Here is a 72,089-nt window from a genome sequence, read left to right as displayed (position 1 = left end):
AAAGTCTTAGAAACACCAAGGTGACCTGCAGTGGGGTGGTCATGGTAATAGTCCAGCAAGGTACTTCTAATAGAAGTAGGGGCAAACAGTTTTAGCTCTTTCAAAGGGTGCAAAGCACATTTGGACTTAGAGTCTTTGTAATACAGAAGAGAATCATACACAACATACAGTAACACATTGTCATTGTCTGAGCAGTTCTGTGAGTCTGCTTCAATGTCCCTGAGTAGCGGACCTGCGACTGGATCATCCAACTGTAGCTGTCTCAATTGCGGACGATCAGCTAGCAAGACAGGGGGCAGGGCACGAATGTCCAAACTGCCAATGACCGCGTGTTCTGGTAAGAGGTTTGTTGGACTGCCACAAGACAGCGGTAAGGGGTTTCGAGACAGCGCATCAGGCACTTTGTTGTGTATGCCAGCCTTGTGCACTATTGTGAAGTCAAAGTCCTGTAGACGAAGTGACCAGCGGGCAAGCCGGCCAGTGGGGTTTTGACGGGACATAAGCCATTTGAGACTGCTGTGGTCAGTAAAGATAGTGACATGTACACCTTCAACATATGGGCGAAAGTGCTCCAGGGCCCATATCACAGCAAGGCACTCCTTCTCCGAAGTGCAGTATGGAAGTTCAGCCTTATGAAGGGAGCGACTAGCAAAAGCCACAACATACTCACGACCCATGTCATCCTTTTGCATTAAAGCTGCACCTAGACCAACGTCACATGCGTCAGTGTGGATGGAAAAAGGGCGCTTGAAGTCGGGAAATGACAGGACAGGGGCCGACGTGATATGGTTTTTCAAAATGTCCATGGCTCTTTGGCAATTGTCGTCCCAGTGAAATGCGATGTCTTTCTTCATGAGAGCGTGAAGAGGTTCAGCATGGCGGGCGTAATCCTGAATGAAGCGGCGATAATATCCAGTCAGGCCAAGGAACTGTCGAACGTGTTTCACCGTGGAGGGGGTGTTAAACTCCTGGACCGCCTTAACCTTGTTCAGATCCGGTTTAACACCTGACGGCGTGATGCGGTAGCCGAGGAAGGTGAACTCTTTGAGGCAGAACTGACACTTTTTGAGTTTTAAAGACAGGGCAGCAGCTTTAAGTCTCCGTAGTACCTCCCCAAGATCCACCAAGTGCTGTTCAAAGGTAGGTGAGGCAATAACAATGTCATCAAGGTAGACTGCACACGACTTGTAAATGAGGCCAGCAAGTACAGAATTCATGAGTCTTTGAAAAGTTGCGGGCGCGTTGCAAAGCCCAAAGGGGAGCACCCTAAACTGGAAGAGTCCGCAGTGTGAGATGAAAGCAGTTTTTGGTCTTGAGTCCTCTGACACAGCAACCTGCCAATAACCTCGCGCCAAGTCCAACGTTGAGACAAATTTACCCCTTGCCAAAAAGTCTAAAGACTCATCGACTCGAGGTAAGGGATAAGAGTCTTTTCGAGTCACTTGGTTGAGACCCCGAAAGTCTATACAGAACCTTGGGTCAGAGGCTGCTCTGTTGACAATGACTACAGGCGCGGCCCAAGGACTTGTGGAAGGTTCAATGATATTGTCCATCAGCATTTGCTGTACTTGTTCCTCAATCACACGTTTCTTAGCAGGTGACGTGCGATAGGGTGGAAGATTCACAGGTTTCGCATCACCGGTCTCAATGACATGTTCGGTGAGAGCTGTTCGACCAAGATGACCATCAAACATGGGGCCAAACTTGGAGAGCAACCCAACCAAAGCGTCTTTGTCATTCCCAGAGAGGCTTGCTTCCGACACTTTTGCTGTGAGATCCGAGTTAAGCGATTCAATTGACATTATTGTTCCAGTCGAATGTAGGTATTCATTATCACAGTCTTCCTCCTCCCCATCCACAAGAGGGCATGGGACATCATCCATGTAAACTGTTCTTGTGGGAATGTGAATTGATACAGAAGCTCTCGCCATAAAATCCATTCCCAGAATGAAAGGAGAAGACAGCTTTGGGATTACTGCAAAACGCTGGTAGAAGGTCTTGTTCATGAATCCAATATTGAGCCAAGTGACACCTTCGGGGAAACAAGGAGCATTATTGGCAAGGTTAACTGCAGGTCCAATCCACTCACTTGTTTTGCTGGGGTAGGCGCCATTAAACTGAATAAGATCTGCTCTCACAGCTGATAGAGAAGCACCCGTGTCAAGAGTGGCATCCACAGCAGTAGCATTAAAGTTCACTTTTGCTCTCAGAGGAGTATTCCAGTGGACGTCTGAAAAATTGTCTTCCAAGTGTCCGAGAATCAGTCCATTTTGAGGTGAAGGAGGTGAGCGAGGCTCAGTTAGCGACTGGAGGGAGGTTGGCCTCGGCGAAATGTCCTCCCCCCTCTGTAGTTTCCCGACTGCCTGTTGTGCGGCAGACCCGCGGTGCTGTCATTACCAGTCCTTTGTAGTTCTGAGTTCGGAGGACCTGGCACTGGAGAAGCATTAACACGGCTAGGCCCCACAGCATCAGCACCAATTTGCGCTGAATAAGGTTGGCTGTTACAGTCCGGGCAGGTGCGAGAGGTAAACCCAGGCCGAGAGCATTTAAAGCAGTAAGGCTCAGGATTACGCTGCTCTTTGTAACGTGAAAAAGTCTGTGACCTACTCGGTCCGAGCACTGAGTGGAGCTCATGAGCGCACAGCAAAAGTTCCATCACAGAAACGATGTTGGCGCCATACAATGCAACTCTGTATTTCTCAAGAGAGTGTTTACTAATAAGCTCAATTTGCTCTTCCTCCGGAGGTGGGCTTTTTAGTTTTTTAAACTCACCCAACATGTGGGCAACAAAGGTTGGGAGTGGCTCATCCTGAGCCTGAACACGATCCAAAAGTCCCCTCAGAACGCGTTCTTGGTTGTCGGAGGGCAGAAAAACAGTCTTGAACAGCTGACAGAACCGAGCCCACGATGTGATGTGGGTGCTCAGAGCCATGAACCATTTCCTGGGTTCTCTTGAAAGAAAACGTGGCAATTCACTCAGTAACTGTTCATCGGTCAGGTTCAAAGAGAATTTGTATGCACTAACAGCCTGTAACCAGTCCTCAGGTAGCACTCTGTCGTCCCCAGCGTACACAGGGGGCTCCAGTTTGGCGTGATGCAACGCTGCCGCGATCACCCTGGAAGTGCTTCCGAGCTCCAGTGAGTGAGGTGGATGGAATGGATTAGTAGTCAGGAATGGATTAGTAATGTTCATATTGACTGTTGACTCCGCTCTGTTTGTAGTAGGGACGTGGGGCGTGGACGTAGCCATTGGGAAAACAGGAGACTGTAGGACTGCAGGAGGAACAGGGTTCTCTTTGCTGAGACGATCCCACTGCTCGAGCATACTCCGCTGCATGTTCAGTGAGTCACGTAAACAGTCACTAAGTCGGCCTACTTCTGCCCTCAGGTCAACTACTTCCTGTCTAAGGTCAGGATTTGTATCATCAACAATACCCTGCTCTGGTACTGAGATAAACTCCATGCCAGAGTCAAATTTCGGGTAGTATGCCATTGTACTTTTCAAAAAGGTTACACTAAAACACAGTATGGTCCTTCTAAAGTAATAAAAGAGTCAGCCAGATTAAACTTTTTTGAATTACTTTTTTTTTTTATTTTCTTTTTTTATTTCTTTTTTTTTTTTATTTTTATTATCTTTTTTTTTTTTTTCTTCTTTTTTTTTTTAAACCGCACAAAAATGACAAAAATCCGAAAAGGCCGTTAGCAAAATATCCCCCAAAACTAAAAGGAGACTAAAGTGACCATAATCACATCAGACGTAGCTGACACAATGAGTGGCTAATGCGAAATCTATAATAGTGTTGTATTTTATCCCTAGTACATAACTAGCACTCACATTTACAGTCACTATAGTCATTATTCACACAGTCAACGGTCCTTCCAGTCCCAGCAGAGGGAAAAAAACCCATGCAATCCAGCGAGGGATTTCCGTGTTCTAAACCGGCTTTAAAAGTTCAATTTAAAGTTCCATTTGGCAGAAGACATTAGCAGAAGAAGAATCCGAAGTAGTCAAGTCCAAAAAGTAGGTCCGTGGTCTGAATCCGTGCCGTGGAGTCGGTATTTATTAATCCAAGGAGACCGATGCAGCACTCACCAGCATCCAGGAATTAGACGGGTCCCGCTCATACCGAGGCTGTGGCGATGTCCGGGAAAAGCCGTCCGGGCGTCCACCAAGGCACGGGAATCACCGAAAAACACCCAGGTGAGGCAGATTAATTCTTAGTGGGCTCCAAAAGCTTGACTGTGGTCCAGAGAAAAATGTTCGGGCGCCATTTGTAACGCGTGGTGATGTATCTTGCCGTGGACGTGTGCTGCTGGATAGCAAAATGAGCAAGACTTCTTGATTTCCACACGGTCTTGTTTATTCTAAAGAAATATGAGGGCTTCACCACTCGTCACATTGCACATCGGCCTGAGTACACGCGGCCGATGTCCACGACATTAAAAGTAAAAGAAAAGAGGAAGTAAACGAAGAAGAGTGACCTAATAAACATACCGAAATAAAAGAGGCGCCACCTTGGGGCGATATACATTCAAAAGTGACTGTTACACTGTGAGGCTTCCTAATCAATGAATATATTGGTGTTAATATTTTTGATGTGGTTGACTTGGTGAGACTTTTTTCTGTCAAAAATGGTAAAATGATCCTCAAGAGAAGAGACAGGTAGTGGAAAAACTTGATCTGAAACATATTTTAATAACTAGTTATGTGTAAACCACATAACTGAAAACATGGCTCCCCTGGTTTGCATTTAATTTAATTGTAAGTGATAGTTTTAATAGAATTTCCATACCAAATACAATTACAAAGTCAATTATCTGAACTCAATCACAATTCAATTACGATTACAACAGCAATAGAATTTTTCACTTACAATTACCTCATAGATGTAATTAATTACCAATTGCACAATTATAATTACAATTGACCCCAACCCTGGAACACTGGCACAGTGTCTTCACTCCATTCCATACAGTGGCAACAAACTGTGCCAACAGCTCAACCAGAAAGGCCCCTCTCTCATCCCTCCTTGTCCTGTCCTCCCTAAAACCCCTTTATCCACTTAATTCCCCCTCACTTTGTTGAGAATTGGCATTAATAAATGGTGAATTTTCGATGTTTACACTTTGGAGGTTTTGTAACCTGACTGATAGAAGTCTCTTCTGAGATTATAGTGACTCTGTGCAAAGCTGACTTAAACAAAAACGCTGTCTTAAGTGTGTATGCTTGTACAGTGCATAAAAACCTTGACTTTAATTTGGATGAATTTAAAGATGAAGAAAAAATGCCTTTGAAGTTCATTTAGTTTTTCTTTTAACCCCGCATGAACTGTTACTTCAGTTACTGAATTCACTGAAGATTGTGCTGGAAGGTTTTCCTTTACAATAATGTAAATTACATAAACAGCACATTTTAAATGGAAAATTGGTCGTCCGTCTTACCCATGCAAAATGCCAAGACTATAAATTCAACCTCTAGCTTTTCTCTCTCCTTTCCATCTTCTTTTTATGAATCCATTTCCCCCTCATTCAGCCATCTCATCTATTCTTTGTACATCATGCTGCATATCTGCTGGTTTCTGTCTGTAGAGGCCATCAATATTAGTTTATGGTACCGAAGCCATAAATATTGCATGTTGCCAAGAGGAAGGTCAGATGCTGCACTATGTTGACTGCCTGTTTTCTGCTGTCATTCAGTGTCTTTTTCATCTCATCATAGTAGAGGTTGAACCCAACCTTTCTCCTTGTCATTTATCCAACTTGATGGTCACCATTTTCCAGTGTTTCGAATGCTAACCCGATCTCTCTTTGAATCAGCTCCACCCACTTTTGTGGATACCTATGAAAAGATGTGCTTGAAAAGAGAGTTACAAATCAATGAGGTTATTATGTGTTCATGTAGTATAGAGACGCTAGCACAAATAGGCCTTTGGTGACTTTAAATAGACTTTTTTTTACCAAGTGGCTCATTCAATAATCAGCAAGGCCAAGAGCAAATATCTCGATTAGCAGATACACTTATGTTGTTTTTTGTGTAGTGGCCTCAGCCAACATACATATACAGTATGGAGATGTTTACAGCCTTTAATGTCCAACCATGCCTGTTTTCTTTGTATCCTATAGTTCCTGTTTGAAATTATCCATTGAGTGATGTAAAGACTGTGTATCGATTGATAAGTTGCAAGAAGCAACCAATTGATGTGAAAACCCCAAAAAAAGTTTAATACATGCACAATCATCTACTAAATACCGTAGTTTTGCCGGTAATTAAAAAAACTTAAGTACTGGAAAAACTTAGATTCCCAGGCAAGTTTTACTGCAGTGCTGATAGAAAAGATTTATTGTATTTCCAAGATAGAGGCTATATATGAAAATGTAATTTAGAATCTTTTTTTTTTTTTTTGGGTGGCATTTTGTCAAATTATCTGATCTTCCAGAGCTTCCACCCAGAGCCGACCCTACCACTAAGCAGATTAAGTGGCTGCTTCGGGCCCCGCGGCCAACAGGGTCCCTTCACATGATGACTGTCAGTGACACTTCTTTAACCTGTTATTCACAGCAAACTGCTACATACCTGTTAACACCCCCTATTCTTCAAAAAACACTGTCAATGTCACTATTAGTATCACCCATGAGGTTGGAAGGCAGATTTATAATGACATTTTAAAAGAAAAACAAACATGTAATCTAGTCATTAGCAAGAAGAAAGAAAATAAAAAAGTGGTTGGAGATAATGAGCTGTAATGTTTTTTTTTTTCTTTTAAGTTCTAAACGATAGTTTATTTTATTTTTTTATTTGGATGTTTAGAATTTTTCAACATTTCTTTTGAGGCTTTTTTTTATAAACACATTTACATTTACCACTTTATAAATAGTATTCATATTTATTTTGTTGCAATGAGTGTTTTTGCTTTTTTCTATTTATATTTGTATTCATGTTTAACTTTACTTGGTTTTTTTTTTTTTTGTTTTAAAGGAAAACGTCTTTTTTCAGTTATTACCTTGTTCATTGTGTTTCTGCTAAGTAGAATTTAAAGTGTATTTGAAGAAATTCCTTGTGAAAAAAAATATTGTTGCCTAACTGAAAAAAATCATTAATGAATAAATTTCAAATCAGGTTTTAAGATTTGGTTGAATTTATTTATCTTCCATTAGAGTGGCTTTACATACATTTTATTTCATCAGAGTTAATGTTATTTAAAATGTTTGACACTCGAGAACATTCAGGCTGTTAGTAAACTATGGCCATCATGTCCATAGAGGGAAAATTATTTATAATAGAACAATAGCAGTGTGGGGCCAAATGGTATCCTGCTTAGGGCCCCAAGATATCTCGGGCCAGCCCTGCTTCCACTTATACCCAATATGTCCACAGCAGCCCTGGAGTGGTTATTAAATATATTTTGTTTTTGGTATGTTTTTTAAACATGTCTTTCATATTCATTTGATAGCTACTACAAGATGACTCTTCTATTTGGACATAAATAAATAAAATGTAATTAAATTGTATAGTTTTAAGACAAATGGCACACATGGTATCTATAATAGGACTTAAATGCACAAGGAGCTAAATACAGTTAAAAAAAATAAAATAAAAAATCTTGGTTTTTTTTAAAGCTTTCACATCCCTTACAAAGTAGATTCCCAAAGTGGGGTACGCAAATTCTCATAGCGGCTATACGGATAAAAAGTAGAAATGTAAAACTACAATATAAATCGATTATAAAACCTCTATGCATTGCCACAAATTACACATTAGCCAATGTCAGACTACCCATGGTTACAAATTATTATTCTTTTTTTAAATTATTATTATATTGTTCCTCAACAGGATAGGTCAAATTCAGAGATACATTTCACTTTAGGGCTACATTATATATGACGTTTAATTTTTGGGTCGTAGCCCCATTTTAATATCACAATTTTTTGGCATCTCTAGAGACTTTCTTTTCTTTCTAGAATTAGCTTTTGATAACGTTTGTGGTTGCCAATATTAGTGCATAAAGTGACAAGATGCGCCAGCTCAGATATTGTTATACACCATTTTATTCTAACTAGATTTATATTTGAGAAAGTGAAAGTATAGAATACAGTTGTTAAAATAGTTTTGTGTGCGTGGTGTAATAATAATTAATAATAATTAAAACATTTTAAAATAAAATTTTTAATCAGTATTTTTATTAAGATAAATAATTTCACATTTCAGGGGACCCCATTTGAATTCCAGGTGACCCCACGTGAGCTCACGACCGCAAAGTTAAAAAACACTGCATTACATTATTATGTTTTTTAAGTGTGCAGCTGTAGGGGGTACATGGCTTCAGGTTAACTGTATGAAGGGGTACGGGACTGTGAAAGGTTTGGGAACCACTGCCCTACAACATGCTGACATTCGATCATTTCCCACTACCATCTTTTGCCTCACCAGACACGCCTTTGTCTTCCTTTAATACAGTGTATTATAGCCATAGAACCAATAATGCCCTTTTTGACATCTATTTGATTAATGCATCTCAAAGAAATCAATTTTCCACAGTCTACTCCCTCTGTTTCATCTCCTCCTCTCATCTCCCACTCCCCATCAGTCCATCTGTGACGTTGTCATGGTTGTGGCTCCAATATAATGATTTCAAACTGGTTTAAAGCTGCACTGCATGAGAGATGGCATGGATTACTGAAAGTGGCAAAGTCACTGAAATGAAAATTTGATTTTCTTGGGAGTGAAAACAGGGAGTTCAATTTGCATGCTCCCCATGTACCATTAAGCTTTTATCCGAAACGTACCTGTAATCTTATCATACTGTTTGTTTTTTTTAATATATGCATGTTTTTTTCAAAAAGCGTCATTGGGGGATTACCATAATCAATATATTACTGTGTCTATCCAGCTTAACCATTATTAAACGTGTCACAAGTGCCAGTTATTGCAACGTGCTCAAGAGGTTAAAACACTCTTTTGCTTATTTGAGGTCAACTTTAAATCAATATTACATTTGATGTAAGGATATTGTGGTGGTGCATCACAGCAAGAAGGTTTAGAAATTGGTTTGTGGGAAATCATTCTTCCACTTGTGAAGTCAGACACTGGTGTTGGGGGACGCCCTGGATCGCAGTTTCACATGAAGTCTTCCTACAGGAGTTCTATGGGGTGGAGGTCAGAACTCTGTGCAGACCAGCCCAGTGTTCTGCATCCAACTTGTTCATCCATGTCTTTATGGACCTTGCTTTGGGCACTGGTCTGTAGTACCATTGAGAACAGGAAGGCAATCCCCAAACTGTTCTCACAAAGTTGGAACAATAATTATGTCTAAAAGCTCTTGGTCAAATCTTACGTGCTCAAATGTGATCAACATTTCATGCATGTGCACCACTTATGTGCTCTCCTGTCCATAAATCATTCCATACACTGTTCCTGAGCCAATCAGAAGGACAATAAAAGTGTAAAGGTCTGTACAATTGATTCTGGGAAAAGTTGGTGACTCGGCACTGCAACATTTACCAATTGCTCCTGTAATTTTCAAGTGGACCACTTCATGGCTGGATTGCTGTTATTTCCAATACCTTTCTCTGTGTTATATCCAGTGACATGCCGTGACCACTAGGGTTGGGTAGGCACTTTGCAAATTCAGACTACCAATGACAATTTCATATGTTTCTGCTGGCAAATGTTAATTCAATTCAAATCAACTTTATCTGTATACAGTAGCACAATTTACAACAAAGTAATCTCAATGCTCTTATCAAAATATAAAAATTCATAATAAGAAAGAAAAAACCCAACAAGATCCACATGAACGAGCATTTAGCCATCTAACAAAATCAACAATGTAAAACATCATTAAAGATACATAAACAATTATTTAATATAGCCTCCATACTCTCCCAACAAGATGTATCTCAAGACATGGCAGCGCATCCGTTGGTTGTGTTTGAAACACAGAAACACAGAGAAAATGACAACAACAACAACTCAGAACAGCCTCAGTGAGGCTCATCCACAAAGCCAATCCTTCCTTTTGTACCATTCACTGTGAAAAGTATGAAACATTTTCTGACCTTACCTTTGCTGAAGCTCTGGTAACTCAGGTGTTGGTCTCCCATCATTTAAAAGCTGTCGTTTTTCCTCAAAAAAAGGTTTATCTATCGTCTCTAGCACTGTCACCCTGCCTGTAGTGTTATCCCACCCACTCGCTAGAGCAAGAGATAGTGTAGCAGCACGTGGGATCAATTCACTAATGCACTGTGAACTTAAGTATTGCATTTAGCATAGCGCGGTTACGTCCAAAGGCAGCTTAGAGAGCTGCCTTTGGACGTAAATGGTTGTCATCTTGGGGAACTGGCTGCGCATGCGCAAACACGTAAAAACACGCTATGGGAACAGAGGCAGAGCAGCCGTGTGCTTTTGGGAGGAGGCGTGGCCTCCTCCTGCCTTACAGCGGAGTGAGACGGCAGCCGTGCAGGAAAAAGCCCTGTTTAGTAATTTGGGCTATGAAATGCACAAAATGCTAACACTTTCAAACTTATAGGTACTGTAGGCTATTGGAAATGAAAAAATAAATAATTTATAATTATATTATAATTAAAACAAAGAATCAAAATATCAATTCACCCTTGGGTAGACACTGCCTACCTTGACTGCACGTCACTGGTTATATCGTCACTTGACTGTGGATCATTTAGTCAAAGAATGTCATGACTAGACTTCATGTGAACACTGTCTCGTGGCCCACAGTTTCATGGTGATGAATACAGGATGTTGTATTACTGGTATATGTTCAATCAACTAATATTTGGTAGATTTCTTTTTCCAAAACAAAGACATTGGTTTATCACTGAAAATGCCAGAATGCTAATTAATTAAATAAATCTAGTGATGATTCTAAATAAGATGTTTTCTTGTATGCTTACAGATTATTATTTTTTATGACATGGGTAAAATTCAGGGACAAATTTTACTGTAGAGCTACATTGTACCGTATATGACATTGCATTATTATGTTTTTTAGGTGTACAGGAGTATGGGGTACATGGCTTCAGGTTAAATGTCTGAAGGAATATGGGACCGTGAAAAGTTTGGGAACCACTGGTCTTAATCTTCACTGACTCAATAATAGATTATTCGTGTAACACAGTTTTGCTTTATTGTGTTGTAGTAGATTCTTTGTGATTTAAAACAATCAGTTCTTGGGGTGTTTTCATTGACGCAAAACAGATACTGAAACAGATGTGCACAGATGTCAAACATCTGGTGACGTTCTGGTGATCAGTCCGAACACGTGCGATAAATTCAGAATATAGATTTAAAGCAAAAAAGTAGATAGAAAGAAGTGTAGCATTATGCTTACAAAAGCTATAAGATTGATGGGAACATCTGGTAATCTCTCCTCAGGGAGTGGCTGGTGGCATCCAGACTTTATCAACTGGATGTGTTGACTACAACACCGCACTATTCCCCAGGCCAGCTGTGACAAGAGGCACATTGTTTACTCAAGCAATTATGCTTTCCTGTGATATTTGTTGGTCTGCAGCACAGTGCAAAGAGTTTTAGGTCATACCTAAACTGCAAAACAGACAAACTCTTGGCTCCCTGAGGTGTTAAAGACAATTGGATTATAAAATGTGTCTGTCAGAGGTGTACACAAGCCAGGTGGTCCATACCTCGGGGTTTAACCCCTTTCCAATGCATCATTAAGGTTCACTGTGTGTCCTGGCCTTTAAATTGAGGTTATTGGTCTTAATCCGCTCCACTGATAAACTCTCATTAGAGTACACAGTGTGGACACGAAGCATATTGCCCATGCTGTAAAAGACCTCATTTATATTTGCGTCAACCTCGTCCCTCCATTTCTGATTAGTCTACTTAATATGAAGATGCAGTTGCGTGAATCTCCTTCTTACTCAGTGGTGAGCAGGAATGTGACGAGAATGTCAACTCTGAAATTTGCAAAAACAATAAACAGCTCCCTTGCACTGAAACAATCGCCTGCCTTTCCAAAACTTTGCACAAGCATGAGGCGACGGCTGGCGCACTCCAGCATTTCGACATTCTAATACCCAGACGGCACCCCTTCAGAAGCTTGGTGAGACTCAAAAGCAAAGCAATTGCGAAGCGCTGATGATTATGATCCCCTCTTTCACTGGAGAGGACGGAGAGAGAGCGTTTGAGACACACACACTCACACTGAGTCACAGGTTAGCTTGTCAGCAGAGAATAAGTGCTGCTTAATTCCTTCTGAGGAGTGTTATGAGCAACACGACACTGTGAAGAGCATGAGATTTCAGGAGACACTTTCGAGTGACAGCAATGGTACAAGCGTAATAGAAACAGGTGTCAAAGCGTTTTGATCGGTTTCATGTTTCCATATAATTTTATCATCTATGATTATGGAACTGACATCCATTATCTGCCTGTGATTGGAGGCCTCCTTACATGCACTCTCTCTTTCTAGCTCACACAGATAGAGTAGGACAACACTGTGTCCTTGAGCTCCCATGAGAGTCCCTTCTTCAACCTTAACTCATCCTTTTCTCTCTTCTCCTGAAGCAGATGTTCAGAGACGGGAAATGAACCTGGTTGCATCTGTTTTAGGTCACTCCCTGCACAACTCATCTGCATGTATGCCGCACCCAGCCACAGACAAACAGTCACATGATATATTAGTTATTCCGAAATAAAGTATTCGGAAGTGTTCTGCTTCATGTTTGCATGAAACTAGTATTTCCAAATTTAGGTTTACATTAAAACAGGTTTATTCAATTCCACTTTAGGTATGGGGGTTGTGAAGCGTTCGGGCAGGGGGCAATTGTGACGTATCACGTTTATCAGGAAAATACACACCCCAAACCTTTTATTGTCTGTTACAACATAGAAGATAACACAAGAACTGTTTTCCCTTTATTTTGAATGTAGTTTTGAAGCAGAAAAACAACTAATCACCAGTAAATAAAGCCTAGTCCTAAAAATAACCAGGAATAAATATTTGCTTGTAAGTAAGTAATAGTTATTTATAGAGCGCTTTTCACAGGTAAAAACCACAAAGTGCTCTACTCAAATTTCATTATCATCCTGTCTAAAGAGAACATGGAACATTAACAAATAACATGGGAGAACTGTGGGTCACCAAGAGCATTTGAGGCACCCCGTATTTAGATGAAAAAAGGGAAAACATCATAAGGAGCAGTAAGGGGGAAAAAAGCACATTATGAACTGAATTTCCAAAATGAGAAACAAAATACAGAACCAGGAATAAACTCTCAGTTACAAAAACACAGATAAGATAGCACACACTCCTCTCCATTCTTTCCAAGATCGATTCATGATAGTCTGAGTTCAATGCCCTGCCCAAACCTTTAGTGATGACTGGCAGCCTTCCCAAAACGGCTGCCAACGCAATACAGACTTTTTACGATAGATCAGATAGCCGCCAGCTCCAATTAGCAGCATCCCTGCTACGATGATTCCAATCATGTAGATATTGACGTCCTCAACGGAAAATAGAGACAGGCAGACGACCTTCAAGGAATCCCAGGAATCCATTGTGTATCCAGCTGGAAATGTTCCATCAGGGCACACAGGCTCACCTCGGCCTGGTATTTTCATTGAAAAAATTTGATAAATAGCATTAAGTGACCAGCTGACCAATTTTATAGTTTCGGTTTTAGATGAATACGGAGAGAGTCTCGGCTCTATTCTGCGCCAACATCTTGGATTATGTCGTCATCGCGACTGGCCGAGCGTGCGCAGAATGACCAGAATTAACTTTAAGCGGAATGAAACGTTTACAAGATAGAGGAATTACTTATTTTGGAATTAAAATTTGAATAAAGCAGCCACCTAATCTGGATTTAAATTTAAGTCATGTCAAATGACATTTGCATTTGGAATTAAGTGTTTACAAGGTCAGTTTAAAGAGGATTAAACTTTTATTCTGAAATAAAAGGGGAAGTAAAGTTGGCCACTTGTTTCCATCTATCTTATAAAGCACAACGGCCTGACTCCTCGTATTCATGACATAAAGCAGGGTAAATTCAGGATTGGCCATATAATACAAATAATCCTGAAAAAATACACACTGGGGGTCAGGGCGAGAACATGCAAATCCCAGACATACCTGTCAATGAGAGAAGTCAAACTAGAATTGTATCCACTTTTTCTTGCAGTACCAGAAGTCAGGTAGGATTTCAGCTTCAAAACAGATATAAAATGTATTAAACTCTTTGCGTCTGAAGCAGGGATTAGCTTTCTCCATTGCAGGCGTTCCTGGTGTACCCATAATACTGATGCACCAGCTACAACAATAGAAGCTGAGGAGTCTGAGCAGTCTTTGAGTGCGTTAATTTTAGTTTAAAAAAAAACACACACACACACTGGATGGAAAACTAAAACCCAGTTGTGTGCAAATTATGTTTTTGGATCACTGGAGGTTTTCTGGCCTCCAGCGGAGCTTCTTTACCTCAATGCTAACTATGTAGCAGCTAGCACGGACAGCGGTCCTTCGGAGGTTACACAAGACCGAGTGGTTAGGACACACTGGACAAAATGATTGGGTTGAGAGTCAAAATGAATAAGTCCATGAGTGACAAATGAACAAAATGAGTGGAAAAATGTAGTGTAGTGGACAGTCGACCACTGTCGTGGTAGCTTCTATTCCTAGAAGTTACTTTATTTTGTGATCAAACATGTTATTTTTATTGTGCTAATTTACATTGATGGGTTCATTTTATTTATTTTATATTATCTGAAGGAGAGAAAAAAAATGACCAGTTTGGTGTTTATAATATTTGCATTGCTCAGAAAATTGTTCTTACTGTTTATGATGCACGAACTTATAGCACTAGAAATGGACCTGATGTTTTATTTCATTTGTGTTTTCTATTATTTGGAGATTGACAAAAGCTCTCGGGACTAGTCTCACATACAGAGGAATGTAAATGGTTCGTCTGTTAAAAACAATAAATGACTTTATGAAGCCACTTTGTTATACATCAATCTTTCGATCTGCCACAATAATGTAATTTAAATGAAAATACCTCAAGTTGAGGGCTTTTCTCAGCAATTGTTAGGTAAGATTAAAAAGAGATTAATTCGATTAATTAATCACAGAGCAAAATTCAATAATCGCACAATATCACACTAGGACACAGCTATTCTAGTTCTATGGGCTAATTCCACTGCAATACATTTTTACCAAGTAGAATAACAGTTTAGCAGTGAATGGCCCATTCAAAAGTACCGTGATAGAAAAAGTTTTTCAATATGGCATATGGCTTGGGAAATTTCAAATCACACCCCTGCAGCACTGCTGAACGGCAGTAAACAAGGATGGATTTCTCTTAGTACATTTTTTTTGCTGTTTTTTATTAAGAAAAAGCAATGTGTTGGAGCCTGGTGCACAGTCTGTATGCTGTAAGATCTGCCTTTCTGCTTCAGCTACTGTCAACATGGGATCATGAAGGAAGAAACAACACATGGATCCATCATCCAGATGTCAGTCCGTCCCTCTGTCCTCCTCTTTGCTTTTCATCTTAGACTGTCTCACACAGGATGGACATCATACCTGACCCAAGCCCACCGGAACCACACGGGTCGGGCCGGGTTCGGATACAAATTTCGGTCACATTACCTCAGCATGTTTTTTTGTGAAATTCTATCATACAGAGCTCCGTTTTGCTGACTTCATTGTGGCAAAGTGGCCACCTACTGCATGTTTCTGTACGTGTTGCACGTGTCGACACGCCCCCTGAGTTGATTAACATAAGTACCTAATTTAAATAAATGAACTATTTTTGTTACTGGTTAACGGTTAATTATGAGCATCCCTACTGGAGACAGTGAGCTAACAACAGATGATATCACGAACATCACACACCTTACTGAATAATTATGAACCCATTTCCAAACTCTGCCTTTTAATTAATTAAGATGAAGGAGTATTGTTGTTTTTTTGATATTTTATCTCCTCATCAGTCTGGCTTTAGACAACAACACAGCACAAACTACATAAAGGTCGCCAATGGCGTGCCACAAGGACCGGTTTCGGGATCCACTTTTTTTACCATCAACATTTACAGTGTGGGTAAAAATATTGTGGATGCTCTTTTGCATTTTTCATCTGATGACACAGTGGTTTACAGTTGTTCAAACACAGTTGCCAGGTCTTTTGCCGTCTACAGTCTGCCTTAAACATCATTCAGTCTCATTTGTAGCACAAGCTCAAACTGGTTCTAAATGTTGATAAAACCAAGGGGATGTTGTTTTCTAACAGGATAAAAACACCAGCTGTACATCTACAACAGGTGTTCCTATAGGCTTTGTGAGATCTTACAAATAATTGGGACTCAACCTTGATATGAATCAATCTTTTAAGCCCCACTTTAAAAACCTTGTAAATAAATTGAAGGTAAAACTATAGGGTTCTTTTTTTAGAAATGAATACTGTCTCTCTTTTAATCCCAAGAAACAACTTATAGCTGCCACTTTCCCTCCAGCTATTGACTATGGAGATGTTGTGTATATGAATATCCACCACTGCATTCTGTATTCTCTGCAAAACTGGTCATCACTGTCCACATGCAGGCTTTTGCACTGGTAAACTTTCATTCATAAATCAATCCCTAGACTTCTGCCCTCATACATCTCCTGCTTGACACATAATCAGCACACTTTTACAGTCAGCACTCTCAGACCTATATTACAGCATTCCAAAAATTACATACAGAACTTGGAAAGAAGGCTTTCTCGTACTCTGCCCATTTTACAACTTTCAACAAGATGTTAAGGGTGTCGAAAAAAAAAAATAGGCCTGGTCTTCGATACAAGCACACCGATATATTTGTTTTTATTGGATTATTGAGGTTAAATTTCATGTGCTTCCAAATTCCTTTATATCTATTTTATTCAAATGTAGAATATGCTTTTGTTTAAGTTAAAGCTGCAATATATAGAATTGTGAGACTTGTATGGAATCAATCAAACTCGTCCCTCCCCTCATTATCCCGTACAGGTATCCTTGTCAATGCACATGACTGTGGAGCTCTTAGTGACTTTTTTCTTAATAGAAACTAGTGACAAATTTATCTAACACTTAATATTTTGTTATTGGATAATTTTCTGGTGTTTTAGAGACTCTGACATGAATGCATGTATCACTCTGTTGTTACTGTCCTAAGCAGTGGCTGCTGCAGTCAGCTCCTCCCCCACCACACAGCTCACAGGCAGCCACAAGTCAGAGCAGACCCTCACCATTCCGCATCCAGACTGCAAATTATTTTGCACCTGTTCTCTCCACCTTGGATATGCTTCTCATCGGTTTACACTTAATGTATCCCATCTGTTATCCCTCTCCCTTTGAAACCAGTTTGTGGGGCAGACAGCGCACAGTCACGGGGGTCTGCTTTGAGTCCTCACAGACCTTTGTGGAGTCAGTTCCACCCGTGTATGTTAGGGACTTTAGTCTGTTGCTTTACCACGTCAGTCTTCCTTTTTCACCTTGGTTTACCGTGTAACTGTTGTGCCCAACTCCGCGATAGGGACTTTTCCTGCTGAAAATCCGCCATTGCACTTTAGAACAGAGGACATGAACGCGCATTGACTTTAGTCCAGCAGCCAATTGTAATGCCTCAAAACAGCTCATTAGTATCTTTTTGTAAAAAGATCTCTGATTGGCTGAAAAGTGACGTCATGTTCCTGGATTACTAAAGCTCAAATACAGAGCCAAGAGAAGGTCCAGACTCCTCTCAAAACACTTTGGATACGCTCAAAGGTGAGTATGGATTTTTGGCCAAATGAAGCCAAAAAAACTTACATACTGCAGCTTTAAACTGGTGATTATTTTGTACTTTGAAAAATGTATTTTTTGGATGTCATTTATTGGATTGATTGAGGTTAGTTTTCGCTGTCATTTAATTTTGTTTCTTTTTAATTGTTGGTTTGTATTTTCTTTAATTGTAGAATATTCTTATGTTTAAGGTTACAATAGGTATGTTACCCATTAGTTAGTAATAAATGTGTCACTTGATCAAGCCTTCTCAAACATTTAACAATAAAATAAGTATAAAATACGTTTGATCAGTGCTGATATCGTATTTGATCAATATCCGTATGGGCCAATAACTAATGCTTCTATGTTGGTACGGTATCAAGTGAAAAAGTGAAAAAGTTCTAACAGGACACCCCTAATCTAAAGTTGTCCAGTTTTATTTCATTGTATGCAATACATTTTAAAATTAGACTTTAAAATTTCTACTTGCTCTGCTGAGCACTGGACATTGTATAATTTTTTTGCTCTACTTGTCTGAAACTTTTGAATATGTCTTAAATTATTAATGCTTTTGTCCAGAACAGGTCTCTCTCAGAAATGAGACCTTGTTGTCTCACTTGGACCACCTGTATAAATAAAGGCTATAAATAAGGACCATCATCCTTGTCCTGTGCACAGCTTGAGTATGTGTTTATGTGCATTTGTTGTGCCAAAGGACACTAAATAGTAAGGTTGGGATGATACACTGAGCTCACGATACAATACTATAGATATTAGGCTTGCAGTAACAATATGGTATATTATTTTTTTGGATAGGAACAAGTCTAACCATGCTTTTGATTTGAACTCTGGACATACATTCTTAATCTGGGTATAATATTTTCCATTCAATTACAATATAAGAAAATAAAAACAAATCATAACAATCTAGTATGTTGTAGACGATTCGATTTTTTTATCTATGTATTATTTAAATACATTTTCCCTCTTCTTGCAAGTTCCATATCAGAAGAAAGCTCTGTAACATGGTGGAAACAATAGTCTCCTGTGTTTGGAGACCATTCAGCCGTTTGTTAAATTTATATCAGGTTCTTTGGTTAAGGTTGAGAACGGTGGTACATTTGTTACACCATGCGTGGATGAGCAGGAGACATGCAATGTGACAGCACAGAGAGAAGGAGCAGAGAGGTCAAGAACGAGAGAGAGAGAGAGAGAAAGAGAGAGAGAGAGAGATTTATTTATTTTTTTCAAACTTCCTTTAATTAGCTTAAAACATTCTCAAACAATAAACATCAATAACCAACAGCCAACAAAAAATAAATCAAATCAAAATCAACACAAAATATTACCAAAAACCAAATCATCATTCTCAACAAAGCATAAAACACGTTTGATGCACTGTGTCTTCAAACATTTTCACATTTTCTGTCAAACTGAAGTATCTGAAATGTAATTTCAGATGAGCTTTCAACATACAAACAAAAACACTCTTTACATCTGAGACAAAAGATCTTTCCACCTTCTTCCTCCTGCTCAGGTACACAGCCAACTTTGCCTGACCTAACAGGAAAATAAAAAGTTGACATTTTGACTTTTGATGTCTGGTGTATTTATACCGCAAAATGAACATCTGGAGGGGAAAAACCTCATCAGACAAAGAAAATGTTGAATCAACATTTGAAACAGCAGCACAAGACGAACACACTACATGAAACAATGAAACACAGTTTCCCTCTGCAGACAGAACGGACAGGTATCTGCCACATCAGGAATAATCACATAAACAAAACTTTAGACAGCAATGGAACCATGAAGAACCCTCCACTGTAAATCATCACCCCGCTTTGCTAGTGGGGCTTTATAGAGAACTTTCCACTCAGGTTTTTGAGTTTCTGACACAGCCAGGAGAGCTCTCCACGGAGTGTCCACTCAGTCTCTCAGTTTGTTCTGATTTAAAACCTTGACTGACAGGAAATACATGGTCCTAAATGTCAATAAGCTCAGAGTTTTTCCAACACCATTACACATTTTTAGCAGAACACCAACATTATAATTGAAAACAGGAACAAGTGTCACGTCAGAAAAAAAAGAATAATTTTGGGCTGAATTAGTCCATTGCAAAAAGCAGCAAGCAGAGACAGCTCAGAGCGAGCCAGCTGCTTTTTCCAGCCCCGAAGCGGGAGGCCCATCACACTAACTGACCTGGTCCCCAAATGTGAGGCCAGACCAGCTGCATTGTCTAGTTGAGGGCCGCACACCTCCACCACATGTCCAAGCGTGAGGGTTCTGACCTCACACAGGCTTTGAAGTAGGGACGGCCCTGCTTCTCACTGAAGATGAGTCCCGTACACCACAGGCTCTGTCAGAAGCCAGTAAAGAGAGGAGCACTTCTCTACTCCTCTATAGAAAATAGGAACATTGTTCACCTGACATCTATTGATATTCATTAGAAACAGCGACTCAGCCAGACCCAGACCACCACACCTCTCCTGTAAAAAATATTTTTTTTTTTTACAAAGGCTATTAATGATTATTGACATATAAAATCATGATAACAATATTCATCTCCAGTATTAGATAGTTTAATATAATATTGTTTTATTGGATATTATTTAAATGTTTTTATTTATTATTTCCTTATGTTACTTGTATATACATTGTTTAATGTCATATTGTATTCAATTTGGCTCTGAAAATAAAAGCGTATTGTATTTTGACAAAGTGTATGCAGTTTTTTTTTTTTTTAATCGGTTTAAGTACTGTTTAAGCACCGAAACCGTTTAAAAAACGCTGAGTAGGCACCGTTATCGGATAAAACCCAATCGATACCCAACCCTAATTATAACAAGACTTTGCTTTAGTGTTCATTTTACTGTTATGGCAAATGCTTGACATAGTTAAAGTCTTACTGTTAACACTACAATGAGACAATGAGAACTATTCAAAGTTTAATTCAGTTTTTGTTGAGGAAAATCTAAATATTGACTCGATGGAATTTCTTAAGGAATTAGTCATCCAAGATGTACTTGAAGGGCTGTGCATGTTGTATGGTTTTTAGAGATAATCCAAGTAACCAGTGTTGCTCCAGTTAACTAAATTACGGTTCTCCTGAGACAGAAAGCAGAAACAATATGGTGGAACTTTTTGAGGACAGGATATGTAAGCGAGGGACCAACTTTCTGTTTCATCTTTCTAATAAACCTACCTTCAGCAGTCATCATGTCTTTCATTCCTTTAATTTGTTTAATGGCTGATAAAATCCACAAGGGTAAAAGGAAATTTGATATTTTGGAGCATTCATATTCTAACCTCTGACCATTTGGAGTCACCTGTGTTGTGTGATGGCCAGGTGCGCAACCCTGGCAGGGATTATTCTCATTCACAGTTGAACTAACGCCATCCATTTTCAAAGCGACATGCGATTATGGGTGTGATGGTCAGCACTAACAGATGGTGGTGTATTGGCACTGATGCCATGTCCAGTGTTGGACAATTTTGGAGGCATTCAGCTGCACATAATAGCAGTACTTCATCACATCTCTCAACAATGAAGCAATCCTGCTCCAAATGATGTCCACAACTTAACCACTCACCCTCCTCTTCCTCCTCCTCAACAAACACACTGCATGCATCAGTCATGAATAAGCTGCTTCATGCACAAATCAATGATTATTCTAATAGAAACAGTCAGGTGTGTTTCACCCGTAGGGGATGTAACATCCGCACATTCATAAAAACAAAAATGTGTCCCCCTCACTCACAGAGGAATTCACTGTTGAAAACGTATTGGTCCAGTTAGAGTGATGGAATGCTGATCAAGCCAATCACAGCCAGCCATTTGATAAAGCTGCCATTCCGAGAAGGTAAACAAAGAGTTAACAGCATTGAGTGAAGTGTACATAAAGTGACAAAAAATGAACAGGTGGCAGAGTATGGTCCAAAAGTGGCAAAAACATGGCAAGAAAAGAGTTAAAAGTGACTAAAATGGGCCAAAAGCAGTCAAGAGTAGGGATGTAACGATTCACTCAACTCCCGATACGATCCGATTCACGATACTGGGTTCACGATACGATTCTCTCACGATTTATTTTACAAAATGGGACTGTAGACAAAATACTGTATTATTTTCCTTTTATTTTTCATTGTCAAAAGAATTCTTTGATAAACTATTCAAAACAATGCAATTTAACTAAAAATAAATCTTGAATGAAATAAATAAAGGAATAATACAAATGAAAATGAAGCCTATTAATTTAAATTCTGGTTCTATAATAAACAATGCAAAACTGCATAATAGTTCTTATTCTTTTAACATTGCAACTGAAAATTTATTTTGTGCCTTAACAATTGGACTTTAAAAAAAAAAACAGTGATTACACTGATTTACGTCATATTTGTTTGGACCAGCAGAGGGCGCTGGTAACACAGTGGTCGGTTGGCATGCAGATATCTTGCAGTGAAGAAGAGAAGCTATGCTAGCAGACAGAGCTAATAGAAAAACGTGACTTTTACAGATATTCAAGTAATATTACAGATATTCTTTCAGTGCTAAAGGGGTAATGAATCATTTATTAACATATTTAAGAGTAGAAGGCGGCCAGAAAGAATTAGCAGACTCCGCCCGCCGCCTACTACACTTGTGGATAGCGCCCTCTGCTGGTTAAAAAAATACTGCGATTCAATTTTCAGAAAATCGATATCAACTGTGATACCTATGAATCGTTTAATCGTTACATCCCTAGTCAAGAGTGGCAAAAAATTACAAAAAAGTGGAAATAGATGGTATATAATGGCAAAGGGTAGCAAAATGAGCTAAATGTGGCAAAATGTGAAACAAAAGGAGGCAATATGTTGGGGGAAAGGAACATTTTATTTATTGGGCAAAAGGTAGAGGTTATTTGGATAAAAAGTGGGGAAAAATGGTTAATGGGGACATATTATGAAAAATCCACTTTTGCAGACTTTTTTTTAAACACAAAAGAAGTATCTTAAAGGTGCAGTCTGCAACTCTTATAAAAGTTACTTTTTGTCATATTTGCTAAAGCTGTCACTATGTAAGGACAGCTTTACATGAAACTAGTAGTTTGTGTGAAAAAAAGATTGCCAGAATGCACTGCGACCGAGCAAAATGAACCAATCAGAGCCAGGATTGTGTTTGATGGGCTGTCTGACAGCTGTTGCTCGCAGTCCCCGCCCCTTTCCCGGAGCTAGAACCTCTTTTTTACAGTGTATGGTCTGGAGGAGTAGAAGATGGAATTGGTGCCTTTTCTGCTTAAAAAGTAATTACTGCTGCTTCATTTACATTATGTTTGATTTGTAATTGTTACACTAGAACTATGTGGTGCAATGTGTTGTTGCTGCTGCTGCTGCTGCTGAGGTGTGTGCACATAGAGAGAGAGAAGCACTGCAGTAATATGTTTTTAACAGAGCATGTTATATTACTGTGATGTTGCTGTTGGGCTAACATTAGCTTGTTAGCTCCTTTGGAAAGTTTGGAGGCAGGGCAAGAGAGCAGCGGGGAGGGAGGGGGAGAGCGGGGTCTGAACGTTGCGGACTGCACCTTTAAGTGTCCACACGTGTATCAGTGACTTAACTCACTCAGTGCCATTGACGAGATAACTCGTCATTTGCATTTTTTCACAGGGATTACTACACGGAGGTCCCTCAATATCTAAGCTGTGGGGTGTTGTAGTGACCAACTGTGCCCTGAAGATGGCAGCAGTGCACCTATAGATGAGATATTAGCCACTGATGCTACCATTAGCTGGGGGGGAGAAGCAGGAACAAGTAAGATTATGGTGCTATGGAGTGATATTATCCAGTAGCTCACAGCTCCACACACTAACACAGAACATGTATGGACATGAGTAGATTATTGAAAATGTTGCGATGGTGAGATAAAACCATCAACTAACCGGGCTAAACGGGTCATTGCTGCATGTCGGGAGAAAGAGGAAGTTGCGTGTGTGCAGAATGACGGGAGAGAAACTTGGAGGAAACGCCAAAATACAGTAAGAAATTCATTCAACTCTGAACCAGATAGATAAATAATAATAATTTTGCCATCAAAAGCCTGGTCTCAATGTTTTTTTGTTTTTTTTTTTTGTATAAGGAAACAATTTTCAGATGTTAGAGTTGTCACTAAAGCAAAAAAAAAAAAAAATGCTTTAAAGTCACTGACAGGGTTTTCTACAAAAAGCCTGTTTTCTCAGCTTTTTGCTCTGAAACTGAAGATTTGTGTAAAACTTGCTCTATTCAACTGTTGATTACAATGGAAGGAAACGAGCCAGAAAGAAATTCTTTTTTGATGAAAGTAGAGGCTTCAATCTTTTAGAATCTGGCGTCAGATTTAAGATAGTCATAGTAGAAAATATTCTGTGGGTCTTTAAAAATCAGTCAAAATGCTCAAAAACGGCTGGCACTGAGGGGGGTAGAAAATCTGAAAATGGCTGGCACGGAATGAGTTAATAACAGCTTTATCATGGCTTTAGTAAATTAATTTAATAAACTGAATTGGGAGTCCACGGTTGCCCTATACCCTTGGAACACCCTCACTTTTAAAATTGCTGCTGCACCCCTGGAAACAGTCACAATTCACTAAAAACTGTGGCTCATGTTCACCATGTGGTAGCCTAATAAGCTCTAACAAACTGTACACCAGAAGTGGTGAGAAAAACAAACACTAAAAATCTGACTGTCCCACTGAGTAATGCAGATAAAATGTAGCTTTCGGGATTCTGTATGTTTTATAAGTTAAAGAGAACAAATCACATTATGTGTGACACGTTCTTCTACTAAGCAATGCTGTCATCTAGTGGTTACAGCTCTCTCCACATCACGTCATTCCACCCATTTACTTCCCATCGTAGATTTTCTGGACAATTCTGCTACATTATTTAACGTTTTGATTTTGTATTGATAAAAATGATAAAAGTAAGAAAAGTTGAATATGAGACACAACTGCAGAATAATAGTTTGGAACACTGCCTTGAATAAAAATAAAACAAAGATTCAAAATATAGAGTTTGGCTATATGAGTCTGCATGTATGGTATTAACCCCCTGGGGCACTTTTGATTAAAAAAAAACTAAACTCTTTGAGCTTAGGTACCAAAATGGTACCCTTCATAAAACTGTGGTAAAAATGTTGTGTATAATTTTTTTTTTCTCCTTGTTTTTTCACATCAGATCTTTTCAACAGAGGGGGCAGAGTACAAGGGGATAAAGATGGAGACTGAAATACGATCTGTTAATAAGATATTAACTGTAATTTTGTCAATATTCAAATGAGAAACTAACGTATAGTTTAATTGTGAACGTCTGGTGGCACTTTTATTACTCCAAGTAAAAGCATTTGTTAGGATTGTCAAACCTCCATACATCAATCAAATTTAATTTTTGCATAAATAATTTCATGTTTTCATTTACTGCATTAGAAAAACGTGGAAGCCAGCAGTCAATGTTGTGATCGAATATCATGTTGAAATTCCCCCTATTACTATACCTGAATTTGAAAAAGTGATTAAATGTATTTTGTTTATGCTTCTCTAATGTTTCAAGCATTATGTCATTCTCAAGGTTAGAATTATAGCCATAGATGTTAATAACTATCGAAATAAAGTTTTCAATGGTTAAGACTTGAAAGATAAAATGACCAGATGTATCACTGACAGACAAAAGAACAGTTTATATTCTAATTATATCTTAGAGTCGCAACACCAGCAGAATGTACAGACCCATGAACCTGCCACACATCATTTCCCCAGTGGAATCTCCATAATCTACCATCATCCAGAACCAAGTGTGACTCTTGAATGAAACAGAAATCAGATTTGTGCTGCTTGACAAACAAAAATAACGCTTTACGCTAAACAATATCCCTGATCCCCCTGGCATTGAGAGGAATGATAGATAATGACGTTACGCCCCGAGTGCCCAAAAGACACCCGGACGGCAACAGACGGTCATATATGCACAAAGACAGTTCAGTTTTAACAGTTTATTCGTCTCTAACACCAGGACGAACACTTCCCGGGTGGGGAAGGTGAGGGCTGGGAGGTTTGTGCCAAATAAATGAAACAAACAAAACAAACCAGGCCCTATCAAACTCTATTGCTGCAATATGAAAAAGAACAAACAAAAATCCTGACTAACTAACTAAAGAAGAGGCCAAAACGTACATGGGGTGGCACTCACCACTTACCTAGTGTTTCTAGACAGACAAATTCCTAGGTGTGTAAAACATAAGAGGTACCTCATCTTACCTAACGCTACACCTGACCACCACACCCAGAACAAAACAAAATGAAGGCCACCAAGTAGCACGGCTCTCTCCAGACTGCTCTTGATTGAGCCCTTATATACACTGCAGGGCTGCTTACGAGGCCAGGTGAGCACAGCAGCAGGCAGCTGATTAGCCTGCTGAACAAACAGAGGAGGATCAGAATAGTGCAGAGTTTACCTGCACGTAACAGACGTATAAACAACATCAGAAATAACAATGTAAGAAGTAAGTTTTGGATGAAACTAGACTTTAACCTTACTGTAAGTAAGAAGCGGCGTGTATTATGTTCATGTTAGGAGGGGAGAGGATTGTCAGTAAGGGGAGATTCCGGCAGGTGACATCACCTGCCGGGCAAAATCTAACTTGCCTGTTTGGAGCTGATTTTTTTACAAAATGTTGAATAACAAGGGAGGGAGGAAACAGAACTTTTTCAACTTTGGCCCTCTGAATGAGGCTAAAGGGATGTATATCACTGTCGCAAAACCATTATAAAGTGATTTTTTTCATCATACCTCCCCTTTAAGATGCCCTTAAGGTTCACAAACGTCCCGGGAATGATGGGTTAATAGGGGAAATGTATAAATGCTTTAAACAATCAATTGCTTCATTTTTAGTTGGACTGTTTGAAGAGGCTCTAGAAAAGGAGGAACTCCCCCACACATTGAGACAAGGATTAATAAAACTAATCCCAAAGCCAAAAAAAGATCAGTTGAGCATTGAAAACTGGAGACCGATTACTTTATTAAATAATGATGCAAAGCTGTTCGCTCTCATTTTTGTAATATTGTACTTAACAAGAATAAAAATAGGCGCTCGGAGGCAAATTTTAAGCCAACAATTCAACAAATAGAAAGAAAATTCAACATGTGGTTAATGAAGGATATGTGATTAAAAGGCCAGACACTGTAATCCAAAGCGGAAGGAATAAAAGATCTATGTATTTGTCTCTATCACTAGAAATGCCTGCTGCAGTCTTCAAGAAACTAGATAAAATATTATTTAACTTCATCTGGAAGAACAGGTGTCATTACCTAAAAAAAGATATTTTATGTAACTCTAAGTGGGATGGTGGATTGGACGTATTAACCTTTGAAACATTGAACAATTATTTTAAGATTAACTGGTTAATTAACTAATGTAGACAAAATAACAACTTCTGGAACTCTTTCTCCACACATGTATTCACTGTAACTCGTTAGGCGGAATACAGTTTTTGTTGACATGTAATTATAAAATTGAAAAGCTCCCTGTAAAACTTTCAAACTTCCACAAACAAACCCTGGAAACTGATCTACAAACATTACTTCTCACCAAGCTGCTGCTACATATGGAATCATGAAGACATCCTTTATAAGAATAAATCACAGCTATATACGGCTTGGTTGGAGCATGTGATTTTATTAGTTAATCATTTTCTTAATCTTAATCTTTTACTTTTTTTATGAAGATTTTTTGTTAAAATTTCACTTGCCAGTTACCCTAAAGGAATATGATGTGATCTTTGATGCATTACCACAGGGGATCCTGCAGCTTTGGAAGAGGACTGAAAGAAATACTGCTGTTATAGAAAACTATACAGTAAGTGTGAGAATTTTGTTGGTGAGGTAGACATTACAAAAAAATTCCTGCTCTGATAGATATCTGAGAAGTTGTTTGCATTGTTCAACTTTGCCTAGAGGGCAGATTTACTGGTAAACTTGGAGGTTTAACAGTACTTCGGTAAACATACCAATAGCACCGGAGGTTGTCAGTACGGCAACTGTACAAATAGACACTTTCTTTAAAATATTACATCAAATATACCCAACAAAAAAAAAAAAAAAAAAAACGCTTGAAAGATTTAAATTAGACATTGACTATGTGTGTGATTTTGTACTTACAGTAGAACTTTTAGGAACACAGTCCAGCTTTATATACAAAAGAAAACTTCTTTGGTTATTATCTTGTTGTTTGCTGTACACTGTACCCCCTGAATGCCTATAAGTATGTATTTATGTATGTAAGATCGCACAATAATTTTAAAAAAAAACTGATCCTTTCAACGCATGCGTGTAGACTATACTTTGCCTTCACTCGCAATGCTTACGACAGAGCTGCTGTGTGTGTAAATGTAAACCAACCATACAACGTTTGTTAAATATTTTAATAGTACACGTGTAATTATGTGACTGTTTTGTGTTGTTTTTAATTGTTAATTAAAAAAAAACTGAAACGGACACAATACACAACATTGGCAATCAAAAACCAAACAGAAAATAAAATAAAAAAAACTAAATAAATCAGAATTCACTCAAAACATAAATTTGCAAATCTTTTTAAATAGCAGGGTTACGCGAATTGTTGTCCAATGTAGACGTGTTTCGCGCATTCCTTAAAAGGATCTGAATGGATCCGCTCCGTGAGAAGATTAGGTAGTGACATGCACCACCCACCATCGGGTACATGAGTTACCCAGGAAGAGTTTATGTACCCCACACCCCATCACATGTGTTACGGGTGCCGGAGGTATGGACACGTGGCAGCAGTATGCAGAGGCAAACAGAGATGTTATATTTGCAGTGAGGAACACAAGTTAGAAGGAATGCAGTGAAGGCGTGCAGTTTAAATGCAGTAATGTGAAATAAGGAAGAAAGAGGAGGAAGTAGAGATGGTAAACATGTTTAATAACATCAGTTATGCTGAAGCAGTGAAAAGAGTACAGAAGGAAAAAGAAGAGATATAAATAATGAGGAAAAACAGAACAGAAGCAAAGCAAACAGTGCAGGAGCAGAGAAAGGAGAGGAGAAAATAACAATGGTGATCAATCAGAAAAAGGAGGATACCAGTGGAACATTCCTATAGATAGGTTAATCTTATTTTTTGCAAATGTGATGAATTGCACAGATCAAATCAAACAGAAACAATTCAAATAATTGTGAAAGGGGAAGATACATTCTTGAATATGAGGGAGCTGTCATGGGAGGAAGTAAAAAGCATGTTGGAGAGTGACAGCAAAGCTAGTGGAGGGCAGATGTGGAGCCCAGCTGGAGGTATATTTATTTAGGGATTATTGTAGGTATATTTATTTTGTAATTTCAAATTAGATCGGTCCTCTTAGATTAGGTCTACTCATGAGCCGATGGGTGGCGGTAATGCACCAAATGGATGCCAACCGCCATGAAAAATCCACAAAGAAGAAGAACCAGCAGCAGCACCACGCGTTGCGTGCGGGAAACCGGTCGGCAGAGCGACGTCATTCCTCGGACCAGCGACGAGACATAGCGCAGCTAACCGAGAGGCCGGAGCGTAGCGGCGTTGTCCGAGGCAGGTACTGTACGGACACTGTTCGTCCCGTTACACCACATCATTTTAGAGGGTTTCCGTGAAGGAACAGGAGGAAAGTAGGTCGTATTAGATAAGAACAGGGTGGACGCTAGGGCCTGGTGGAAGCTAGGCCCGTTATCTGCCGCGGTCTGTGCTGACTATACTACCAGGCCACAGCCTTCCCTCCGTGGTCAGTCCGCCTGCCAGCTCTAGCCAGGTGCTCCGGACACCACGTCGGACTCGCTAGTTTAAACAGGTACCCAGCCCTGCTAGTTGTGGCAGTAGATCCATCCGCCAGTTGTGACTGTAAATGACACCCAGTACGTATACAAGACGTTCCCCCTGTATGTTTAGCTTTTCTGATTCAATTCTAGGTGGTGAAGCGACTACAGCAGAAAGATGGCGGACGACCCCAGCGCGGCGGACAGAAACGTGGAGATTTGGAAAATCAAGAAGCTAATCAAAAGTTTGGAAGCTGCCCGTGGGTGAGTAACAAAAGCTGGCGGTGTACCGGTGTAACAGAGGGAGTGACTTTTTTTGATGTGGGCGGTTTTCGCTGAGGGCGTGCATGTGAGCCGCAGCAACACCTGGCTAATGGTAGAATCTGGGAGCGGTTAGCTTAGCTTAACAGCTAAGCTAATGGCTGCTAAACAGCTACCCGCTTGCTAAGCTGCCAGTCGTCTCTTCGTTTACAGAAAGTGTCAACGCAATAAATATGACACTGTTTAGTCCAAAAGGGTTTGGCCTCGTATAAGAGTCATTTGTCTCGTCTTTAACGGCTTCTCAGTTGCGTTTGCTACAGAGCTAAACAGGCTCGCTAATAAACGTCATCCTTACAGAGGCCGCCATGGGTGCCCTCAACAAAAAGCACGCTGAGAGGCCGGTTGCCTCGTGTCTCCACATGTTGTCATTGCCACTTTATTAGCACTGAAATTTACTTATATTAACTTATTGAAAATGTGGGGTGTTGTCATTTTCTTCACCAAAAGCTGTTCATAACCTCATGTGACATGAACTGTGCTGCCAAAGATCACACCAGAATCGAGCTGTAAAGTGCTGAGGTAGAAAAACTACACATAAGTAGTTGGCTTTAAACAGGGCTGTTGTGGGAATATTGTGAACAGAAACGAATGATAAATATGAACATTGTAGCGCTGACTGATGGTTTCTCCTGCGATCGTTGAACAGAACGGGCTGTTCCACCGCCTGCCATGTCTCACACAGTCTAGCCCACATTCACATTGAGCCCTACCTGCCCATGTGCACTGTGGCGCCTCTATGGTATGCCTTGTCTTTCACTGACACAATGGGATTCAGACCTTGGTTTCAAGGGCAGAGATTGTATGCCATGGTACTTAATGGCCACCCAGGCTAGGAGGATGTATGTACTAAATGATAAATGAGCAGTGAATATTAGTAAAGCTCATTCTGCAACATTTCTGTCATTTTAAGATATTTTTAGAAATCCTTGCAGGGTTCTTTAAATCTCAAAAATGGATGCAGCCTGAAGCTCATTATTACTTTACAATTTTTCTTTTTTTAACTTCATAGATCACGTTTATCAAGGAATATTAACCAGTTCACTACCAATTATGAATCACTTTGACGCAAGCAAACATAAGTTGGAATCCTTTTAATTACATGTTTATGGGACATGTTTGTAACGACGGAACATCTTTAAAATCAAACTTCATATTTTTGGAACCAAAGTATACTAACTTTTAAATATTACAAGTACAGTGCCCATTGTAAGTATGTATTCATATAGTGGGAGCTTAAGTAGAGTTGTCAATTATGGCCAAATGAGTATGTGTTTGAAGATGGATGTACAAAGAGGTGTTTGCATTTTTGCCATTCACTTTCAACACAGCCGTGGCAATTGGGCGTCAATAACTTCTGGGTTCTGTCCGTCTGGTCTAAACAGCGAACCTTCAAACAAACATGTAAATAAAATCACCAAATAAGTCCAAAATGACGCATGCACACTAGGGTTGGGAATCTTTAGGCACCTCACGATTCGATTACGATTCAAGGGGCTTCGATTCGACTCTAAATTGATTATTAATGTATTTTAATGCATGTTTTATTCACAAAATATGTTGTATTCACTGTCCATGCACTGTATAAAATATATATTATGTCGTTAGAAAAAAAGAGATACATTACCATTCATTATCCTTCATTCCACTAATAGAAGAAGTATGTGAACTGAAAATGTACAAGTTTTTGAAACAAAGGGAGTAGAGCCTTCCTTGTAACATAACTTCAATTGAAGAAAAAAAAAAATGACGAATGACATTTGCTTCCAGTCATTAGAGATAAATTGTGGGGTTATAAGATGCCCACGCATCACGTCACTGCTATCCTACCCGCTTTCTACAACGATGCTACGACTTCTGTTTTGGTTGGTTGTAAAGCTTCGGGATGGCCGTATCAGTAAAGTACCATCAAGAAGAGATGGTATATCTCGGCTCCAAGTTTGCAGCACCGCACAAAAGCCCTGGTTTTCCACGACCGAGTAAGGACGTAAATCCTTAGCAATAAATGTTGCAATCGACTTGTTAATCCACTTTACCTTTTCCGACGAGGGTGGAAGCTTTGTTGTGACTTGTTCGATTGTTCTCTGGTTAGCAGAGGAACTTCTAGCCGCAGGAGCCGACTTTGCCTCCTCCTCCGGGTGAAAGCGTGCTATAGGGCTTCTCATGTTCGCTGTGTTCCCAAAGTACTTTATTTTAGTGTAACAGAGCTTACATACAGCGTGGCTCTTGTCAAGTTCATTTCAGAATCAGAAATGTTTTAATGGCCAAGTACAGTTTTTTTAGGACAGTACAAGGAATTTGACTTGGTTGTCGGTGCTCAAAACAAAGTAAACAAAAACAACCCAGCAACAACAATAATAATAATAATGATAAATATAAAGGATGAGGGATAAATAAATGTCCACCGTGGACATTAAAGAAACATCAGATTTTAAGCTGCACGTGGCTGGCCTTAACTCCCGCACGTCCATGCTTCCTTGTTGTGGTGCTCTATTTAAAGTGTCCCTCTGGACACAACTACAAATGGATTGAATTCATTGACAAGTCTTTGTTTCTTCCCTTTTAAACTCCTGGGGTTTAAAGTTCAGAATTTGTACTAGTGGAGTTGTCCTTTAGGACGTATGTGCAGTCTCAGCACCTGTGCACTCAACTGATGTCAAAATGCTTTTGTTGTTTTGTTTCCATCATCAGTAATGGCACTAGTATGATCTCCCTGATCATCCCTCCAAAGGACCAGATATCCAGAGTGGCCAAGATGTTGGCCGATGAGTTTGGCACCGCTTCCAACATTAAAAGTCGAGTCAACAGGCTCTCTGTGCTCGGGGCCATTACCTCGGTACAGCAAAGACTAAAACTGTATAACAAGGGTAAGTGTTGACACACAAACTCTGTATTTGTTGTAGGGGATCAGTGCTACCAAATATTAGATCATTTTTGGGTTTATTGTTCCACATGTAAAATGTTGGGTAGCTGCATCTCTGTTGCACCAGCGATCAGTCATCTTTGGCTTCTTTAAGGATTTTAATTATTACATCTGTGTTGAAGTTACATTTGAGTCTAATCATTGGGTCTTTTGCTTTCATTATGTCAGTGCCACCTAATGGCTTGGTTGTGTACTGTGGCACCATTGTCACAGAGGAAGGCAAGGAAAAAAAAGTCAATATCGACTTTGAACCATTCAAGCCAATCAACACCTCCCTGTACCTCTGTGACAACAAGTTCCACACTGAGGTGAGCGACATGCTTCATTGGGTTTATGTGTGTATGTTTGCGTAGTTTTTCATGGACAAAATTCTTGCAGTATTCAAGTTTTTCTTCACACTTCCAGCACTTTGTCATCTTTTTTTTTTTCCTTCACTCCTCTTTGTCACAGGCGTTGACGGCCCTGCTGTCTGATGACAGTAAGTTCGGCTTTATCGTGATTGACGGTAGCGGGGCGCTGTTTGGCACGCTGCAGGGCAACACCAGAGAGGTGCTGCACAAGTTCACCGTGGACCTTCCCAAGAAGCACGGTATTAAGCCACAATATTTACATCCCTGAACTTATTATAATATATGTATTTATTGGTCATTCTCTTACACAAACATTTATTTTTTGTCTTATCGTCTCCCAGGAAGAGGAGGACAGTCTGCTCTGCGTTTCGCTCGTCTAAGAATGGAGAAGAGACACAATTATGTGAGGAAAGTAGCAGAAACGGCTGTTCAGCTCTTTGTATCAAACGACAAAGTCAACGTGGCAGGAATGGTTCTCGCTGGCTCTGCTGACTTCAAGACTGAACTCAGCCAGTCTGATATGTTCGACCCAGTAAGTTGGTTTATATATGTGTGATGCAGTGCAACATGTCTCTATTCAAGTGGACTTAATTGCACAACTGTTAAGCCACAATAAACAGCGTAATACTGTTTCAAGGTAACTGTCAAACTTTTCATTTGAGTGAAATGGTTCTAGTGGTTATTGCATGTAATTTATTTTTGTTGTGTGTGTGTTTTTTTTTTTACTATGTCAACAATCATGTCCAGTTTTGGAGGGCCCCATCCAACATGTTCTAGATGTCTCCTTGCTTCACAACACCTGGATGATAAACGTAACACTTTAGGACACAGTCATAAGATTAAGATCAGGCGTGGTGGAGCAGGAAGACTGTCACATACAGTCAAAAGAAATCAACATTTTTCTAAAATCCTGCAATTTTTCAAACAATGCCACAAAATTATCCTAAATTTAAAAATAAAAAGTTCACAAAATTCAAAACATTTTGTAGAGATCCTGCAGGAATGATGTCAATTAATGCTTAGATATTGTCAGCAAATGTTAATATAATTTCTGCATGGAAGTGCAAACTAGGGCTCAATAATGTTGAAATTAGCATATTTTTTATCCATCCGATATCTGCTTCCCCCTTATAATCAAACTGCTCTGTATTTGGACCCTGAGAGAAATTGAGTTTAATACCCCTGCTATGTATGCAGTTCTGATTGACAGCATTGGTTTCCAAAGGTTTTATTGGCTTCCTATTTTCCCACTGGTTAGTTTGTTCAGTCCAACAATACATTGGCTTGTCGTAATGAAGGTCGTTTGATTGTGTTCTGCAGAGGTTACAGGCCAAGGTTCTGAAGCTGGTCGACATCTCCTATGGAGGAGAGAATGGGTTCAACCAGGCAATCGAACTCTCAGCGGAAGTTTTGTCTAATGTTAAGTTCATCCAGGAGAAGAAGCTCATCGGTGAGTCGTTTGCATTGATTTCTCACATAATGCTTGTAGCAACAGTTTAAATTAGGGCCGGGAATTGATTTAAAAAATGTACTAATTAATCGCAAATCTGAAAAAAATGTAACCATGTTTTTTAGAAGCTGATCGTGATTCCCGATGAAAAAACGCCTGCAACTAAATGCGGTTTATTGCATTGTCAATTTCTAGTAAACCTGCAAAAATTTAGGAAAAAAAGTTGTTTTTTTAACAAAATATTTACATAATGCCTAACTCTAAGGTGTAACAGAAAATTACTTAATGTGTCTTTAAAAGACAGAACTTATAACAAATGCATTTTTTGCGATTCAAATGATAGTTTGTTCCACATTTTACTATTCTATAATGTAAACAAACAGAAAATTAGAACCTCAGCTGTAAAGCGGGCACAATTGGCTTATTTGAAACTGTCATTTTTTGCAGCAGTAGAACATCAGTAACAAAAAGCAGTTAGCCTATTTGTTTTGTGACCCAACCTATTCCTTTTTTACGTTAAGCGAACTGCTGAGATGCACTACCCACACCCAGTGTTTCCATAACATATCTGTAAAGAGAGGGATAATGGGTTAAGTCATTAGCACACTAGTGCACTTAAAAACATCTAGATCAAATCAGGACTAAAACTTCTCTGAAAAGGCTCTAAAATTGACCTTAGTTGTGTCTTAACTGAGTATAAGCCATGCCTTTACCAGAGAAACACCTAACCAAAATCTATTATTCCAGAGGGCCCTCCATGCCACCCGAAGAATACACAAGTATCACTGGTCTAGGGCACACAAATGGTTCATAAATGCATTTTAAATAAGCAATATCTTAAATAACCAATAAATGTAATTTCTGAAAAAAAATGAATAAATAGAATATTCACCTGCATGGTTAAAGAAGCTCTGCCAACTTTTTCAGCTTTGCAAGCTCAGCTTCGGTAAGCATGGAAATTTTGCGGTTTTGCTCTGACAGTGTTGCAGCTATCGGTGCCTTATTTTGCTGGACCCTTTTGATCTTTTCTAAAGTGGAGTTCCACCTAGTAGGCACGTCTTGAACGAGAGATTCTTCTTTTTGATTAAGTACTAGTTGTTGTTCAGCTCTCAAGTATTGGATGGACTGTGCTTAAAGTGACCAACTTTCGGCATTTGTCCAGAATTGTGTCAAAGCCTATAGCGTGTGCATTGCACGACAGGTGTTCATAGGGAAGCTGTCACGCAGCTGCTGTCATATTGCGTGCCCTGTTTCAAGCATTAAGATATTTTTGTCAATAATTCATTCACGTGCAATGTTTCGCGTGACGAAAGCTAATCACACCGGCTTTCTTCACTAGTGGTTTATGAGAGGTGAAAAAGAGCGCAGCTCCTCGCTTTAACAGGCAGTAAAACTCGCCAAGTTGGATGTGTCACTTGTGGTGCGTATGATGTCATTGTACAGCGTGTCGATTTTGAAACGAATGTTTTTTTTTTTTCTGGCAGGCAGTTTATTCGTGATGTCCCCCATTGCAGTTTGAAGTACCTAACGCAATCCCACATCTTCAACAATATTTGTAGGGTGCCAATTTGTAGCTATTCAACAAGCAATTGCGTTGGTTAACTGGAAAGCGGCCCCCCTCTCATGCCAAACCTCTCCTCCAGAGTTGTTGGTCGGGGCTGCCTGACGTCGCCCGCCCTTGAACGTGGATGTTTCACTTGTAGATTGTACATTAAGGAATAATTACTGCGGTGGTAATTAAATTCCCCATTTGCAATGCACACACGTAACTTTTGTCCCCATCCCCTTCTGGCAATACTTTAAAGCTACACTGTTTCCTTAAAAGCGTTTGTTTTGAGTGTTCCCTTGCTAGCTCAGGCTGTAGCAGCTTTAGCTACAGAAAACAGAAGTGTCTTCTTCTGCTCTGTATAGACAATATCATTGTACTGCACCTAGGGAAGGAGCGGTGATAAAATTAATCGATGCTTCAAATAATTTTAACGCGTTAAAATAAAAAAATTAACGTGCTACCATGAAAAAAATCAACGTTCCCGGCCATAGTTTAAATCTAACTGTAATGCTTTTCTGTTTCACTCTGCAGGGCGGTACTTTGATGAGATCAGTCAGGATACGGGGAAGTACTGCTTTGGAGTAGAAGACACACTTAAAGCCCTGGAAATGGGTGCCGTGGAGATCCTCATAGTCTATGAGAACTTGGACACTATGCGCTACATTCTACGTGTGCATGGGGCCGAGAGCAACGGAGCAGAGAATGGTACATTGAACTTAAGTGTCATGTTGGCTGTTTGTAGAGCCGCATGTTTAAAGAAATTAATTAACCTTTGATTTTTAAAAAAAAAATAATAATTTTTATGTTCCTTTATATAGACGAGAAAACTTTATACCTAACACCCGAGCAGGAAAAAGACAAATCCCACTTCACAGACAAGGAGGTCAGTTCCATAATGAAAACATAAAGCCCTTTAAATGCAGTCAGATTTCTGTTGTTTGAACCATGTTTTCACATTGTTTTCATAGACGGGACAGGAGCATGAGCTGATAGAGAGCATGCCACTGCTCGAGTGGTTTGCCAACAACTACAAGAAATTTGGAGCCACGCTGGAAATAGTAACAGACAAGAGCCAGGAAGGGTCCCAGTTTGTCAAGGGCTTTGGAGGCATTGGAGGTGAGCCGTTTAAAATTATTGCTTTTTTCTGTTTTTGTTCAAACAATCATCCAAATGTAAAGAAAGCATCTGCACTAATACTTAAACCTTCTTTGTTCTTATCAGGTATCTTGCGATACAGGGTGGATTTCCAGGGCATGGAGTATCAAGGAGATGATGACGAGTTCTTCGATTTGGATGACTACTAGGTAGTCTTGGACTGAAAATGGGAGATTAAGATTTAATGAATAAATGAAGAAATGAGAAAAGGATAATGCCACCTGTCTTGCAGCAAATATGAGGTGCAACTGTGATCATATAAAATGCACACCTTTCAATCTACCCACTGCATACACAAAGCTGCACACACATCTGTTCACACAGGCCGAAGAGGAGTGACATCTTCTTTCATCCGGAGAGGGAGAAAGCTCTTCCTGAATTAATCCCTGCCTTAGAGTGCTGGTTCCTTCCTATAGTTGGATTGGAAGCGACTCATTTTTGTTCTTTTTCTTCCCCTCCTCCCCCTCTCCTTTTTTTGAATGAACAAACAGCAAGTTCTCTGTTTATTATAAACCCTGTCTGAAGATGAACTTTTGGGACTGACTCCTCGCAGAAAAGAAAATCTTTTTTCCTTTTTATTTTGCCTCATCCGTACTCTCTCTCTCCCTTCTATGCGTTCTCTCTTTTTTTTTTTTTTTTTTTTCTTTTTTTTTTTTTTGCATTTCATTTTTTACTGGTAACTGCTGCTGTATTTTATGAGAGTGGGGGATTTTTTTTACCTGGGTTTCTGTAGAGAAGTGGGGGAAAAAAGTATTAAATTTGAACTGCTGAAAACCATTTTTACCTCGTGTAGTGTGGTCTCAATCTTCTACTGGATGACTGTTTTGTTGGAAATGAATACATGGCTGTGGTCACATAAGTAATTAAATAATTTAGGAGATTCCATTGAGTGAATTTATTTCCCACTATTGATTGGTGGGATGTGTGGGAAAATGACATTAAGTATTTCAGTCTTGTCACCAAAGTACTTTGTGAATAATATATATACTCAAGTTATGGAAATTTGGTACATTTTTGATAAATTATCTTCAAATCTATAAAGAAAGGAACCTCTCAGTGTGTTCCTTAAATATATTAGCGCATCAGACTTTTAAATTCGACTAAAGAGGGTCGAATATCCTATAAAAAAAACTAACCCGTGAATATTCACCAGAAGATTATCTTCAGTGAGCAACATTTGTAACTAAGGTAAGTATTATGAAAAATAAAAATAGGCTTTCACTATATATGCTAGCCTTCATTACAGTGCTTTATATTGTGCACTGCACAGTTCATTTAGTCGATTAGCAACAAGTTAAGTGTTTATACTGCCAGATTTCATCCCATTTGAGATGTGTTGGCTTTGTTCGTTGCAGTTTTTATGCGCTGATTATGACGGTAGCATGAATAATGGACAAAACTGTTTGACCTGTTACCTTCTCATTTCCAGTTCACCAAACCCTTCTGAGCTGTGACTGTTAACACCTTATTCACTTTCAATGCGGCATTCGGGGCATGTTTTGGCCTGGAAAGTGTGTGTTTCAGAAGGTAATAATTTTTACACTGAACAGCAGGTATGGGCCCTGCCCTGACCAATCAGGGATGTGTTTCATTGTGTGGGCGTTCCCTACCCTCTGACACTGCCCTGTGTGGTTGAGAGGAGTGAATGACGTCTCTAAATTTGCGGGCCGCCGACGCAGGGCTGGGTTTCCATTTTCACAGCGAGTTTCGGGGGGCGGGGATCGTCAACATGGAGCCGGAGATGGAGGATTATACGGTGGAATTGATGGTAAGGCCTATCCTTATTCGGCACACTGAACAACCTCTGTGCGGTGGTTACTGGGGAAAGTGTCGATTCGACAGTAGGAATGGGCTGTAACTGCTTGTCGGGAGAGGTGGAGGAGAAAGGAGGGGGGCTGGAAATCAGAGGGAGGGCCTGAATTTATACATACATTCTACTGTGAATGCTCTCCATGCGGATAAGATTCACATAAATAACCGAGGCAGTGTGGTCGGATATGAGCAACACTTGTGTAGGTTTTTGCGGGAAGTCGTGATAACGGAGGAATGGCCCGGTTGTGTTGAGTCGTCCGCCGAAGACAGCGGAGGATTCTTGGGGTAGCGCTCACTGCGGTGACGCTGCGCCACTTTAACAGGGCCTTAGCTTAGCCTAGCAACCCGGCTAGCCGTGGCTAAAAGGCTACGAAGGCACGTACATCAATGAGAAGCTGTGTCTTATAGACAGACAGCTGACACATTTACTGCAGTGTGTAATACGCTCAGTGTCATTGGAGGAGGCTACAACTTTCACACTATGTCGCTGCTCTATTTATATCAACAAAGTGCGTAGAAGGAAGTGTGTAGCTCTTTCATTCACACGACGCTAGCACGAGAAGTTAGCCTAGCAGCTAACCTGGTGGAAAGTTTAACTACACTCGACAACCTTTTGTTTGACAAATCCACGATTTTTCAGTAGTTGTTTGTAAGGAAGTGTCAGTGTTTTGAAACATTTAGCTATAGCTCTTCGCCTTTTCACCCTCTGAAAGTGCGCATGCGCGATCGGCGGGGTTCATAGGTCAAGACGGATATAAATGTCCACACGACGCTGTTTGCTATATGCGCTAAGATTTCCAGCGCCCTTTTTGTACAATAAAGGTACTCCTAATCTATCTGACATTCCGGTATATTGCAAGTGCAACACATAGACTGCAGTCATTCACTTAAACCGGCTTTCAACGAACACGTTTCAATGAGTATTTGCGCTTTTACTTGTCGCTGATAACACGTCAAATACGTTGTAGCAGTGGTTTATCAGACAAGATTTAAGTATATCATTAGTTATCAGGTTATTTCTATTAAAATATTTTGCCCAAGTGGCTGGGTGCTAAACATGGAATGACATAATGTGAGATTTGATAATAAACTGGTTTCCTGTTTCAATCCAGTCCCAGATACACTCAATATTTAACAATACCCATCACGTCTCTCTAAACAAACTACAGTAAACTACGATTCACAATGCAATATAATGGTATTTATTATTGATTATTTAAAAATGAGTAAATAATGGTTTTTTAGTTCTTCTTTATAATGAAATGACTAAAAGAGCACACCAGTTTCCAGAAGCACCCTGATAACATAGAAGATGGACATCATACGTTTGATTTAGCACTATCATTTTTTCCCCCCTGTCTTCCTGTCATGTTGTGGTTCACAAACATAATTGATTTATTTTGGGGATATGGAGTAAATGCAAACCCAGCTGTGTACCTTCTAATCTCGATACTTTCTGCTCCCATTATAACCCTGTCAAACACGTTTTTATTTATTATTTTAATAGTAGAAGAGGTCAGTGGGTTTCATAAGAAGTCCAGTGTTTTTTTTTCTTGGTGCAAACTCAGCAAATGTAGTGCTTTACAATAACGGTAAGGAAATGCATCTAACTTAAAGACCCAGTTTGTGTAATCATCTTTTTTTGAAGGTGTTTAATTGTTTTGAAAAGCCAAGAAAATAGGGTGTTTGTCTATTCAGAAGTTTTGATTAAGATAATGTTTAATCCAACATCATGTGAAGTCAAAGCTAGTATTACACTTGACCCTTACGCTGAGTTCTATTTCAGAGAAACCATGCAGTTTATAATTTACATGAGATTTAGATGAGATTTTCATGAGTGTGGAAGCAGAGCAGTGGGTGGGATTGTATTTAACACATAATAGAGTAATTGGCAATTAATCAAGCCCCTCCCTCTCCTCATCTACCTATCGTGTGTGTGTGTGTGTGTGTGTGTGTGTGTGTGTGTGTGTGTGTGTGTGTGTGTGTGTGTGTGTGTGTGTGTGTGTGTGTGTGTGTGTGTGTGTGTGTGTGTGTGTGTGTGTGTGTGTGTGTGTGTGTGTGTGTGTGTGTGTGTGTGCGCGCGTGCGCGTCTAATTCTGTTTTTTTCCCCTCACTATCCTCCACCTCCTCTCTTGTTTTTTTCTCCTCACCTTCCATTACACTCTAAACTTCAAATGGAATCCTCTTTAACCATCCGTTGTTTCTGTTTGCTCCCAAATACTCTCACCATTTTCTCACGCCACCATCGTCACCCATCTGTCCACTCATTCACAATCACACATCTGTTTTGCTTTGTGTGTGTTGTCTCCCTCCTGCTCTATGACCACTTCCTCTGCTAGTCTAACTCTCCCTTATCTGTGTTGAACCTCAGTGTAGTTAAGTACCGTGTTTAATGTATTAACGTCTTTGTTTGTCAGTGGTGGTCAGTATCCCATGTCACCGTGTGTGGGTTTCTACTTGGCTAATCTGTAATTATAGTGTTGCAACTAAAGGTATTATCATTATCACTATTTAACACACACTTATCTTTCACTGTGTGGAGCATGGCATTCCATTACTCTGAATTGGTGCCTCTGTTACCTGTGTCATAGACAGCAGTCTGGCATCATTTGGCAGAGGTTCATCTCAACCACTGATGCCTATTACAGCAGTCCCTTCCCTACAACATTGGACCAATCGATGCCAAGGATCATATTTTTATATGGAATCATTTAATGATATGACTTATGGAAGTAGACATGCTCAGCAGCAGGCAGGTTCAGAGTGGAAACAACAATAACAGCAACCCATCCAAGGATGCTAAGGCCTCTGATCTTCTTTAATATCATATGTTTGAACACTCTATCATTGCACTGGGCAGAATTATTATTTTTTTTATCATGGTACTAGCAATAGAACTATCTGTTATAATTTAGCTCACTGATTTTATAGTGTAATACTATGCACATATGACATTTATGAAAGGAACAAATGAATGAATAAAGATCTTTATACTATGTATTATGTTTATGGATAGACCAATATGGATTCTTTAGGGCCGATACTGATTTTTTTTTTTTTCTATCGGCCTTAGCCGATGACCTTTATGCACTGCCGGTTTTCTTGAGCCGATATTTGGAGCCGATACTACTTTTGCTCCCTCAATTTACATCATAAAAATTACACAGTGATGATGACAAATGAAATGGTACGAGTCTCAATTTTTAAAAAAGGAACATTTATTGAAATGAACAAAGGTGAAGTAGAACGACAGCAAGTAAAAGATATTTAACAAATATTAAAAACAGGTGATGTAGACCCAGAACAAGTAAAAAATATTTCTTCTCTGTAAATAATGCGGATCGGCGAACGCAGCAGCATGCATCGGCCAATGCGATACTCGTAAAAAACGCAAATATTGGCCGGCCGATAAATCAGTCTATCACTAGTTATATTCTTGCTGTGTTGACTCTGAACTGACCAGTGATACAAATCATAAAACAATAAAATCAGTCATCAGTATGGGCATGTACAGGGAGTTCATTCTGTCAGTATACTGCCAGAATGATCCTTTCTTTTATAGTTTTCAAACAACTTTATGCACATGCAACACTTTTTATTCCCTTTGTATTCAATGGCAGGGAAACATCTAGAACTTTTACTTAAGCATTTTGCTTGTTGTTTTGCCTATGTATGGACACGGAACTTTTTAGAAAAGTCTGTGTGTTCAGACACACAAGTGTGTGATGAGGAACATGTTTTTTCAGGAGCTGAAACAGCCTCATCTGACCTGTACTGAGCTATAGTTTTATGTATTGAGCGACTTGCAGAGGTGACAAGTAACAAAGTACAAATGCTTCGTTAGCTTTGTTATATTTAAGTACAAATACTTTGTTACTGTAAAAAGACTCAAACCAACAAACACTTCTGCTGCTTGTGAAAGACTTTTCAGCACAACAGGACTCTTTTTCAGATCAAAAAGGGCACGTCTCCATTCCAGAAACCTGGAAAACATGATTCTCATGAGGCTAAATGAAAAATGTTGGTAGAGTGTTTTTCTGTTAGGCAGGTCTCTTAGCTTTATGGTTAACTTTTTCAAGTAATTAAAAATGTTAAACTCAAAGCTGTTCTGGTTTTAATTGAGCATTTGCATTTTTTTTGGTAACATTTTATTTATAAATTTGATCTGTAATGAATGTTAAATTCAATAGGTGAAATCCGCGAAGTAGTCAGCTTTATTTTTCATTATTATTATTATACATGTTTTAAGGCTGTAAAACCACATTTCTCTTTTATTTAAACACTCTCAAAGTTCAAAACTTCGTAGTTTTTCAAACATAAATCTGTTTTCAAACATACAGCATTTCAGAGTCACACTGCTAGCGATCAGACATTGATGCCGAACGCATTTAGAGTCTTTGTTGATGATGACGTCACATCAACACAGACACAGGTCTGTTCACCCATTCAACCATGGAGTAGAAGCTGTGTGTTACCTCCTGGAACTGTATGACATGGCCTTTATAACCGGGACCGGACTAGGAAGGATTAGGCGTGGAGGACAATCAGCTAGGAGGCGGTAGTAGCAGGTAAAAGTTCTCTCTGTAGCACTGAGCTAGGATAGCATTAACCGCTAATCACACTGCTTTTTTCACTGGTAGTTTGTTTGTGAGAGGAGAAAAAGGAGCACAGCTCTTCGCTTCAGCAGGCAGTGAAACTCACCAAGTTGGATGTGTTGCTGGTGGGTGAACGCAACGTTAGCCATTCAGGACGCAAAACACAATGCGCGTTAATACACTGTAAAAAAAAAAAATGCATCCAAAATTGCACTGTAAAAAAATCCGCGAAACAGCGAGGCCGCAAAAGGTGAACCACGATACAAGACGTTTCCCCTGTATGTTTAGCTCTTCCTATTTAAATTCTAGGTGCTGAAGCGACTGCAGCAGAAAGATGGCGGATGACCCCAGTGCGGTGGACAGAAACGTGGAGATTTGGAAGATCGAGAAGCTAATCAAAAGTTTGGAAGCTGCCCGTGGGTGAGTAACAAAGGCTGGTGGTAAGGCTGATCGATTAACCTTAATCGCATTGATATTAAGGATTTCACTACTGTGATAACGTAACCTCAGATGCTGGAGGTTTTTTCTTCCATCTCCATCATTTGAGTGATGTATATGTTCACCAATCAGAATTGCCGAGAACTGCCTTCCTGAGATGCTGGCCAATCATAGATTTTTACAAGACACATGCTTGTATGGACTGTTGCGAGTCTCTGAGTGCCCTGACAACTACACTAGGGCCCTATAAAATCCCCATTAACAGAATCATGGAATCATTTAAATTTGGTTAATTTCAATTAAGTTGATCAAAACTGAATCAGTTCACCTGATCAGATTCAGTAAAACATTGATCCCTGAGGGTAAATTGAGTGACATTAATACTGCTCTCTTACATCTTTATATGACATAAATAATTAAAAAGGAGCAGTCAGAATAATCCATGTCAGCACCACTTATAGACACCTTTTAATTGTATCTTACTCATTATTTTAAATTACATTTTTACTTTTGACATACATTTTTGTTTAACTATAGTTTTCTTTTTATTTATATTTATTTTGTTTCCTCACAGTACAAGTTATATCTTCCTTTTAATTGTATCTTAATATATTTTTGACATACATTTTTGTTTATGTTTTTTTTATTATTAGTCTTTTGTTTCCTCACAGGAGTTAAAAACAAATATTAATATTCCTAAAAACCCAATTTTAAAAAATTGATGTGGAAAACAGAATTTGGGAAAAAAAACAAAACACATGCATTTAAATGTATGAAATATTTTTAAAAATCGTAAATCGAATCGAAATTGCAACATCTGTCAGAAAAATTGCAATTAGGTTTTTTGTCAAAATTGTGCAGCCCCAGCTGGTGGTGTACCGGTGTAACAGAGGGAGTTTTCGGTGATGGCGCATTGTCTCTTTGTTTACAGAAAGTGTCTACGCAATAAATATGACAGTTTGGTCCAAAAGGGTTTGTCCTCGTTTAAGATTGCAGTCCTTTGTCTTGTTTTTAACGGCTTCTGAGTTGCGTTTGCTACAGAGCTAAACAGGGTCACTAATAAACGTCATCCTTACAGAGGCCGCCATGGGTGCCCTCAACAAAAAGCACGCTGAGAGACACGTTGCCTCGTGTCCCCACATGTTGTCATTGACCCATAATTATCTCTAAAATAAACTTATATTAATTTATTGAAAATGTGGGGTGTTGTCAATTTCTTCAGTAAAAGCTGTTCATAACCTCATGTGACATGAACTGTGCTGCCAAAGATCACACCAGAATCGAGCTGTAAAATGCTGAGGTAGAAAAACTACACATAAGTAATTGGCTTTAAACAGGGCTGTTGTGGGAATATTGTGAACAGAAACAAATGATAAATATTAGGGGTGTTGAAAAAAATTGATTTTGCGATATTACGTAGCGTGATTCTCGGGTCGATTCTAAATGCATCCATACCGATTTTTTTTTTTATTAAAAAAAAACAAAAAAAAAAAAACAAACAAAAAATAAATAAATAATTTTTTTACTTTTATTTAACCAGGACATGGGCATGTTGACCAGCTTGTGTTTTTTCAATGAAATCTAAAAAGAAAGTACTAACTTTCTGCATTTATTTGTTGTTCTAGGCATATACCTCAGTTAAGTTGCACTAAAGTCATGTTGTTTTAAAAGCCACAGGCAGATTGTATGTTATTTTTCCACCGCCTGCCATGTCTCACACAGTCTAGCCCACATTCACATTGAGCCCTACCTGCCCATGTGCACTGTGGAGCCTCTATGGTATGCCTTGTCTTTCACTGACACAATGGGATTCAGACCTTGGTTTCAAGGACAGAGATTGTATGCCATGGTACTTAATGGCCACCCAGGCTAGGAGGATGTATGTTGTCAGTTAGAACAGTTTAAATTCAAAATGCAAAGTATTGTTTGACAGTTAAAGTCACTCTCTAATCTATATTTTTTGTCAAATTATACCATTTTACCAAATTTATGGCTTGAATTATTGATGACTATTTAAGGATTGTAGAAATGATTAGATGTTTACTAATAATCATCTTGATCTTTTAAGTTATTAATTTGAAATAATGTAAAAGGTTGTACTAAATTAGTAGTAAATATTAGTTAAGCTCATTCTGTAACATTTTTTAATATTTGTAATTTTTAAATGTTTTTAGAAATCCTCCAAGGGTTCTTTAAATCTCAGACTGTTTCAGCCCGAAGCTCAGTAATACTTTACTCATTTTTTGTTTTAACTTCATAGTTTACATTTATTAGGGAGTATTTGCAATCTCAGCACGTGTGCACTCACTGATGTCAAAATGCTTTTGTTGTTTTGTTTCCATCATCAGTAATGGCACTAGTATGATCTCCCTGATCATCCCTCCAAAGGACCAGATATCCAGAGTGGCCAAGATGTTGGCCGATGAGTTTGGCACCGCTTCCAACATTAAAAGTCGAGTCAACAGGCTCTCTGTGCTCGGGGCCATTACCTCGGTACAGCAAAGACTAAAACTGTATAACAAGGGTAAGTGTTGACACACAAACTCTGTATTTGTTGTAGGGGATCAGTGCTACCAAATATTAGATCATTTTTGGGTTTATTGTTCCACATGTAAAATGTTGGGTAGCTGCATCTCTGTTGCACCAGCGATCAGTCTAATCATTGGGTCTTTTGCTTTCATTATGTCAGTGCCACCTAATGGCTTGGTTGTGTACTGTGGCACCATTGTCACAGAGGAAGGAAAGGAAAAAAAGTCAATATTGACTTTGAACCATTCAAGCCAATCTACACCTCCCTGTACCTCTGTGACAACAAGTTCCACACTGAGGTGAGTGCTTCATTGTGTGTGTGTGTGTACAGTTTGTTTTTCATGGACAAAATTCTTGCAGTATTCAATTTTTTCTTCACACTTCCAGCACTTTGTTGTCATTTTTCTTTCCCTTCTCCTCTTTGTCACAGGCGTTGACGGCCCTGCTCTTTGATGACACTAAGTCAACACCAGAGAGGTGCTGCACAAGTTCACCGTGGACCTTCCCAAGAAGCACGGTATTAAGCCACAACATTCACATCACTGAACTTATTATAATATATGTATTTATTGGTCGTTCTCTTACACAAATATTTAATTTTTGTCTTATCGTCTCCCAGGAAGAGGAGGACAGTCTGCTCTGCGTTTCGCTCGTCTAAGAATGGAGAAGAGACACAATTATGTGAGGAAAGTAGCAGAAACGGCTGTTCAGCTCTTTGTATCAAACGACAAAGTCAACGTGGCAGGAATGGTTCTCGCTGGCTCTGCTGACTTCAAGACTGAACTCAGCCAGTCTGATATGTTCTACCCAGTAAGTTGGTTTATATATGTGTGATGCAGTGCATTATTAGTAGGGGTCAGTATTGGCAAGAATGTTGCAATACAATACGTATCATGATACTTGGGTCACGATACGATGTTATTACGATATATTGCAATATTCTACCCAGTTAATATCAAAATTAAATGTAGAGATGCGGCTGTTTCTCTGCTAACACCTCGGCATGAGGTCTTGCTAGGTGAGCTGGTAAGTTTGTTGTGTTCCCACAATATTTCAAGGGAGCGAGGCAAATCTTGCTGATGGCATTGTCCGTATCAAGCTCGTTCTTAATCCCTTTAAGTTGGAAGCTAAAGTACTTCCTAACGTCAGTTTTGTATTATGGATGCATTGTTATTTTGTTAGCCATGTTGTTTGGGATTTGAGTCAGTCCGCTTCTGCCACTGTGACAGCTTCTACCACACCAAAGTGGTTCTGCGGCGCCATTTACCGGAGTGAAGGTGCGGAAGGAGCACAATTTTCAAAGTTTTTATTTAGAATGTTTGGAAAAGTTAGGAGTTGGTCAACATGCCCAGTAGTTAGGCTACTCCGCTGATAAGTAACAATGTTTCCAGCAGTAGAAAACACACGTCCACGAAAATGTAAAAACTATTGATTAAATATCAGGGGAAAAAATAAATAAATAATTTATTTTTAATTGATTAAAAAAAAAAATAAAAAAATGGATTTAAAATCGGTACCCAAAAAATTGCGATATATCGTGAAATCGAATTTTTTTCCCACACTTCTAGTTATTAGAGAGTAAAGGGTCACTTGCAACATGTGTCTCTATTCAAGTGAACTTAATTGCACAAGAGAGTTAAGCCACATAAACAGCGTAACACTGTTTAAAGGTAACCACCAACTTAATTTCAGTGAAATAGTTCCAGTGGTTCTTGCAGTTAAATTTTGTGCTTTTAATTTTATTCCCTTGTATTTTCTTTAAACTTTGTCTTGGAGGGCTAAATGTCCCCCTGCTCCACAACACCTGGTTGATGAACATAGCACTCAGATCAGGTGTGGTGGAGCAGAATGACTGTCGCCTAATTTGCACAAATAGTCAAAAGAAATCTCAGTTTTTTGAAAATCCTGCAATTTCTCACAAACAATCCCATAAAATTGTCCAAAATTTAAAATTAAAAAATTTGCAAACTGATGAAAAGGCACTGCCATGTCATTTAATGCTTGGATGTTGATATTAATTATACGTGAAAGTGCAAATTAGGGCTCAATAATGTTAAAATTTTTATTTTTTTTCTATTCAATATCTACGCTAACTTATGATCAAACTGCTCTGTATTTGGACCCTGAGCGATAATGAGTGTAACACCCCTGCTGTAGACGTATGTAGTTCTGATCGACAACATTGGTTTCCAAAGGTTTTATTGGGTTCCTATTTTCCCTCTGGTTAGTTTGTTTAATCCAACAATACATTTGCTTCTTGTAATAAAAGTTGTGTGATTGTGTTCTGCAGAGGTTACAGGCCAAGGTTCTGAAGCTGGTTGACATCTCCTATGGAGGAGAGAATGGGTTCAACCAGGCAATCGAACTCTCAGCGGAAGTCTTGTCTAATGTTAAGTTCATCCAGGAGAAAAAGCTCATCGGTGAGTCGTTTGCATTGATTTGTCTTACATAATGCCTGCAGCAACAGTTTAAATATAACTGTTTGTAATGCTTTTCTGTTTCACTCTGCAGGGCAGTACTTTGATGAGATCAGTCAGGATACGGGGAAGTACTGCTTTGGAGTAAAAGACACACTTAAGGCTCTGAAAATGGGTGTGAGAACTTGGACACTATGCGCTACATTCTACGTGTGCATGGGGCCAAGAGCAACGGAGCAGAGAATGGTACATTGAACTTAAGTGTCATGTTGGCTGTTTGTAGAGCCGCATGTTTAAAGAAATTAATGAGCCCTTCATCAGACATGAGTGACTCATGTCTGATGAAGGGCGGTCAGCCCGAAACGTCACGTCGTAAATTAAAACTGAAATTGGGAGCTCACCGCGCAGTTGTGCGGACCTTTTTTCATTGCATCTTTGGACTTTTTGATCCAGCACACTGCCTCAAAAAGAGAAGTGCGTGTTTTTTGATTGTGCTATAAAGAAATTAATGAACTTTTGATTTTGATTTATTTATTTTATTCCTTTATATAGACGAGAAAACTTTATACCTAACACCCGAGCAGGAAAAAGACAAATCCCACTTCACAGACAAGGAGGTCAGTTCTATAATGAAAACATAAAGCCCTTTAAATTCAGTCAGATTTCTGTTGTTTGAACCATGTTTTCACATTGTTTTCATAGACGGGACAGGAGCATGAGCTGATAGAGAGCATGCCACTGCTCGAGTGGTTTGCCAACAACTACAAGAAATTTGGAGCCACGCTGGAAATAGTAACAGACAAGAGCCAGGAAGGGTCCCAGTTTGTCAAGGGCTTTGGAGGCATTGGAGGTGAGCTGTTTAAAATAATTGCTTTTTTCTGTTTTTGTTCAAACAATCATCCAAATGTAAAGAAAACATCTGCACTAATACTTAAACCTTCTTTGTTCTTATCAGGTATCTTGTGATACAGGGTGGATTTCCAGGGCATGGAGTATCAAGGAGATGATGACGAGTTCTTCGATTTGGATGACTACTAGGTAGTCTTGGACTGAAAATGGGAGATTAAGATTTAATGAATAAATGAAGAAATGAGAAAAGGATAATGCCACCTGTCTTGCAGCAAATATGAGGTGCAACTGTGATCATATAAAATGCACACCTTTCAATCTACCCACTGCATACACAAAGCTGCACACACATCTGTTCACACAGGCCGAAGAGGAGTGACATCTTCTTTCATCCGGAGAGGGAGAAAGCTCTTCCTGAATTAATCCCTGCCTTAGAGTGCTGGTTCCTTCCTATAGTTGGATTGGAAGCGACTCATTTTTGTTCTTTTTCTTCCCCTCCTCCCCCTCTCCTTTTTTTGAATGAACAAAACAGCAAGTTCTCTGTTTATTATAAACCCTGTCTGAAGATGAACTTTTGGGACTGACTCCTCGCAGAAAAGAAAATCTTTTTTCCTTTTTATTTTGCCTCATCCGTACTCTCTCTCCCTTCTATGCTTTCTCTCTTTTTTTTTTTTTTTTTTGCATTTCATTTTTTACTGGTAACTGCTGCTGTATTTTATGAGAGTGGGGGATTTTTTTTACCTGGGTTTCTGTAGAGAAGTGGGGGAAAAAGTATTAAATTTGAACTGCTGAAAACCATTTTTACCTCATGTAGTGTGGTCTCAATCTTCTACTGGATGACTGTTTTGTTGGAAATGAATACATGGCTGTGGTCACATAAGTAATTAAATAATTTAGGAGATTCCATTGAGTGAATTTATTTCCCACTATTGATTGGTGGGATGTGTGGGAAAATGACATTAAGTATTTCAGTCTTGTCACCAAAGTACTTTGAGAAAAAAAATTATATATATATATACTCAAGTTTTAAAAAGTGGTAAATTTTTGATAAATGATATTCAAATCTATAAAGCAAGGAACCTCTGTTTGTGTGTGTGTGTGTGTGTGGTCCTTAAATATATCAGCGCATCAGGATCAGACTGACCTGAGAGTTTCAACATAGCTGCTGCTTTGTTCAAGGGCGTGCAACGTTGGATTTAAGAAAAAAAATAAAATGTATATATATATATATATATATATTCAAGTTATGCAAATTTGGTACATTTTTTGTACATTATTTTGAAATATATTCAAAAAGAGTAAATGCAACATTGTCTACAAAAGCCATTCTCAAATTATATGTACAAATTATTAGATTTTCTAATACGTTGGAAGTGAATCACTGCAGTGAATGAACATGTTATCAGTATTGACCGTATGGTGTCTCGTTTTGAGAATGGATGAACATAAAGAACCCTAAAAAGCCTGTTAAGGGAGGAGCTTAAACAAAGGTGAGATGAGGTAATGTGTGAATTGAGGTAGATATGAAGATTTACATGTGAAGCTGAAAACTGAACCGCACTCACATCAATCTGTGGATTACAATTTTTTTTTAAAAAATGCATCTGATAAACCTAATGTAATCACTTATGGCTTAGTTTTATTCTTTGTCAGCATTTCAAGAAAATTATAACTAATATTATGAATTTCTGGCTATGGAAACTGATCGTTTCTGTCAGTGATTCTGTCAAGCTACTTGAAACGATAAATATTTGTTTTTTTTCTGCAGATCATTAAAACAGTGACAGATTGGCAGCATCTCATTGCAATGCGAATGATTTTTCCTCGGTGTATTAATTCTTGATGAGGATAGCAACAGCGTCCTCATCCATTTGCCTTTTTGTTTGGGGGTGTCACCGGGGAAAGCCTTGGTAGCATGATGGACCAATCAATAAAAGGCAAAGCTGCTAAGCGCAGCCCCTTTTTGTCAAATTCCAACCAATCATGGCGGTGTTTCATTGTGTGGGCGTTTCCTACCCTCCACCCACCCTCTGACACTGCCCTGTGTGGTTGAGAGGAGTGAATGACGTCTCTAAATTTGCGGGCCGCCGACGCAGGGCTGGGTTTCCATTTTCACAGCGAGTTTCGGGGGGGATCGTCAACATGGAGCCGGAGATGGAGGACAAAACGGTGGAATTGATGGTAAGGCCTATCCTTATTCGGCACACTGAACAACCTCTGTGCGGTGGTTACTGGGGAAAGTGTCGATTCGACAGTAGGAATGGGCTGTAACTGCTTGTCGGGAGAGGTGGAGGAGAAAGGAGGGGGGCTGGAAATCAGAGGGAGGGCCTGAATTTATACATACATTCTACTGTGAACGCTCTCCATGCGGATAAGATTCACATAAATAACCGAGGCAGTGTGGTCAGATGTGAGCAACACTTGTGTAGGTTTTTGCGGGAAGTCGTGATAACGGAGGAATGGCCCGGTTGTGTTGAGTCGTCCGCCGAAGACAGCGGAGGATTCTTGGGGTAGCGCTCACTGCGGTGACGCTGCGCCACTTTAACAGGGCCTTAGCTTAGCCTAGCAACCCGGCTAACCGTGGCTAAAAGGCTACGAAGGCACGTACATCAATGAGAAGCCGTGTTTTATGATGTGACTGATAGACAGACAGCCGTCACATTTACTGCAGTGTGTAATACGCTCAGTGTAATTGGAGGAGGCTACAACTTTCACACTATGTCGCTGCTCTGTTTATATCAACAAAGTGCGTAGAAGGAAGTGTGTTTCTTTTTCATTCACACGATGCTAGCACGAGCAGTTAGCCTAGCAGCTAACCTGGTGGAAATGCTAACGACACTCGACAACCTTTTGTTTGACAAAACCACGATTTTTTCAGTAGTTGTTTGTAGGGAAGTGTCGATGTGTTTTGAAACTTAAAGCAGGTGGTTGTACTTTATAAACTTCTACATTTGATTTATATTGCTCGTTTATACGATTAGCTGATTATATTAGCCGAGCAGCAGGCTAACCTTTATCACTAATGGCTAACAACGTTGTAAGGGTCAGAGTGGTCGCCGGTAACACGTCAAATAAGTTGTAGCAGTGGTTTATCAGACAGGATTTAAGTATACCATTAGTTATCAGGTTATTTCTGTTAAAATATTTTGCCCAAGTTGCTGGGTTCTAAACATGGAATGAAATAATGTGAGATTTGTTAATGAACTGGTTTCCTGTTTTTGTTTCAATCCAGTCCCAGATACACTCAATATTTAACCCATCACGTCTTTCTAAACAAACTACAGTAAACTACGATTCACAATGCAATATAGTGTTATTTAATATTGATTATTTTAAATTGAGAAATTGTGTTTCTTTTTTACGTCTTCTTAATAATGAAATGACTAAAAGAGCACACCAGTGTCCAAAAGCACCCTGATGGACATCATATATTTGCTTTAGCACTTTTTCCCCATCTTCCCGTCATGTTGTGGTTCACAAAGAGAATGGATTTATCTTGGGGATGTGGAGTAAATACAAACCCAGCTGTGTATCTTCTAATCGCGATACTTTCTGCTCCCATTATAACCCTGTGAAACACGTTTTTTTTATTTATTTTTTAATAGTAGAAGTGGTCAGTGGGTTTCATAAGAAGTCCAGTTTTTTGTTTTTTTTTTTCTTCTTGGTGCAAACTCAGCAAATGTAGTGCTTTATAATAACAGTAAGGGAATGCACCTAACTTAAAACCCAGTTTGTGTAATCATCTTTTTTTTTTTTTTTTTAATGGTGTGTAATTGTTTTAAAAAGCCAAGAAAATAGGGCGTATGTCTATTCAGAAGTTTTGATTAAGATAATGTTTAATCCAACATCATGTGAAGGCAAAGCTAGTATTACACTTGACCCTTACGCTGAGTTCTATTTCAGAGAAACCATGCAGTTTATAATCCATATGATTTTATATTGTGTGTATATTATTTTTTAGTGGTTCTGTTCTGGCCTTGTTCACTAACTACTCATGAGTGTGGAAGCAGAGCAGTGGGTGGGGTTGTATTTAACACATAATAGAGCAATTGGCAATTAATCATCAAGCCCCTCCCTCTCCTCCTCTACCTGTCCCCACCAGGTTCATGTCTGTTAATGCATCTGTATCCTGTGTGGCTGTTCCTGCGCTCAATGTGCCAATGTGTTTAGCTCTAATTCTGTTTTTTCCCCTCACTATCCCCCACCTCCTCTCTTGTTTTTCTCTCCTCACCTTCCATTACACTCTAAACTTCAAACGGAATCCTCTTCAACCATCCATTGTTTCTGTTTGCTCCCAAATACTCTCACCATTCCCTCACGCCACCATCGTCACCCATCTGTCCACTCATTGACAATCACACATCTGTTTTGCTTTTAACTTTCCCTCGTTGACCCTGCCTGCTTGTTTTCCCCTTACTTTCCATCCCTGGTCTCTTGCTCCTCTTTTTCTCTTCCTCCCTCGCCCTGTCCACTCCGTTCTCCTCCCTCCCTTCCTCTCTCTCTTTCTCTCTCTCTCTCTTTCTCTCTCTCTCTCTTTCACACAGTGCTCTGTGCCTCGCTCTCTCTGGCTGGGCTGCTCCTCGGTGGCAGAGAGTTTATGTGCACTCAGGTGCCTGCAGAGCATCCCCTCCACCCGGGCTCACAACCAGGTTCTGCCTCTCTCCTCCTAATTCTGCTGCTCCTCCTCCTCTTCTCCTCCCTTCCTTCCTCATTATCTGCTCATCTTTCACTCCTTTTCACCCACTCAACACCATTTGTCATTCCACCTTGGATGCCACTCACCCCCTCTCCCTCCTACCTTCTCACCTTTTGTTGTCTTTCCCACCTTGTTGCAAGTGCCCACTTTCATTGTCCTCTCTGCTGTGTCCTCTTAACGCTCTGCCAGTAATAGCTTTGCCAATTTGTGACATTGATGGTTTTAAAAAAACAAAAGAACAGAAAATAAATTTGACCCGTTTGATTTTCTTTTATTATGGTGTGGATTGAAAATTAATCCTGAAAGTAACAGAAACTGCTGCTTTAGCTTCTAAGCCTGATTGCAGGAGGTATAAGATGACAACCACGCTTTAAGGAGTGACTCTTATTCCCTTCTTCCTGAAGGTGTGAGGTGGAGGTGGCTTTAATATGCTTAAGGACTCTGAGAGGCTCCATCCTTTTTTGTTTGCTTGCCTGCCTGGCTGAAACTGGTTTGTCTGTATGGGTATCTTGGCTTTCTGCTTTGCATGTTCATCAACAACAAGACCATTTTGTCTTCTTGTCTTGTCTGCTTTGAAGTTGGAGCTTGGACATCTTTTCTGTATTTTGAATGTTTCGCCCAGCTTTTGTATGCATGTACTTCCATGACAGAGAGTAGATCGGGGTGACCAACGTTTCTGAAATATTCCGAAGGCTGCCAGTTAAAAAAGCACTTATTAAATACTTAGTTTTCACTTAAAGTTTCAACGCGCAGAACTATATTTCTCCGAATTTAAGCAATGTTTCATTTTCATTACGTTTCACATTTAACTAGCCACTAATAACTTAAAATAATCTTAAAACATGTAACATGTTGTACTTTGAAAAAAAATCTTGCATAGTGGTTAAATTATACAAAGATCCACTTTGCGTTTTTAAAAAAACGTGTCTTACCACAGCCCACATACCAAATCTGTGACACATTTGTCACAATGTTTCAGTTAATATTATTTTTTATTTTTTTTGGCTAATTTAATACATACGTTAGACATACATCTGTCAGCGGTATTTATCTGTGTGGGTTTGAAGCCTGGCAAGTAAATCAGGGGGATGAGCGCTCCAGAACAGGGTTGAGGGCACCTCACATGGTCCATGTGGGCTACCTGGTGCCCACGGGTACTATGTTGTGGACCCCTGGAGTAGATGATTCTTGTGAACTGAAGTATCAACCTGTAGAAAACAGAAACTAATTTGTTAGTTTCTGCAGAAGCACCTTTGGGTTTTGTTACTAGCTCATGGGTAAATACTTTTTTTTCTCTGCCAAAATTAAAATTTTCAGCCTTATTCATCAACCCTCAAGCACGTTGATGCTGAATTTCTCTTTTTGTCTCACAGGTTAAGGTGTTTGGACACCTTGGGATCTTTGATTATTTTATCAGTTGCTGTGATGTGTCAACAAGGTGTTGTATGTAGTTCTACATTTTTAAATATTCAACCAATTCTGTGATATAGTTAGCTAAACAATTAATTTCTTTAAAAAGAAAAAAAATGTATATATATATGTTGAATAATTGTTTCATTGTGGGAGGGCACAGGTGACAGGCTCTGGGAGTGTATGAGGTTTGCAGATTGATTCCCGGCTATGTCTTGCTTAGCGGGTCACTGAATCCCCATGTTGCTTCTGTCTGTAAGATCACTTTTTTGTCATGGCTGTGTTTGAGTCACTTGATGATTGTCAGGTTTACATGTTCTCCCAAAATGTGTACAAGTTTACTCTAGGTCCTCTTGACTTCTTCCCATAGTCTTGTCCAGGGTGTACTTAGCATGATGTGCTCTAACAAACACAAACCCATCACTCCTGTCCTTGCTTCACTTCACAGGCTCTCTGTCCATTTTAGATAGGGAAGTCCAGATGCAACTTTTTCACTTCCGATACGATACCGATATTGCAGCCTTGAGTATTAGTCGATATCGAACCGATACGATAACAGCACGAATCATACATACTTTTATGACTTATGTTGTAGTGTGGAATGTTAGAAAAGGCTTGATCAAGTGATGTTACTCAAACAGAGAATGATTCAACAATTCAAGTTCACTTGTTATTTTTTACTGTCAGTATGTGGTAGAAACTACTGACGGCAGGGACAAAAACAAAAAAAAGTTATCGGACCGCTCATATCGGAGATTTTATATGCAGTCCGATAACCCCCCCCCCCCCCCATGTGAGCTTTTGTGGCTGCTGAGGAGTTTTCTTACAATCCAGAAAACCAGGTTAAAAACTCGGAGGGACCGTGTCTTTTAAGTTTGAGTTTTAAGTCCCCCTAAAAGCCACTTTTTAATTTACCTCGAGTTATATGGTCTGATTTTGTTTAGATTTTTTGTTTGTTTCTTTTGTGTGTGTGTTTTATTGTTCTTAGCCCCATTTGGATTTTTATTGTCAGTTATTGATTGTTTTATGTACATCATTTTATGTTCAGCACTTTAATAAACCCCTGTTTTTAAAATGAGCTATATAAATAATAAAGTGGATTGGAACAAATCCCACAAGCTGCTACAGAACTAGCAGGTACTGAAGCTAAAAGTCTAATTGTCTCTGCTTACTTAGAAATATTTGGTGGCAAATATATTTTACATTGGTGTGTAGGGATGTAACGATTCACTCAACTCCCTAAACGATTCGATTCACGATACTGGGTTCACGATACGATTCTCTCACGATTTATTTTACAAAATGAGACTGTAGACAAATGATGATTGAAAAATATTCCTTTATTTTTTTGGGGGGGGGGGAAACTAGAAAATACTGTACTATTTTCCTTTTATTTTTCATTGTCAAAAGAATCCCTTTATAAACTATTCAAAATAATGCAATTTAACTAAAAATAAATCTTGAATTAAATAAATAAAGGAATAATACAAATGAAGAAGAAGCTTATTAATTTAAAATTTGGTTCTATAATAAACAATTCCAACTGCATAATAGTTATTTTTCTTTTTAAAAGTGCAACTGAAAATTTATTTTGTGCCTTAACAATTGGACTTTAAAAAAAAAAAAAACGTCATTGCCCTGTATTTACGTCAGATATTTGTTTGGACCAGCAGAGGGCGCTGGAAACCCAGTGGTTGGTTGGCATGCAGCTAATCTAGCAGTGAAGAAGAGATGCTATGCTAGCAGACAAAGCTAATAGAATAACATGACTTTTACAGTTATTCATGTATTATTACAGATATTCTTTCGGTGCTAAAGGGGTAAGGAATCATTTATTAACATATTTAAGAGTAGAAGGCAGCCAGAAAGAAAGAATTAGCAGACTCCGCCCGCCGCCTACACTTCTTGATAGCGCCCTCTGCTGGTTAAAAAAAAGTACTGCGATTCAATTTTCAGAAGATCGATATCAATCGTGATACCTATGAATCGATTTTTAACTGCCTTACGATTAATCGTTACATCGCTATTGGTGTGTCTTAAAAATAAAGACACTTGGTGTAAAAATCATCTTAAGCCTCCTTTAAAAACCTTTTTACATATATTCTCATGCTGGATGGTGATAGGTTGCTGGGTTCTACTTACACCTGCTTCCCTTAGCGCTTTCTCTTTGCAATGTTTGTGGTTGAGCCTCCGAGCCGTCTATTGTTGTCATATCTGAGCAGATATCAGTGATGGGCGCAAGATGTTGTTCTTTAATATCCGTTGCAGACTACAGAGCCCACATCAGAGAAGCGACATTGTTTTTGTTGTGGAGCTCAGTTTACTTAGCTTTTGTGTGCGTGTGTATACAGCATGTGGCGTTGCGTGTACGCCTGGTTACCTTATTGTTGGCTGGCTGTGTTCAAGGCACTCTGGCATTACAAACAGTCCACACTGCTGCCCTGTGTTTCACAGAGTCTTTAAGAGATGGTATTCTGACCCACACCTCTTTGTTCTGCTTTCTTTTTACAGAACACATCAGGGATGGAGTCACAGAACCTCGTCGATGATCTGTCACCAAAGAAAAATACAGTTATCAATGTGTGTCTTTTTATTGACTTTCACATAGAAATTTTATGTCAGTGTATATACAGTATATCTTATATTTTGTCTACCAAACAAATCAGTCACTCTGTGATACTTTGTTCATACAGTAATTGGATTAGTTTTGCCTTCAATTGAGGGTTGTGTAAACTCCAACCCTGACATTATCCTTTGGCATTGATGACACTATGCTCTGCAAAGACTGATCATTTTCTACTAGTTGCTATGCCAGTGGCACCCTCATCTTATGTTTGGTCTTTTAACGGAACCGGCTGTGTCAAGAAGTTATGTACATGACTGAAATTGACGTACTGCTTTAACATGGATTAGAATATTGTTAACTAAAGTTTGAAATGATAGCAAAAAATTATTTAGATTTTGCTATGTTTGTACCAAAAAAAGTAATGTTATGTTTAATTTTCCAGCTTAGTAAAGGTCCTGTCGTTGGGTCTCGCAAGCGTCCGTCAGAGGGGAACTATGAGAAGGAGAAGGAGCACTGTATCGGCCTGTTCGACCAGTGGTCAGAGGCCGAGCAGGTGGAGTTTGTTGAACGTTTGATCTCCCGTATGTGCCACTACCAGCACGGCCACATCAACTCCTACCTCAAACCCATGCTGCAGAGAGATTTCATTACTGCGCTGCCAGGTACACACAAGCATATTTTCAGACACTGAAATGTGTGCCATGGTTTTTGTGTGATTTAGATATTATTTGGAGGAAAAAATTACAAAAAAATATTCAGTCCTTTTAATTTCCTGTCCACAATTGCCCTTTTGTAGCTCAAGGTTTGGATCACATAGCAGAAAACATCCTGTCATTCCTGGATGCGCGCTCGCTATGCTCGGCAGAGCTCGTGTGTAAAGAGTGGCAGAGGGTCATCTCTGAGGGAATGCTGTGGAAGAAGCTCATCGAACGCATGGTCCGAACTGACCCCCTATGGAAGGGCCTGTCTGAGAGACACCAGTGGTGAGATTAATAGATTTATTTTTAAATGCTATTTTGTAACTTTCTTACAGTAAAGAATGTGAAACAAAAATATGAAGTGCATCTTGTCAGTATCATTTAAAAAAATCTTATTACTCATGAATTTCATGTTTTCCTTCCCTCAGGGAGAAATATTTGTTCAAGAACCGCACAGCAGAAGTCCCACCCAACTCATACTATCACTCCCTTTATCCTAAGATCATTCAAGACATAGAGGTAAGAGACGTGAACCGACTGAAGTGTTTCATTCATTCATTCCGCTTGTTACAAATGCAGCATTCTGCATTCTGGTTTGGCCTTTTTATTCTTGAAGTTAGGATGTTTATTTTTTTTTATATTCAGTGTTTATTAAACCAGCAGTCGTATTTCACACTCCATTACTTAAATCGCAGCCACTCAATATAAGGAGCACAGGAGCAGAGTGATAATATTCTGGACCGCTGCAGCACTATTAATGGCTAAAATTTACATACCTTAATGTCACATTTGAGTTTGTTTAATCTGTATTTTTGCTTTGATTTGTTGATGCAGAAAAGTGTTTTTATTTTTGAATAGCACAGATAGCATCATTCTACATATACATTTTCATTTTCCCCTTCCCATCCCACCCTATAACAGAAGGCCAGATAACTCAGGAATTGCAGTTCACAAGACGCACACATAAAAAAAAAACAAAAAAAAGTAAAAAATGATAATCAATAAAATACAATAATATAAGTACAATCATATCACATCAACAAATGTCATCTGCATTCATATTTTCCATGTTTGTATTGATCCCCTTGTAGAGTAACAAATCTTCTCTAATTGAATAAAGTATGTGACCTCTCTGACCCAGCCTACATATGTGGGTAGCAATGACTCTTTCCATATTTGTAGAATCATCCATCTAGCAAGAAGGTATAGGGCTGTCGTCAAACAAGGAAATGGTTGGTCGACCAATACCATAGCACATGTAGCGATTAGTCGACCAAAAAAAGGACGAGGAGAAAGAAAAAGAGACAAATATTTTGTTTTGTGGTGCAGATTTGCTTTTAAACACAGACCATTTATGATATGAACCTTATTCAAGCTTTGACCAGAACCCGACAAAGCCAAAGTGAAACCTACAGGTCCGACAGACATTAGGTATTTATATCCGAGCCCAACCTGAAACCGACAATTAAAACTTATTTTTCTCATGCAAATTACATATTTACATTTGATATAGTGGTAAGCCTGCTTTTAGTGATACAATACAATGTCAACATCAGATCAGCACACGGGGAAACAACGCACGTCAAACACAGGTGCGCAGTGTGCCCGCGGCGCCAGAGACAGAGGATCTATTTACATTATCCACGTATCAACTATAAGGATAATCCATGTTCTTGTTCAGAAAAAAGATTGATTCAATAGTGGATGCTTGTTTGAAGCCTGTCTTAATTTGTTCCCTCTCTGCTCTGATGACAACACACTGCGCTGTGACAGCTGAAACATAACACAACACTTTTTTTTCTCTTTTTTTTTTTTTTTGCAGCGCAGCACGCACTGACACAGCTATTGCTGGACATAGAATCATGTTTAGGTATTAAATACATTATATTGATATTTAATCCTTATCACCTATATAAGTGTGGTGCATTTATTTATTTTTACGGTATTGAAACTGATACCATTGCTGGTTGACCAATGGAAATCTTGGACGACCACAACGGCATCGACCATATAGTCGACTAAACAACCAAAGTTGGCAGCCCTAGAAAGCTATCATATTAGCCTTTTTCTCACCTAAATTGGCAGCTCTCTCATTCACTCTAAATGCAGCAATGAATGGACAAACTTCTTTTTTTAACACTGACTTCCCTGTTATGTTCCTGTCCCCCATGTTTTATCCATCTAATTTCCTCTGGTGTAATCCTGACAGACTATTGAGGCTAACTGGCGATGTGGCAGACACAACCTACAGAGGATTCAGTGTCGCTCAGAAAATAGCAAAGGAGTTTACTGTCTCCAGTACGACGATGACAAGATCATCAGTGGCCTTAGGGACAATTCTATCAAGGTGAGTGAGCTCCAAACATCTCACACTTGAGGCAGAACGTGTGTGTACACAACGGCTTTTAAAAAGTTAATTACTGGCCATATACATTTTAATCAAAGTGTTTCCTATAGATGTCAGAGCTTTATTGTAGTAATTCATATTTCTCTCATTAGTTTTTCAAAGAGGAAGGGTTAGTGGAGATATCCTCACTGTATGTGTGGTTATTTGGTCTCAATTTGTGTGCGCACAATACATTAATGAATTGTGTGCTTTTCTAAGCAGGCTCAGTGTTTATATATAAATATATTTATATAATTGTTGGGGTTATCGGATAAGGCTGCAGAGACCGGGGCTGAAGACGGGTGAGTGATGGGATAAAAAGGCCCAGGTCTCTGAAAGAGCGAAATGATGAGGGAGGGGGTTGAATAGGAGAAGAACAGTTTTGTCTTATTGTTACAGAGTTGGCTGACGCAAGCTCATGAAGAGCTCAATGGATTTTTTTTTCTTTTGATAAACAGAGAACCAAGCTCAGCAGTAGGGAACTAGGGCATGAACACTGTTGTAATAATCAGGCCATTCTTAGCCTGACTCAAGTTTAAGTGCTTTTGGAAAGCATTTGTTCATTCACTTTCTGTACATCCTCTGGTCAAAAGCACTCACGATTGTCCTCGTCCTCCTAATTCTCCTCTTTCTTCTTTTAGATTTGGGATAAACAGTCTCTGGAGTGTCTAAAAATACTGACCGGTCACACAGGCTCAGTGTTGTGTCTCCAGTACGATGAAAGGGTTATTGTCACTGGGTCATCGGATTCAACTGTCAGGTATGAGATACATCCTTCAGTTTGCAGTAGGGAGGGTTGCTGTATTGCGACCTGCTGGGAGTTTGGTGTGCGGTCCCAATTAGGACAGTGTTCCCTTTATCCTGTAGCAGAGGCAGTGGTAATCCAGTTTTAACCGCGTAAATGATTTAATCACCAACACCCTTCATTGGTCAGAATGTGAAAGGGCTTTCGCAGAACACCCCTGACCCTTGACGCTCCTATTTACATCCGCCTGTGCTGTATTCAGACATCAATTTTTTTAGGGCACTAAAGGCCAGAGGGACCAATCCAGTCCTTCAGAGCAGTGTTTCTAAAATGGGTGTAAGTGTACTCCTAGGGGTACGCGATGGCACTACAGGGGGTACTTAAGAGAGAGAAGAAAATTAACAAATGAATGCATTAATATATGAGGGTTTATAATTTTTATTTTTAGTTAAAAATGATAATACCACAAAATAAGAGAAAAATAAACAGAATAATAAAAAGAACAGGCAAACAACAACAAAATACACAAAATGACACTGAAAATACACACACCCAGTGAAAAATACTTACTATTACCAGCAACATGCAAAACTACAACAAAGACACACTAAATGGGAGAAAAATACACAAGATCACTACAAAATACACAAAAATGACAGAGAAACCAACAAAACGACACAAGAAACAACCAAACGACACCCAAAACACACACAGAGAGAATAATGTAAATAATACCAACAAGGCAAAATAAGAGAAAAATATATTGAATAATAAAAAGAACAAACAATAAAAAAAAACACACACAAAATGACAGACAACACACAATCAGTGGCTTTACTGTCATTATGTTGACAGTGTTAGTAATTAAAGTTCCTTATTTTATTTTTTTAAGAAAATCTATGAGGCCATCACTATATTTAGCTGGTCTCTCACAACTTTAGAATATTCTTGAAATAACAAATAATTTGTTCTTCATCATGCCTCTGAAAAGCATACATATGTATTCACACTGCAGAGTCAAACACTAGATCAATTGTTTGCCAAGGAAAAAAGCAAACTATAATTGTAATCTGTTGAAAGGTGTTTTAAGGAATCGGAATCCAGATGTTTACAAACCTGTGTCAATGTTGACACTCGTTTGGCTTCTGCACACACAAGGTCAACATCATTCTCGTATTACTTCACACGTCAGGCGTTCACCCTGGGCAGCATCCAAGGAAAATCTGACTTCACATCCTTCGCAAAAGCCTGTCAGGCACTTTGTTTCTTAGTTTGATTGTCAGCTTTTCCAGTGTGTTCTGCATTGGACTCAGGCACATGTTCTCTACAGCCACATGTGTGTGTTCTTGCACACATGTAATCTGAGCTGTTCTTAATTATGAAGGCAATTAGGTTGTGCCTCTGTTCTAATCCCTTTTCTGTCATTACAAGTCTTTTCCATAGCCCTCCTTTTTCTTTCTCTTCTTCATTCTGTGTTTTAGTTTGTTTTTCTTCATTTTTGCGCTTCACCTACTTTGACTTCTCTTTCTTTACCATTTTGATCTTTTTCCTGCTTTCTCATCATTCCAATATTTCTTTAGTTATTTGCTCTACAAACCTTCCTTTGTGGTTGGGTTTCTGTCCTTTCATTGTCCTGCTTCCCCTCCTCCCCCCCCACAGGGTTTGGGAAGTAACGAGTGGCGAGGTACTGAACACACTGATCCATCACAATGAAGCCGTTCTCCACCTGCGTTTTGCAAACGGCCTCATGGTCACCTGCTCCAAGGACCGTTCCATCGCAGTCTGGGACATGGCCTCGCCCACTGACATCAGCCTACGCCGGGTCCTGGTGGGGCACCGGGCCGCCGTCAATGTGGTTGACTTTGATGACAAATATATTGTGTCTGCCTCAGGGGACCGCACCATCAAGGTAACCAGAGCTGAAGAACCCATTTCTAGTTGAGCGTTACTCAGGTTTTAGAAGCAGAATTAACTTTACAGTCTACAATCGCTCTGATCCCTCTCTTTTTCTCTGGGTTTCCTTTCTGTAGGTTTGGAACACAAGCACATGTGAGTTTGTGCGAACCCTAAATGGTCATAAAAGAGGGATTGCCTGTTTACAATACAGAGATCGTCTGGTGGTCAGCGGCTCATCCGATAACACAATTCGGTTAGTGTGAGATTTTAAACATTGTATGAATTGAGTCTTACTTATGCAGTCAATGATCTTTGACTGCAGCAGTTTTTCAGAGGCTGTTTGATGGTTTGTCTTAAGCTGGGTAATCACATAAAGATGATCTAAACTAGATGAGATTTTTTTTATCTGTTACAAACCACACACATGAAGATAATCTCAACGCAGAACCCCACATGTAACCGTTGTGTCCCACCTCTGATCTTCCTCCAGGCCAGAAATCACACGTGATCAAAGAAAATCTAACAATGCGATCTAATAATAACTCTAAATTAGTTTGGGACTCAAGAATTAAACCAAAAGGAATTTTATGTGCACATTTGAATATACGAAGTATCAAGTCAAAAAGTGATCAAGTCCGCCACCTACTTACTGACTCTAATATTGACTTTCTATCCCTTTCTAAGACCTGGCTTCATGAAGCCTCACCCTCCGCAATAATATCTATACCCGGTTATAAAATGTTTCGTAAAGACAGACAGGGTTCAAAGGGGGGGTCATGATTTATGCCGAGGACACTTTTATCTCTAATGAAATTCATATTGCAGATGAGAATGATTTGGAATTTCTTGGTTTAAATGTAACTTTGTCACAGCAAATGTCCTTCACTCTTGTGGTTATGTATAGACCTCCTTTTTCAAATGCAGATTTTTATGAACAACTCAACATTGAAAAAGAACTTATAATATTGGGTGACCTAAATGTTAATTGGGAAGTCAAACAAATCAGGAAAAACTTGAAAAAGGTCATGGATAAAATGGATATGGCTCAGGTGATTAAAGGCCCCACGAGAATTACAAACTCTACGAGCACTCAAATTGATTTAGCTTTTACAAACAGGCCAGAAAGGATTTTGAAATCTTACAATATGCTTACTGGATTGTCTGACCACAATCTCATCGTGGTCACCAGAAAATTAAATAAAAAGCGTTTAATATCTTTGCCAGCCACAGAATCCTTTAGGATACCAAAGCAGGAACAACAAACCTTCATGGACTCAATCAATGATGTAAATTGGACAAGAAGTGTTCTCAATTCTCCAACAAAATACAGCAAATTATTACACAATTTACACGGAAAATTAAATTAAGGGCTGAAAAAAATGGTCTTCCCTGGGTAAATCAATCTATTCTGAAACTGATGAAAGAACGAGATAATTTCTTGAAGTTGGCTGTAAAATCAGGATATAACAGACATCAATTTATCTCTTTAAGAAACAGAGTAGTGAAAGAAATAAGAAAATCTAAAGCTGACTTTTTCATCACTGTTTTGAATAGTGCATGTGGAAATTCTAAAATAACCTGGCATTATATCAAAAAACTGACAGGTGACTCCCTCAGAAATAAGACAAAACAAATGCAAATTGAACTAAATGGAGACATTTCAACAGAACCCAAGGTAATAGCTGATGCCTTTAACAACTACTTTTTTTGATTCTGTAGCAGAAATCTCTGGGAACTTCACAGTAAAACAAAAAAGAATACTCATTGTCTGCAACACAGTCTTTTTTCATATCAAACATCACTGAGACCAAAGCCATTAACATAATTAAAACCCTCAAACCATCTAAGGCCAGGGATGTATTTGGAATGGACACGAACATGCTCAAAGATTTGGGATCCGCTCTGGCTACTCCTGTTGCTTCTATCATTAATCTTTCAATTTCCAGTGGTCACTTTCCAAAGGCCTGGAAATCTGCTATTGTTACACCAGTTTTTAAATCTTTTGTTTCAACTTCTCTAAATAACTACCGACCTATAAGCATTCTTCCAGCCATTTCCAAAGTTGCAGAAAAATGGGTGGCTGAGCAGATTGTCCAGTACTTAAACAGTAGCTTCCCCTCTTTCCACACAATGCAGTTTGGTTTCAGATCCAAACACTCCACTGAAACGGCTACATGCCTTTATATTGAGAAAATCAAATCTTCTCTTGACAAGGGTGGAGTAGTAGGGGCAGTATTCTTAGATCTCAGGAAAGCTTTTGACACAGTAAACCACTCTGTTCTACTAACTAAGCTCTCACAATTTAATTTCTCTCATGACACTGTGAGCTGGTTTGAATCATACCTGCATGATCGTACTCAATCTGTATTAACAACAGCAAGTCTGAGTCTCTTAGGCTAACCACCAGGGTTCCTCAGGGCTCAATATTAGAGCCCCTCTTATTTAGCCTTTATATTAATGATTTGCTGACTGTCTGCTCTGAAGTTGAATGTTTGATGTATGCAGATGACACCGTTGTATTTGTTGATGGTCGCTCCAAGGACATTGTTGCAGATAAACTTACCAAAGCAATGACTGTTGTCACATCCTGGCTGCAGGAGAACTGCCTGCAGCTAAATACTTTGAAAACTGTAGGTATGTTTTTCAGTAAAACCAAGAGAGCCTCATCTAATCCTGACATACTAGTTGCTGGAGAAAAATTACAAATTGTAAATCAATACAAATACCTTGGGTTAGTAATAGATTCTCACTTCTCCTTTAAAGCCCATATTGACAAATATGGTAAAAATATTGAGTTTAATGTAGCAAATTTCCGCTCAATCCGAAATGAAATGTCAACCGAAGCTGCAATAATTTTTCTACATTCCATGATTTTCAGCCACTTTAACTACTGCCAAACAAGTTGGTCTCAGGCACGTCAGAGTGCAAAAAGAACTTTGGAAGCATTATACAAACAAGCCATGAAAGTCTTGGATAGAAAACCAAGGCGCTGTCATCACTGTCCAATCCTAAAAAAGTACAACCTTTTAAATTGGGACAGTCTCCATAGATTTGCAGATCTGAGTCTCATATACAAAGTAACAAATGATTTGGCCCCAGCTCCTCTGGCAGAGTTCGTCAGCCAAAGAAACAGCTCTGAGCGCGTCACTCGAGGCTCTGTAAGAGGTGATTGTGTCATCCCTCTGCGCAGGAGTGCTTTCAGTCGATCGGGCCTGGTCAGTTAGGGGCGCTGCTGAGTGGAACTCAATACCTGAGGAGGTTAAACAGCTAACCACTTACAAGGCCTTCACAAAAAAATTTAAAATTTGTCTTATTAACATGTACAGTACGTCTGCCAACATTAAAAGTCGAGCATGTTGCGCTGCATTGTTTTGTATTAGATAACGTAGCCTTTTGAACACGTTTTTTTTGTGTGTTTTAATATTGTAACATGTTTTTTGTGTGTTTTAATATTGTAACAGGTACTGTTATTGTTGTTATTGACTTGTAAATGTATTGTCATGCTTGTATTTTAATGCCTTTTTACATCTTGGCCAGGGGACTACAGATGAAAAATAACCTTCTGGCTAATTCTGGCTTTTTTTAACCATGTTTGTTCATGTGTTATATGAAATTGCACTGTCCCCTTTCAAATAAACCAATCTAATCTAATCTAATGCTGCATTCCAAACATATCTACACTCTGGAATTTCCAACCTCCTACTTGAAAAAATTACTTGGAACACCTGAAGTCGGAGCTCTTACTTTGTAAGAAATGTAACATGGTCAGCCATGTTTGAAATATTTCTACATGCTGCCGCTAACCTCGGAAGTCAGAATTTTAAACTCAGAACCATTGAGTTCCAAGTTGCCTTGAACGCAGCATTACATGGTCATCAGTCAGCTCGCTTCTTGATTGGCAAGACGAATCGCCGGCTAATGAGTCACAGACTCACAGTAGGATTTTGGTCGTAAATACTGAGCAAGTTACATTCTTTTATAATTATTTGCCCCGACCATCTTAGAGCCAATTATCAGGACAAATTCACTGTTAACAAACCTCGGACCTCAGAGTAAGCTTATAAAACATAAGTAAAAATAAAATGGCCCAATTATCTTTGTGTGTACACTGCTGTAATTTTAATTTGTTTGACATTGTTCAGAGTCTCTATGGTCATGAAATTCCTGGAAAAGTTATGGAATTTGAAAAAACAATTTTCCAGTCTTGAAAAGTTAAAGAATATTTGAACTGTTTTGTAAATATGTTAAACCTCAAAGATGTTAAGCATTACCTCAATGTGAAAGTGCTGCATACCGGCAGCATAATTGAGGGGGAATCAAGATCTCACAATTTCACTCTCCATGTAATTTATAAAACTGTGCGTAGGTATGATCACTTCAGCTGACATATGCTAAAAACCAGGTAATGCATACGCAAAAAAAGATCTTAGTGCTTCAGAACTAAGTCAGGAAAATTTGGTGAAAAGTTTTGAAAAATCTTCATTAAAAAAGTGTGGGAACCTTGATTGTTGTTTTGTCAATAGTCCTGTTTGTAGTATTTCAACTCTCATTGTCAAATAGATTGAATTGTGAACCTCTTCTCCCTTTGATAGCGCCCTAGTCACCTTGTCAAGGACAAAGTACCTCAAAAATGAACTTGTAGTTTTGTTTAGTTACATTTTAGCTGCTCCAGAAAAAGCTCTGTGAGGAGGAGCATTTCCATCATCACTTTTTCCAACAAGATGACATTTAGCATAATTTGGTTATTTTGGCCCTTGCTCCCATGTAAATGTCCTTGGACCTGCCCATTGTAGTTTGTTTACCAAAGCGTCTCCCTCTGCAGGTTATGGGACATTGAGTGTGGGGCGTGTTTGCGAGTGCTTGAAGGTCACGAGGAGTTGGTGCGCTGCATTCGCTTTGACAACAAAAGGATAGTCAGCGGAGCCTACGATGGGTGAGCATCGACAAAGAAGAGTTTTGAGCAGACGTTGGAGTTCTGTTTTTAATCCAACACATTGTTTCCTGCAGTAAAATTAAGGTGTGGGACCTACAGGCGGCCCTGGACCCACGAGCACCTGCCAGCACATTATGTCTGCGCACTCTAGTGGTGAGTCCTTTCTTTCACCTTCATCTACATCCTTTACTCCCGTTCTTCAAACACAGTTGGATCAAGAGAGTTCTGTTGATTGTTTTCCAGGAGCACTCTGGCAGAGTGTTTCGTCTACAGTTCGACGAGTTTCAGATCATCAGCAGTTCTCATGACGATACCATCCTGATCTGGGATTTCCTGAACGTCTCACCCAACCCAGAGGGACGATCTCCTTCCCGTACCTACACGTACATTTCGAGATAGCAGGTACTGTCCAACTGGTTTTGACTAAAAACACTACATGCATTTCTAAAACTCAACAAACAAACTAGTGAAGTTGATGCATTTGCTTCCTTTCCCAGGTGGCAGCGCCCGTTTAACACTTTGTTGGTGGAACCCTGGGCTGATTGGCCAATGGGTGCATCTGTCGTTGTGGAAAGGAGGCCCTCTTTGTCCCTCTTTCCTCGTCCTTCTTCCCACTGGCCCTGCTCCCCTCCCCCCCTCTCTACCCGCTCTGACAAAACTCCAAGCTTGTGCCCACTGCCTGTCAGTACACAAGACGCACACAGAGGTCAACATTGATGAAGAGTTCCCACTACAGATGCAGTGCAACTCTCCTGGGAAGTTTACCTTCAACTCCTAATTTATACTTTGTAAAGTAAACAATTGACAGTTTCAACCTCAAACCTTATACAGGTCAGGTCCATGGTGCATCTCCCCCCCCCACCCTTCCTCCCCAGGTAAATTTATATATCCCACACAAATGCACTCGCACACAGACACCCTGTGGCGCTGTTGGACAGGGGATGACCGGAGCTGTGATACAGGAGACAAACTCTTTTTCAGGAGGGAGTGAATGAGGGAGTAATGCATTTGGGATTGTGTCCCCCGCTCCCTCTCACTCCTCCCCGTCTCCTCCACCCAACCCAAGCACCCCACAATGGCCCATCCCTGCAACCCCCAAGTGATGCACATTCGCTTAAAACTACGGGGGTGCGCACACAAAACAGTGTGCGTTTATGTATGTGGACTTAAGGAAAAACAGCGGAACAGAAGAAATGTCAGACATGCATGTGAGGTTGCCTTGGATACAGCGTCCCGGTACCTCTCCATTTTTTTCTCTTTGCTCTTTCTTTCTTACAGTTTTTTTTAATTATCATTTTCTAATTTTATTGGAGTATTTTGTTTCTAGTACAGATGTCCTTATCTGCATAGCTCTTCTTCTTCTCTCCCTTCTCTTTCTCGCGGACTTGTCTTTTTTCCTCATTTTTTTTTTTTTCCTCTAACCCTTGTTCATCTGTCCACTTCATGCCATTTTTCTATTTCACATCAGCTACCTGCTTGCTTTGGTTATGAGAGAAGCTGGAATTCAAGAGCTCAAATTTAGCTGTAAACTGAGTTGTCTTGTTGAAAATTGTGTTGTATATTAAAATGATTTTTTAAAGAAGAAAATGACCTTATTGTGAATAAAGTACTTGACATTGGTGGTGTGTTGAGCCAACTGTAACATGGATACATGTTAAGTTTTACAGTTGGTATGGAAAGTATTCAGAGCCCTTTTAATGTTTCACTGTTTTTCATTGCAGCCATTTGCTAAAATCAAAAAAGTTCATTTTATTTCTCATCAATGTACACTCAATACCCCATCTTGACAGAAAAAACCAGAAATGTCTACAAATTTATTAAAAAAGAAAAACTGAAATATCACATGATCATATGTTTTCAGACCCTTTGCTCAGTATTGAGTAGAAGCACCTTTTGAGGTCGTCCAGCCATAAGTCTTCTTGGGAATGATGCAACAAGTTTTTCACACCTGGATTTGGGGATCCTCTGCCATTCCTCCTTGCAGATCCTCTCCAGTTCTCAGGTTGGATGGTAAACGTTTGTGGACAGCCATGTTCATGATCCAGAGATGCTGAATTGGGTTTAGGTCAGGGCTCTGGCTGGGACAGTCAAGAACGGTCACAGAGTTGTTCCGACGTCACTCCTTTGTTATTTTAGCTGTGTGCTTAGGGTCATTGTCTTGTTGGTAGGTAAACCTTCAGCCCAGTCTGAGGTCCTGAGCACTCTGGAAGAGGTTGTTTTTTTCCAGGATCTCTCTGTACGTGGCAGCATTCGTCTTTCCTTCAGTTGCAACCAGTCATCCTGTCCCTGCAGCTGAAAAACACCCCCATAGCATGATGCTGCCACCACCATGTTTCACTGTTTGGATTGTATTGGGCAGGTGATGAGCTGTGCCTGGTTTTCTCCACACACACCGCTTACAATTAATGCCAAAAAGTTCAAGCTTGATCTCATCAGACCAGATAATATTATTTCTCATAGTCTGGGAGTCTTTCATGTGTTTTTTTTTTTTTTGGAAAACCATGAGGGCTTTTATATGATATTTCAGTTTTTCTTTTTTAATAAATTTGCAAAAAAAATCTACATTTCTGTTTTTCTTCTGTCAAGATGGGGTGCTGAGTGTACATTAATGAGAAATAAAATGAACTTTTTTGATTTTAGCAAATGGCTGCAATGAAACACGGAGTGAAACATTTAAAGGGGTCTGAATACTTTCCGTACCCACTGTATATTGAATTTGTGCGTTTGTTTTCTTTTTAAAGATTTAAGGTATTTTATTCTAGTCTGACATTTAGTTCAATAAAGGATGAATTAATTTTATGTATTAGT

General features: G+C 39.3%; 2 protein-coding genes and 1 pseudogene across 5 annotated transcripts; all 3 read left to right on the top strand.

The window, feature by feature from the left end:
- The first annotated feature begins 29,208 nt into the window (after nt 1-29,208).
- On the top strand, nt 29,209-37,521 carry LOC114471370 (eukaryotic peptide chain release factor subunit 1). Of its 3 annotated transcripts, none has more exons than XM_028460125.1 (11): nt 29,209-29,349; nt 29,720-29,830; nt 32,576-32,751; nt 32,976-33,115; nt 33,258-33,396; nt 33,499-33,689; nt 34,478-34,607; nt 36,688-36,861; nt 36,975-37,039; nt 37,125-37,272; nt 37,378-37,521. In XM_028460125.1, exons 2-11 carry the CDS (start codon nt 29,745-29,747, stop codon nt 37,458-37,460), a joined length of 1,332 nt encoding a protein of 443 aa, XP_028315926.1. In that variant the 5' UTR covers nt 29,209-29,349; nt 29,720-29,744; the 3' UTR covers nt 37,461-37,521. The 3 variants fall into 3 exon arrangements, with proteins under 3 accessions (XP_028315926.1, XP_028315927.1, XP_028315925.1); XM_028460126.1 differs by having other exon boundaries at nt 29,211-29,345; XM_028460124.1 differs by having other exon boundaries at nt 29,219-29,601.
- A 1,406-nt stretch (nt 37,522-38,927) lies between these two features.
- On the top strand, nt 38,928-50,201 carry LOC114471355 (eukaryotic peptide chain release factor subunit 1-like; annotated as a pseudogene).
- Nucleotides 50,202-51,993: 1,792 nt separating this feature from the next.
- Nucleotides 51,994-70,868, top strand: fbxw11a (F-box and WD repeat domain containing 11a). 2 transcript variants are annotated; one of them, XM_028459369.1, is made up of 14 exons: nt 51,994-52,132; nt 54,496-54,600; nt 58,569-58,637; nt 59,066-59,285; nt 59,420-59,606; nt 59,750-59,840; nt 61,531-61,668; nt 62,349-62,467; nt 64,112-64,361; nt 64,483-64,601; nt 69,171-69,281; nt 69,356-69,434; nt 69,525-69,683; nt 69,779-70,868. In XM_028459369.1, exons 1-13 carry the CDS (start codon nt 52,094-52,096, stop codon nt 69,678-69,680), a joined length of 1,683 nt encoding a protein of 560 aa, XP_028315170.1. In that variant the 5' UTR covers nt 51,994-52,093; the 3' UTR covers nt 69,681-69,683; nt 69,779-70,868. The 2 variants fall into 2 exon arrangements, with proteins under 2 accessions (XP_028315170.1, XP_028315171.1); XM_028459370.1 differs by lacking the exon at nt 54,496-54,600.
- The last annotated feature ends 1,221 nt before the right edge of the window (nt 70,869-72,089 follow it).

Source organism: Gouania willdenowi, chromosome 10 (genome assembly GCF_900634775.1).
Source record: "Gouania willdenowi chromosome 10, fGouWil2.1, whole genome shotgun sequence".
Lineage (NCBI taxonomy): Eukaryota > Metazoa > Chordata > Actinopteri > Blenniiformes > Gobiesocidae > Gouania > Gouania willdenowi.
The sequence above is the reverse complement of the archived record's forward strand: the minus strand, read 5'-3'. Positions and strand labels throughout refer to the sequence as shown.

Coding starts and splice junctions, on each gene's coding strand:
- LOC114471370 (XM_028460125.1), top strand. CDS start 29,745: ATGGCGGACGACCCCAGCGCGGCGGACAGAAACGTGGAGATTTGGAAA. Junction 32,752..32,975: donor ACTAAAACTGTATAACAAGG/GTAAGTGTTGAC, acceptor TCATTATGTCAG/TGCCACCTAATGGCTTGGTT. Junction 34,608..36,687: donor CCAGGAGAAGAAGCTCATCG/GTGAGTCGTTTG, acceptor TTCACTCTGCAG/GGCGGTACTTTGATGAGATC.
- fbxw11a (XM_028459369.1), top strand. CDS start 52,094: ATGGAGCCGGAGATGGAGGACAAAACGGTGGAATTGATG. Junction 52,133..54,495: donor ACAAAACGGTGGAATTGATG/GTAAGGCCTATC, acceptor TCTTTCACACAG/TGCTCTGTGCCTCGCTCTCT. Junction 64,602..69,170: donor TCATCCGATAACACAATTCG/GTTAGTGTGAGA, acceptor CTCCCTCTGCAG/GTTATGGGACATTGAGTGTG.